The 72,089-nt window shown below is 46.7% G+C and overlaps 1 protein-coding gene and 1 long non-coding RNA gene across 2 annotated transcripts; both read right to left on the bottom strand.

Annotated features, from left to right (window-relative positions):
- Positions 1-3,681: 3,681 nt before the first annotated feature.
- On the bottom strand, positions 3,682-9,950 carry LOC311254090. Its single transcript, XR_014622192.1, has 3 exons — positions 9,888-9,950; positions 6,365-6,752; positions 3,682-4,877 (listed from the first exon to the last, which is right to left on the bottom strand). It is a non-coding gene; the product is annotated as an uncharacterized lncRNA (long non-coding RNA).
- A 12,451-nt stretch (positions 9,951-22,401) lies between these two features.
- Positions 22,402-23,508, bottom strand: LOC311254089 (cyclin-dependent kinase 2-like; the record flags this gene model as incomplete). Its single annotated transcript, XM_084384501.1, has 1 exon — positions 22,402-23,508. One exon carries the CDS (start codon positions 23,506-23,508, stop codon positions 22,402-22,404), a length of 1,107 nt encoding a protein of 368 aa, XP_084240627.1.
- Positions 23,509-72,089: the final 48,581 nt, after the last annotated feature.

The raw sequence follows: 72,089 nt of genomic DNA, 5'->3' as shown, positions 1-72,089 counted from the left end.
CCACAGGGATTACTTTCTTGCCGCTGGCGCTTATCAAGTCTTTATTCGGTACAAAAAAGGTGGTGTAGTTATCTAAAGCCAGCAGCACGTGTTTGACACCAGCCCTGTCTACACCAGCCGTAGACTCAAAGTCGTTTCCACCTGCGATGTCCACAAGGTCCATTAGCGCAAGCAACAGAGAGTGTGACGGCTTTTGTGGAATAGCATCGGCGTCCCGAATCACCTTGTCCCTGATGATCTTGTAGACATTCTTCGGATTGTACATCTTCTCCCTGTCAGACAGTTCACCCTCCTTGCATATCATCAGGTCGACCACCTTCTCGAACAGTCCCAGTGCACTTTCACACTCGAAAACGTTATTGTGAGCAGACTTGGAATACCACGGCGGGCGATCCGTCACAATGAAGCGAGTATTGTCCTTCATCGTGTAGCGCTGTTCGTGGAAAGTCACTCAATATCCAATAGAACCCCAGTTGTAAGTCATCCAGGCTGTGCGCAGTGAGTGTGCTGTGACCTTCAGTGTGATGAGAAGAGCACAAGTGAGTACCTCTCCCTTCAGAGACAGAAGGACTGTGATGTTGATGTGTCTCACGTAGTCCCTTTTACATGCCCTACTTATGCACCTAACGTGGGTTGGCTTAAAGGAAGCTGTTTTGACTTTACAGTAGTTGGAAGTCCACCCACTGCTGACATGGTCATTCATAGTCATTTACACAACATCCACCCTGATTGCACTGTGATGATTCGTAGCAGCAAGGTTCACATTATCCAACGGAAATCATTCGGTCCATCTGAAACAATGTTATCCAAGTGGTGTCATTCGTTCCAATTGACAAGAAATCATCCAACCTATGCTGTAAGTGAGTCTGGCTGTAATCAAACAGCAGTTACGCGTAACACTACAGCATAGGTGGGACACTGCGCGTAACTGCACAGGTTTCTCTATGCCTTCTGCCTATGATAGTTTTTGTTGACCTGGGGAAAGTTTGATTACAGCCAGACTCACTTACAGCATAGGTTGGACAATTTCGTGTCAATTGGAACGAATGATACTACTTGGACAAAGTTAGATTGCAGACAGATTCACCTCCGGTTACGCGTAGCAGCAAGGTTCACATTATCCAACGGAAATCATTCGGTCCATCTGAAACAATGTTATCCAAGTGGTGTCATTCGTTCCAATTGACAAGAAATCATCCAACCTATGCTGTAAGTGAGTCTGGCTGTAATCAAACAGCAGTTACGCGTAACACTACAGCATAGGTGGGACACTGCGCGTAACTGCACAGGTTTCTCTATGCCTTCTGCCTATGATAGTTTTTGTTGACCTGGGGAAAGTTTGATTACAGCCAGACTCACTTACAGCATAGGTTGGACAATTTCGTGTCAATTGGAACGAATGATACTACTTGGACAAAGTTAGATTGCAGACAGATTCACCTCCGGTTACGCGTAGCAGCAAGGTTCACATTATCCAACGGAAATCATTCGGTCCATCTGAAACAATGTTATCCAAGTGGTGTCATTCGTTCCAATTGACAAGAAATCATCCAACCTATGCTGTAAGTGAGTCTGGCTGTAATCAAACAGCAGTTACGCGTAACACTACAGCATAGGTGGGACACTGCGCGTAACTGCACAGGTTTCTCTATGCCTTCTGCCTATGATAGTTTTTGTTGACCTGGGGAAAGTTTGATTACAGCCAGACTCACTTACAGCATAGGTTGGACAATTTCGTGTCAATTGGAACGAATGATACTACTTGGACAAAGTTAGATTGCAGACAGATTCACCTCCGGTTACGCGTAGCAGCAAGGTTCACATTATCCAACGGAAATCATTCGGTCCATCTGAAACAATGTTATCCAAGTGGTGTCATTCGTTCCAATTGACAAGAAATCATCCAACCTATGCTGTAAGTGAGTCTGGCTGTAATCAAACAGCAGTTACGCGTAACACTACAGCATAGGTGGGACACTGCGCGTAACTGCACAGGTTTCCCTATGCCTTCTGCCTATGATAGTTTTTGTTGACCTGGGGAAAGTTTGATTACAGCCAGACTCACTTACAGCATAGGTTGGACAATTTCGTGTCAATTGGAACGAATGATACTACTTGGACAAAGTTAGATTGCAGACAGATTCACCTCCGGTTACGCGTAGCAGCAAGGTTCACATTATCCAACGGAAATCATTCGGTCCATCTGAAACAATGTTATCCAAGTGGTGTCATTCGTTCCAATTGACAAGAAATCATCCAACCTATGCTGTAAGTGAGTCTGGCTGTAATCAAACAGCAGTTACGCGTAACACTACAGCATAGGTGGGACACTGCGCGTAACTGCACAGGTTTCCCTATGCCTTCTGCCTATGATAGTTTTTGTTGACCTGGGGAAAGTTTGATTACAGCCAGACTCACTTACAGCATAGGTTGGACAATTTCGTGTCAATTGGAACGAATGATACTACTTGGACAAAGTTAGATTGCAGACAGATTCACCTCCGGTTACGCGTAGCAGCAAGGTTCACATTATCCAACGGAAATCATTCGGTCCATCTGAAACAATGTTATCCAAGTGGTGTCATTCGTTCCAATTGACAAGAAATCATCCAACCTATGCTGTAAGTGAGTCTGGCTGTAATCAAACAGCAGTTACGCGTAACACTACAGCATAGGTGGGACACTGCGCGTAACTGCACAGGTTTCCCTATGCCTTCTGCCTATGATAGTTTTTGTTGACCTGGGGAAAGTTTGATTACAGCCAGACTCACTTACAGCATAGGTTGGACAATTTCGTGTCAATTGGAACGAATGATACTACTTGGACAAAGTTAGATTGCAGACAGATTCACCTCCGGTTACGCGTAACAATATAGGTTTCCATATGCCATCTGCCTATGATATTTTTTGATGACTTGATGCTGTACTGTTTGCATTGGCAAATCTATGCTGTTTCACGTAACAGGAGGTGAATCTGTCTGTAAGTGTTAGAGAAAAGTAAGAAAGTGCATCTCTGCCTCCACCTCAACTGTCAAACATTGACCACATGGTATGTTTACTTTTTGTTGATCTTATTTTTTGTGTCTTTAAGACTCACACACACTCACAATTATTTTTGAGAGAGAATTAGCAGAATATATCTGTACTGTCAGACATAGAAAGGCGAGACAGATCCTGACCAGATACAGGCTCAGTGACTATTCATTTGTGACATGCAGTGATGTATTCCCCTGCTAATTATACAGCAGAACCGTCTACATTATATCCTGTGTGTGTGTGTGATTTGTGACTGAATAAACAAACACTTTCTCTGATCACCAGAGACCCAAACTCCAATTCCACTGAGGGATGGCAGATGATAACAGTGGTGTCCAGACTGACGTGACAATGCAGTCCAATGATACAAAGACAGAGTATCGCGAAAGCGAATTACTGTGTATGAACACTGACATCTTTCTGTTTGACGAGATGCTGACGAACTTCCCCGAAACCAATGTTGATTGGAGCGACACAAACAGCCTACTACAGCCCTTACTATGGTTACATGAAGACTTTGACAGCCCACCTGAATATTCCTGTGTACTTGAAGAAATCATTGAGATACTTGATGGCCCCTGGATACCTTAGACTCTTGTATATCCATGTGGTGTCTACTGGTGTACAATGAAGAAATCACACCGTACTTTTTTATTTTATTCACATTGCATTCCATAACAACTTCAAATGCGAACATAATACAAATCTGTCTAAGGCTCAGCATATTGTTAACATGATCAACAATGTCATTGTCATTGTCATTAAATCTATGTGTCAGCTCTCTCTGTCTCTCTGTCTCTCTCACTCTCAATTCAAATTTACTTTATTTGCATGAATGTCACAGAGACTGTGTTGCTAAAGCGCAAAGAGTCAATTAAACAGAACACAAATACACTTCATGAGTTAATATATACATATATACATAGAGTAAAAATTGAAGAAAATAAAATAAGACATCAATTGTGAGGACATGTTTCTGTGTGGGTGTGTGTGTACACACTTTACACAGTACCATATGCACAGACAAAAACCCTCAAATGGATTACTTCAGAAAATCTCAATTTACCCACTTACCAGCAACCTGACAGTTAGTATGACTGGGGGCAGTGGTGGTATGTTGCCGCGTCCGCAAAGTCTGACACCCCCTCTTCCTCCACTGTGGTTTCTCACCAGCTTAGCTCTCACACGAGCAGGGAGATGGTCAGAGGGTGCGCTGTTTTTGTCCCACAGGGCTAGCAGGGTATCTTTGGAGTAGGCAAGGTGACACACTCCCTGAGTCCACAGTCCGTCATGCGGCCACTGCGGCAGTCAGTTGGAGGGTCAGCTGCTTGGCTAACGCCATCGGCGCCTGTCCACTGGATCCTCTGCTCCTCTCCACCGTCGTCGTAGGGAGACTGGGCTGTCTCTCGTGGGCCAGCTGCTAGGCTAATGCCATCAGCGCCTACCCACCGGATCCTCTGCTCCTCTCCGCCGTGTCGTAGGGAGACTGGGCTGTCTCTCGTGGGCCAGCTGCTAGGCTAATGCCATCAGCGCCTACCCACCGGATCCTCTGCTCCTCTCCACCGTCGTCGTAGGGAGACTGGGCTGTCTCTCGTGGGCCAGCTGCTAGGCTAATGCCATCAGCGCCTACCCACCGGATCCTCTGCTCCTCTCCGCCGTGTCGTAGGGAGACTGGGCTGTCTCTCGTGGGCCAGCTGCTCGGCTAACGCCGTTGGCTAGTTGACGTTGTTAACTCAGGCGTCCGTGGTGGCTACCACTGCGTGGTAAGGAGCTGATTGGGTTGGGAACCAGTCGTCCTAGAACTGCACCACATTTGTTTTCCTCTCTCTTCTCTGTCATACCTGAAACACACAAGTTATAAAATAGTGAAAAGAAAGCAGCACAAATAACACAACACAAGTACACAAGCACCCACCACAGAGTCAATTAAACAGGACAAAAATACACTTCATAAGTTAATATAAACATATAAAAATAGAGTAAAATTTAAGAAAAATAAAAAAGACAATAATTGTCTGTGTGTTCGTGTGCATGTTTAAAATAATAAACAGTAATAGAATAATAAGTAATAATGAGAATAAGTATTACTAATAAGTTACTGTAAGTAAAAGTTCATATTGTTTTCACATTCTGCTAAAACATGAACTTAAAGCAACACTAGGTAGTTTTTCGACCTTAAAATAATATTTCTAAACTCAGTTATGTGGTAGAATAATGGTTAATATGATGAATGATGACGCCTCTGCAGCTTGGCTGGGGTCACGGCGGCAGAAACCGCACTGTGTAACTTCCCAGAGCGGGTAGGTACAGTACATACCTGACATAAAGAAGTCTAGTGCGACCTGCTTTAAGACACGTTTATTCATCGGTGGATTTAGCCAGCAGCTACTTGGATTTTTTGTAAACCAATGCCAATGCCAGGTCGCACTAGACTTCTTTACGTCAGGTATGTACCTACCCTCTCTGGGAAGTTACCTAGTGTTGCTTTACCTGACAGCAAACAATCGAGAATCCATTGTGGTCTGTGTCTCAACAGCAGCCAGGCAGCGTGAGGTTGTGAGCCTGAGCTCAGGGCAAAGGAAAGTCACAGATGACTTTTTTCTACACTTGCGGATCATGGCACGCATTTGCAGATCTGCCGCGGCAGAAGTGTAGCAAAAGGGAACAGAAATAAATGAGTCTTTCAGTCTTTACATTGAAATATTTCTTAATGTGTGACATGCAGTGACATCTGACTCTCTCTCTCTCTCTCTCTCTCTCTCTCTCTCTCTCTCTCTCTCTCGGGTTTTATGTAGCTTCCTCCTTTGACTTCCTCCTTAGACTCTTGTATATCCATGTGGTGTCTACTGGTGTATAATGAAGAAATCACACCGTACTTTTTTATTTTATTCACATTGCATTCCATAACAACTTCAAATGCGAACATAATACAAATCTGTCTAAGGCTCAGCATATTGTTAACATGATCAACAATGTCATTGTCATTGTCATTAAATCTATGTGTCAGCTCTCTCTGTCTCTCTGTCTCTCTCACTCTCAATTCAAATTTACTTTATTTGCATGAATGTCACAGAGACTGTGTTGCTAAAGCGCAAAGAGTCAATTAAACAGAACACAAATACACTTCATGAGTTAATATATACATATATAAATAGAGTAAAAATTGAAGAAAATAAAATAAGACATCAATTGTGAGGACATGTTTCTGTGTGGGTGTGTGTGTACACACTTTACACAGTACTATATGCACAGACATTTGGTGTGACAAAACTTCAACACTATAATCCTCAAATGGATTACTTCAGAAAATTTCAATTTACCAACTTACCAGCAACATGACAGTTAGTATGACTGGGGGCAGTGGTGGTATGTTGCCGCGCCCGCAAAGTCTGACACCCCCCTCTTCCTCCATTGTGGTTTCTCACAAGCTTAGCTCTCACACGAGCAGGGAGACTGGGCTGTCTCTCGTGGGCCAGCTGCTAGGCTAACGCCGTCAGCACCTGTCCACCGGATCCTCTGCTCCTCTCCGCCGTTGTAGTCGGGGGACTGGGTTCTCTCTCGTGGGCCAGCTGCTCGGCTAACGCCGTTGGCTAGTTGACGTTGTTAACTCAGGCGTCCGTGGTGGCTACCGCTGCGTGGTGAGGAGCTGACTGGGTTGGGAACCAGTCGTCCTACAACTGCACCACATTTGTTTTCCTCTCTCTTCTCTGTCATACCTGAAACACACAAGTTATAAAATAGTGAAAAGAAAGCAGCACAAATAACACAACACAAGTACACAAGCACCCGCCGCAGAGTCAATTAAACAGGACAAAAATACACTTCATAAGTTAATATAAATAAATAGAGTAAAATTTAAGAAAAATAAAATAAGACAATAATTATCTGTGTGTTCGTGTGCATGTTTAAAATAATAAACAGTAATAGAACAATAAGTAATAATGAGAAAAATGACAGTATCAATAAACAGAAATAAATGAGTCTTAGTCTTTACATTGAAACATTTCTTAATGTGTGACATGCAGTGACATCTGACTCTCTATATCTCTCTCGGGTTTTATGTAGCTTCCTCCTTTGTGTGGGAGGTATGGAGTTCTAATTGTTGCAAAACTATTTGCAAATGTGCATCTCAAACTGTGTGTGTGTATTCAGATCTTTGTGTGGGTATTCAGATCTGTGTGTGTGTGTGTGTTCAGTGTCGCGATCCGCAAGTGTAGAAAAGATTTGTCTGTCATTTTCCTTTGCCCTGAACTGACGCTGCCTGGCTGCTGTAGCAGTACAATCTACACATTGAGCGTGTCACTATTGGGGTGACACTAACAGATGATCGTTACCCTAAACTTACTGTAACTAAAAGTTCATATTTTGTTCACATTCTGCTAAAACATGAACCTAACTGACAGCAAACAATCGAGAATCCATTGTGATCTGCCTCTCAACAACAGCCAGGCAGCGTGAGGTTGTGAGCCTGAGCTCAGGGCATACAATCATCAGAAGATGATTGCATGCATGCTCCAATGTCTCACTTAACAATGATAAAGTTAATCTAAATTTCACTTTATCAACTTCACAGTTACTTAAATACACTTTCTGGGCCCACAAACACCTTAATTCCTTATTCACTTGACACGTTTAAGGGCAAAAAAAAACCCCTCACTAAACACACACCTTAATACAATCTAAATCCTACACCTAAATATATACCCAAACCAAAATAACGTAAACACGGACACACAGATCTGAACACATACATACAAATGTCAACACGAACACACATATCTAAATACGTACAGAGACATTAATACACATTTGCAAATACTTTTGTATTTGTCTCTCTCTCCCACCTTTTCCAATATAACAAAAAAATGAAATTAAAATATTACTGTCCCCTTTTTTTCCAGGAAATACTATAAATAAATTATTCCTTTTTTTTAAAGAAAAATTTTACATTGTATTATATACACAGACAAAAAACTTTTAACACTGTTTTTAACACATCCTCAAATGGATTACTTCAGAAAATCTCAATTTATCAACTTCAACGTTACTTAAACACACACTCTGGGCCCACAAACACCTTAATGCAATCTAAATCAAACCAAACCAAAATAATGTACCATTCCCGATGTATTGGGGTGACACTAACAGATGATCGTTACCCTAAACTTACTGTAACTAAAAGTTCATATTTTGTTCACATTCTGCTAAAACATGAACCTAACTGACAGCAAACAATCGAGAATCCATTGTGATCTGCCTCTCAACAACAGCCAGGCAGCGTGAGGTTGTGAGCCTGAGCTCAGGGCATACAATCATCAGAAGATGATTGCATGCATGCTCCAATGTCTCACTTAACAATGATAAAGTTAATCTAAATTTCACTTTATCAACTTCACAGTTACTTAAATACACTTTCTGGGCCCACAAACACCTTAATTCCTTATTCACTTGACACGTTTAAGGGCAAAAAAAAACCCCTCACTAAACACACACCTTAATACAATCTAAATCCTACACCTAAATATATACCCAAACCAAAATAACGTAAACACGGACACACAGATCTGAACACATACATACAAATGTCAACACGAACACACATATCTAAATACGTACAGAGACATTAATACACATTTGCAAATACTTTTGTATTTGTCTCTCTCTCCCACCTTTTCCAATATAACAAAAAAATGAAATTAAAATATTACTGTCCCCTTTTTTTCCAGGAAATACTATAAATAAATTATTCCTTTTTTTTAAAGAAAAATTTTACATTGTATTATATACACAGACAAAAAACTTTTAACACTGTTTTTAACACATCCTCAAATGGATTACTTCAGAAAATCTCAATTTATCAACTTCAACGTTACTTAAACACACACTCTGGGCCCACAAACACCTTAATGCAATCTAAATCAAACCAAACCAAAATAATGTACCATTCCCGATGTATTGGGGTGACACTAACAGATGATCGTTACCCTAAACTTACTGTAACTAAAAGTTCATATTTTGTTCACATTCTGCTAAAACATGAACCTAACTGACAGCAAACAATCGAGAATCCATTGTGATCTGCCTCTCAACAGCAGCCAGGCAGCGTGAGGTTGTGAGCCTGAGCTCAGGGCATACAATCATCAGAAGATGATTGCATGCATGCTCCAATGTCTCACTTAACAATGATAAAGTTAATCTAAATTTCACTTTATCAACTTCACAGTTACTTAAATACACTTTCTGGGCCCACAAACACCTTAATTCCTTATTCACTTGACACGTTTAAGGGCAAAAAAAAAAACCCTCACTAAACACACACCTTAATACAATCTAAATCCTACACCTAAATATATACCCAAACCAAAATAACGTAAACACGGACACACAGATCTGAACACATACATACAAATGTCAACACGAACACACATATCTAAATACGTACAGAGACATTAATACACATTTGCAAATACTTTTGTATTTGTCTCTCTCTCCCACCTTTTCCAATATAACAAAAAAATGAAATTAAAATATTACTGTCCCCTTTTTTTCCAGGAAATACTATAAATAAATTATTCCTTTTTTTTAAAGAAAAATTTTACATTGTATTATATACACAGACAAAAAACTTTTAACACTGTTTTTAACACATCCTCAAATGGATTACTTCAGAAAATCTCAATTTATCAACTTCAACGTTACTTAAACACACACTCTGGGCCCACAAACACCTTAATGCAATCTAAATCAAACCAAACCAAAATAATGTACCATTCCCGATGTATTATACTTTTTCGTTGTGGTCCCAAAACTACTCAACAAGTAAAATAAAAGGATATTTGAGTCAATGTTACCGTCCCGTCTGTCCTTCAACACGGAGTCTGTCAGTTTTCTCTTTCCTCCTCACACGTTACCAGAATAACTCAATACTAAAGTCCTGGTCCCTCGAAACTCTGTCTTTTCCATTCTCTCTACATGGGGGAGGGCATTTCCTGTTGCAATGCAAACTCTGTGTGTGTGTGTGTGTGTGTGTGTGTGTGTGTGATCTCTCTCTCTCTCTGTGTGTGTGTGTGTGTGTGTGTGTGTGTGTGTGTGTGTGTGTGTGTCTCCCGTCTTTTCCAATATATTGGAACATTATACATTTTTGCTATAAAACTCATAGTATCATGTAAGTAATCGCAATTGTCTTTTTTTCATTTTACTTACAAGAGGTTTGTATCTTTTTGAAAATAATGTTGCAACTCAAACGTCTTTCTCTTGTCCATTATTTTGAAATTGTTCACACTGTCTATAGTTTGTGGAAAATATAATCTTGCTAACAAAGTAAATGTACTGCTGCAGGTGTTATGTCTCATGCAGCTATCATGCAATTATATTTCTGTGTGTGAGAACACGATGCGCTCAGGTCAAGGCCACACTCCCCTCCATATTGCCAAACAGGAAATGATCCCACGGGAAAAAAAATTTTCCCGTGGAAAAAAAACTGAGCTCAGGCACATTCTCATTTGTCAGATGGACACGTGCACACACTCTCTCTGTCTTTCTCTCTCTCTCTCTCTCTCTCTCTCTCTCTCTCTCTCCCTCACACACACACAGACACACACACACACACCTACGGGAACCTTTGCCCAGTAGAGTGTCTCTCCTATGGGAAGAACACCTGTTGGTAGTTCTCGCAGACAGTTGCAACAAACTTTCAATAACATTGAACTTTTCTCGTAGCTTTGGTATATAAGGCTTTTTTGAGGCCCTGCTCATTGTTCAGTGCACTGTGTGGCAGCACCATGGCAGATTGATATACAGTAAATGCAGCTCTTGATTATATTTTTGATCACCACACAGGTGTTATTTTATGTAACTGTATAAAAATATTAAATGGTTTCAAAACAAATGTCCATGGTATCTTTGACCCAAAGTAGTCTGTGATAAACAGTATACTATGTTTCATCTGATTATTTCTTATAGTCAAAATAATCCAGAAATTGTGTTTTTTAGAACTCAAATTCAAGATGTACCCGCTCAGATCAATGAGGCATAGAGGGCATAAATAACAAAAAGAAGTTCAAAACTTGTAATGTTCACAAGAACTTAAGTTGATAAAAAAATCTAACACAACAAGTAGTGATAATATATGTATTATTAGAGTTTTTATGATGAGTTTTAATGGAACGGTCATTTTTGACCGGGAACACAAAATTGTTTAACATGAAATGAACACAACATGAGGGTTAAATTTGAAGCATTTCTTCATGTGTGACATGCAGTGATGTATTCCCCTGCTAATTAGACAGCAAAGCAAAGTGTGTGTGTGTGTGTGTGTGTGTGTGTGTGTGTGTGTGTGTGTCATGAACCATAACGAGGCTCAAATCATCCAACCAGTGCTTTTCGGTCCAATTGACTCGGACTTATCAATCCGGTACTATTTGATCCAATTAAAATGATGTCATCCAGCAGGTACTGCCTGCATTTGCACGGCTGTACTGTTATGGAAATGGTAAAGTCACAGATGACTTTTTTCTACACTTGCGGATCGTGGCACGCATATGCAGATCTGCCGCGGCAGAAGTGTAGCAAAAGGGAACAGAAATAAATGAGTCTTTCAGTCTTTACATTGAAATATTTCTTAATGTGTGACATGCAGTGACATCTGACTCTCTCTCTCTCTCTCTCTCTCTCTCTCTCTCTCGGGTTTTATGTAGCTTCCTCCTTTGACTTCCTCCTTAGACTCTTGTATATCCATGTGGTGTCTACTGGTGTATAATGAAGAAATCACACCGTACTTTTTTATTTTATTCACATTGCATTCCATAACAACTTCAAATGCGAACATAATACAAATCTGTCTAAGGCTCAGCATATTGTTAACATGATCAACAATGTCATTGTCATTGTCATTAAATCTATGTGTCAGCTCTCTCTGTCTCTCTGTCTCTCTCACTCTCAATTCAAATTTACTTTATTTGCATGAATGTCACAGAGACTGTGTTGCTAAAGCGCAAAGAGTCAATTAAACGGAACACAAATACACTTCATGAGTTAATATATACATATATAAATAGAGTAAAAATTGAAGAAAATAAAATAAGACATCAATTGTGAGGACATGTTTCTGTGTGGGTGTGTGTGTACACACTTTACACAGTACTATATGCACAGACATTTGGTGTGACAAAACTTCAACACTATAATCCTCAAATGGATTACTTCAGAAAATTTCAATTTACCAACTTACCAGCAACATGACAGTTAGTATGACTGGGGGCAGTGGTGGTATGTTGCCGCGCCCGCAAAGTCTGACACCCCCCTCTTCCTCCATTGTGGTTTCTCACAAGCTTAGCTCTCTCTCTCTCTCTCTCTCTCTCTCTCTCTCTCTCTCTCTCTCCCTCACACACACACAGACACACACACACACACCTACGGGAACCTTTGCCCAGTAGAGTGTATCTCCTATGGAAACAACACCTGTTGGTAGTTCTCGCAGACAGTGTGTGTGTGTGCGTGCGTGTGTGTGTGTGTGTGTCATGAACCATAACGAGGCTCAAATCATCCAACCAGTGCTTTTCGGTCCAATTGACTCGGACTTATCAATCCGGTACTATTTGATCCAATTAAAATGATGTCATCCAGCAGGTACTGCTGCAAGTCTATACTGTTATGGAAATGTGTGTGTGTGTGTGTGTGTGTGTGTGTGTGTCTGTTGAGACTTGAAATTCTTAGGAGGAGTCTCTGCTTAATATAAGTGAAGTTACACAGACAGTAAAGTCAGTGTAACTTAGACTCTGGACTGAGAATATGAGCTGCTATGAAGAAGACAAAGGCAAGGTCAAAGGACAAAACAAAACTGGGATCGTACGTGGACATCATCCTAAATACAAGCAATTGCATCAACCTGATACAGAACTGAGAGAATCTACACCATCTCCTGTGCGCAAAATGGAACAAAGACGGTGGTGTGGGGAAAGTAATAAAAGGTTTGACAATAGAGCGTACCAAGAACAGTATGTGGTTGCTCATAACATTGGCCACCCGAGACACCCCGAGGGTCCTTATGGCAGAGGAAGAGGAAGAGGAAGAGGAACCTATCGATGTCAATCTCGGGTTGACAGACACGGGTCTGAACAAGGTCCACTCTGGAAGAACATTGGTTACAAAACACCAGTGTGCCATGCTACTGGAAGTGGAAAACGTCGGATATCTGAAGAACCTCAAGAATTGACAGTGTCCTCTAGTAAAAGTAAGTACCGTAAGACCGATGAGAGAGCCAGGCAGCATGACAGTGGCAACAGATCCCAATCTACAAGTCTTAGATGGACTGTTGGTAATTATAGTCAAGAGATTACTAAGACTTGTGTAAACCGTAAGAGAAGGACAGAATCAGACAGCTCAGTTATTGGTGTGGTGAGAGCCAAAGTCTCCGGTGATCAAATTCACAGTGACACAGGTAGCGTTCCAACAGCAAAGCTTGGTAGACAAGACACAGGTGCTTTACACAAGCACAGTACGTCCAGAGTGCAGTCGTCCAAGGCTACCCCTCCCTCAACCTGTAATAAAAAAAAGAGAGCCTGGAAGAACGACAGTAACACCAACAGCAGCAGCAGTGACAGTGACAGCAACAGCAACAGCAGCAGCGACAGCAGCAGTGACTCCAGCAGCGACTCCAGTAGCAACTCTGACAATGATGAAGAAGTGTATATTGTCAATGTGACCTCTGCCCCAAAGGCAATCGGAAGCATTAGCTCAAAGAGTGCAACCCGAGACAACAGAGCCTCTGCCGACGCTGCCAGTGTTGAACAAGAGCCAAGGCCTGTCTCTTCCCCAAAGACAATCAGACGCAGTGGCTCAAAGACTGCAGCTGGAGACAACAGAGGCTCCGCTGACTACGACGTGTCTAAAGTCCCAGCTGAGAAGAAGTCCAGGTACAAGACAGATGAGGCCTCTGCCCCAAAGATAAGGATTTACAAAGATGGGTATGTAGTATATATTATTGTGATTATATATTTATATGGATATTCATGAAGGGTATATATGGTATATATATATATATATATATATAGGTGTATTATGTAGTTAGGTTATTCGTGTAGCTACAAACTGAAGAGTAGTTAAAAAGGGATGGGAATTTTTATTTATTTTTTAAAAAGTGTTGTACTTCTCCCACTCCTTGAGTGGAATGAGATCGATACTTTAGTTTCAGTCTTTCTCCTGTATGCACTGCTGCAGTTTCATCAAAGAGGCGACCTGGCTGTCTGTGTCTGTCTGAGTAAGTCCTCACAGCAGGCACACTTTGCTCCACCTCCCCCCTCTTGTGATTTGATGATGTACCGTCACGTGACTCAGGCAAACACGCAAGCAGCCAGCAGCACACACACACACACACACACACACACACACACACACACACACACGGAGCAGGAGGAGGGCATGATCTGCAAAAAGGCTCTAAGATACAGTGGTGACCCCACAAATTCATACAAGCATATAAAAAATCATGTGGACGAAAACAAAAAAGAAAAGATAATTATCTACTACCGTTCTCTAAAAGGGTAGTAGATCATTTTGTGCACTTTGTTTATTTAAGAAACAAATCCAGACATGACACTTTATGGGGAAAAATTGTTTTTGTTACTGTTCTATTGTTTCTGAACAAAAACTTTTGTTATGATAATGTATTTTCTATTGACCTATAAACTTTACCCGCAGTCTGTCCTGGGTTTTAACTAATTAATAATCCAAAAACACTAAAAAGTCATGAAAATTCATTCAGATTTAGCAATTTGATGATGCATCCAACTTAATAATTTAAAAAGTATCGGTGTCGGTATGGGTATCGGCGATACTGGCCCTGTATTTACTTGGTATCGGATCGATACCAAATCATGCAGTATCGCCCACCACTATGTGCAGTGTTTTGTAATGTCTTAGCTCTGTATTTTATTTTTACTTTTTTAATTTCTTATTTTCTTTCTTTCTTTTGTATGTACAAATAGCTACATACATTTATTTCTTTATATACATGTTCGAAATAAAATTCATTCATTCATTCATTCATTCATAATCAGACGCAGTGGCTCAAAGACTGCAGCTGGAGACAACAGAGGCTCCGCTGACTACGACGTGTCTAAAGTCCCAGCTGAGAAGAAGTCCAGGTACAAGACAGATGAGGCCTCTGCCCCAAAGATAAGGATTTACAAAGATGGGTATGTAGTATATATTATTGTGATTATATATTTATATGGATATTCATGAAGGGTATATATGGTATATATATATATATAGGTGTATTATGTAGTTAGGTTATTCGTGTAGCTACAAACTGAAGAGTAGTTAAAAAGGGGTGGGAATTTTTATTTATTTTTTAAAAAGTGTTGTACTTCTCCCACTCCTTGAGTGGAATGAGATCGATACTTTAGTTTCAGTCTTTCTCCTGTATGCACTGCTGCAGTTTCATCAAAGAGCGACCTGCTCTGTATTTTATTTTACTTTTTTAATTTCTTATTTTCTTTCTTTCTTTTGTATGTACAAATAGCTACATACATTTATTTCTTTATATACATGTTCGAAATAACATTAATTCATTCATTCATTCATTCATTCATTCATTCATAATCAGACGCAGTAGCTCAAAGAGTGCAGCTGGAGACAACAGAACCTCCGCCGACCATGAAGTGTGTACAGTGCCAGCTGAAAGGAAGTTCACCCGGTGTAACACAGATGAGGCCTCTGCCGAGACCAGCGCTGCCTGTGCTAAACAAGAGTCAAGGGATGTCTCAACAACAGACATTGCGTCTGTGACCATTGTTGCATCAACTGAGCTCGTGTCCCAGTATAGTGAGGTGGAGGCTGACTATGCTGAGACCAGCGCTGCCTGTGTTAAACTACTTGAGTCCCAGTGTGACGAGAAGGAGGGTGCCCCTGCTGAAACTGAGGAGTGTAATACCATGTCCCAACGTACACCTGAGCCAGAGTCCCAAGCTGCACCGGTGTGTGAAATGTGTACCGATACACCTGGATATGCTGAACCTGTGATTGCATCCACAAGTCTTGCATCTTTGCCAGAGTGGTATGTGTATATCATCATCATCATCATCATCATCATCATTGTGTTTCTAATTATACTGGTAGAAGCTATACCTTGTGGTGCTTTACTGACAATGTTCCTTCCTTTTTTATCTTACAGTAACAGAGACACTCACCAGGAGAGTTTCATCGATGTAAGTGAGTGCAATGAGAGACTATGGAATTTCCAGTCCAGTTCAGACACGCATGCTGCAAGCGTGTTCACTATTCCCACGACAGTCCCTATATGCCAGCCTAAATCGATATACGATTATGGAGACGTGTCTGCGTCTGGCTACGTTAACCTGTTTCCTGCAGAGCAGACCTGTGAGTACGCGTCACAAGACGTGTCACAAGACTCCTCGACCCGAACTTTTCGAGTAGAAGACCATCACCCACAAGTACCTTCAACACCTCGACATCTAACGTCCCACCAGCAAGTGCCTGCTGAAACACAGCACCAATTACCTCTGACACCCCAGCAGCAGCAGCTACCAATACATCACCGTGACCCTCTACAATCTCAGCAACTGGTATTCCTGCAACCACAACTACCACCACCACCACCACCACCACCACCACAGCCTCAGCAGTGTCAGGGTGTAAGTTGCGACATCTTCCAGCCAGTTACACCTGTACTACAGCATTCAATATTCCAATTCCCAACCGAAGCTGTAGTAGCTGTAACACACCCAGAAGCCCCCCACACTCTCACTCCACGGCACAGCTTGGAGAGCCATGGTGAAAACATCACGTTCAGCGATACTCTGCTGGCTCTGATAAAGCAGTCGCTCTTGTGTGCCACCTGTAAGACAACCTTCAACAGAGCGGTTATCTGTCAAGAATTCTTGATTCAGTTCAACAAACCCATCCAATGTGTATGTGGTTGTGTAATCTGCACAATATGTTACCACGCGCACAGAGGATGCAAGGTACACAGTGTAGTGTCTCAACGCGGCACCATCAACACCACAGTCAGCAGGTTTGCTAATTATCCTGATATGGCGAACATAGGAGTGTGGGAGCTCGAACGTGATCCAACCGACCGTTTCAGGACAGATGACAATGTCAGCAGATTCGCTCGGAGTATCTTGGACACCAACGTTGGGCCTTCTCTTGAGAGTCTGCAAAGCGGTACGTGTAATTTTTATTCTATTTTCCAAGCTATACATTATTCATCTATCAACTTGGCAATTGAAACTGTTGTTGCTTCTCCATGCAGTGTTCAGCCACCTCATCACCGCGAGAGATGAGATGTCCTTCACGTATTGGGCAAACGCACGAATGCCAGAAGAGACGGCCTACAGATATGTCTGCATCCCTCACGTTCCGGGTTTCTGGGATCACATTCTGGTGGGAACCTGTCCGCTGCCCAACACGGAAAAGATGATTGGTCCTGATGACTACTTGCCTAAATTGTTCAACGTATCCCTTGGTTCATACCGATTTCACTGGAGCTGTTTTGTGTTGAAAAGACAGATCATCTTGGCTATGTGGTGTTCGGCTGTGTCATCAGCAGGGCAGACTGAGGTATTTCCACTTGTCCATAAAGATTTGAAAAACATTACCACAGGCTTGGAGTTTAGAGAGATGGTGGTTTATCTGTCTCGGTGGTTTAAAGTTCAGTACGCGACACCAACAGACCGGTCCCTGGCTATAGTCTTAGATTGTAAACCCTCCGACGGTTCTAGTGTGGTTGACGTGATAACTGTGCTAGCTTCGAAGAGTGGGATGGTAAGTGTCACCCCTAAATACGTAAAACGTCTGGTCATCCATGATACAGACTACACATTCAATCGCAAGCTTGCCAAGACTATATTCACTTGCCCTCATGGTGAAGAGTTTGACGGTGACAGTGTAGACCAGCATTGTATTGACATCGTTGGTGAGTTTAGGGACTACGACGAGGACAGTTATGGATCTGCACAGATATGTACCAACACAGCGGTTTATAGTTTCATTTAGATATGACCTGTGGTCATGGTCAAGTGGCTGTAGGAGTAGTTGTAGGTTTTGTACAACCAATATATACAGTAAATGTGTCCTCAACAAAAGGGATAACGGTTTTCTATATTGATATGTGAAACACTGGAAATGTATCTAACCGTGGGTGTTGTTCTAACACCCCTCCCTATGAAATGTACACACAGAGATTATGTAATATTGACAAACCATGTTTTTGATATCTCTTCATGTCTGCACGCTTTTATTCACACTTGTCAAATGTACACCTTTGTGTTTGTAAGTGTATATGATAACATTGTGAAAATAAACACAAAGTGGAACTTTGTTGGAGATTGTATATATGAACGTGTTGTTGGACTCGTTTTTTTTTGTGATGATGTGATTTATATTTCTGTTGTGTCACCAACAGGACTCGTATTTGTCAAGAACGTGACCATGGAGCAATTCTTCCAACCATAGCTCATATTGTCAACCTTCACAAACATCCCTCCATCTTTGCCTCCCTGGCTATATAGACACCCTTGACTGTCTATATCCATCATTTGCCTTACATCTACCATGCAAGATTGTACGCAGGTGGATAGCGAGGTCAGTTATTGTGTCACATGTGAGCATAAGAGCCATCGTCGGCTGTGTGCAGAGACAATTAAAGCGCTTTGCGCCCAGGATACCGGTGTCGACGCTGACCCCTCCGACTCTTGGAAGAGTGTATCTGATTCTAGATACCAATCCTGGTGACTTGTTGGAACAGATAGATGAAGATTTTGAGAAGGCCTATGACAGCCTGATTGTCGTCTGGTTGCTTACATTGAAACCTTTTATATATCACGACATATTAACAATAATAAAAATAGTTCCAAATCGCACATGTTGACACTCCTATGAGACGACCTAACCCGACACGTCCACCATGTCTAACATCTTGGTTAAAAAACAGCAGGATGACTTCACAGGACTGTGTGCTGCTGAAGCTACAAGACTTGAAAAGGACACACGTGAGCTTCTAGTCAACCTGACTGGAATGGGCTGGACATGTCCTGGGTTTCAACTTGCGTGCACCGTGAGACTTACAGACATCCGCAGATACAAGATTACCGTGACCTGCGAAGGCTTTCCGAGAGTTGATCAAACCCTGTTTGAGATACACAAATGCCCAGGGAGAGAACACAGCTTCCAATGTCTTATTCACAAAGTACAGGCACCATCTGTACATTATCTGGAGAAGGCGAAAGCTATTGTGAAAGAGCCTCCGAACCCGTTCATATCGGAGTTCTTGGGCCCAAGAGAAATGGACAACGGAGACTTTGATTTGGCAATGACTTTGACCTTGGATCACAGTTTAACGTATCACACCAACATTGAAGTGAACGACAACTGTTCTGAGGCTCTCAAGTGTGTCTTGACAGAAGGGGACCCTCAGGACATGTCTACGATCTGGAATCCCATGAAGACTGTTGTTTATTATGTAGTTTACCACACCTTTGCAGCGATGCTACAAGAAAACCTGTGACTGTGTATGAAGATGAATAAAAGAATGTGTTAACCTGACTCTCTCTGTGTGTGTGTGTGTGTGTGTGTGTGTGTGTGTGTGTGTGTGTGTGTGTGTGTGTGTAGTGACTCTTGTTTGTAGTTGAGGTACGCTAAAGCCACCCTGACAGAGATGTAACCCTCTAGAAGTTTTGCGACTTGATGGTTCACTGTAGCATTGATTTGTCACATACACATTGATACATCCAATGGGGGTTCCAATTTATTCAGATTCAGGCATCATAAAAGCGATAGGACATGGATACAACTGAGGCTGCAACTCAATATGACTCAAGCACCCTAATGGCAAATTCAAGAGGGGTTTATCACAACAACGTGTATGTGGATTATGTTGTCATTAGAGGGGGCAAACAGGAGATTTGTGCGTATAACCTTTTTATAAATGCAACTGTGGTGAATGAACACTTTAGCTACAGTGCAGTATTAGACCTAGACGAAGACACAGACACGGACACAGACACAGACATAGACACAGACCTCTCACCCGGAGGACAGTACACAACTCCTTTGGAACAAGAGCAACTCGTCAATGGCTACACACAGCACATAACTGACAAACTGAAGCCTCTTCTACTGTCATCCCCGTGCAACCAACGCAGCGTACTCTTTGTGTCTTCCAGTATCATACCCAGACAATTGATCGAGATCACGGGGGCTAGGCCTGAGGTGATAGTCCATTTTCTCAACTGTTTCCGTAATGTGTACATGGTGAACGGAGAATCTTTTTGCAATCCTACTTTTACGGACAAGTGGATCACATCATCGCTCCCTGAACATCTACGGGTCGCTCACACTTCTCTGGATGGTTACATACCAGTGACATTAAAAGACTCGAAACAGGTTTATCTCCTGGGAACTCTTCAGAAGGGAGGTAATGGATTAGACAGGTATCTCCTGTACAAGGATGATCATATCACGTACATCGAGATGGCTCATTATGTCTACCGTCTCAATCTAAGAGGGACTAATGAGGACTTTCCGAGAAATCCCTACTGCGAGTACACTATAGGGTCGTGTGGCATTTTTGACGTAGTCCACGAATATCATTCACTCAAAAGTGAGTTTGTGCTGACCAAACTAAAGACATTGTTAACATATATATTTGAATACTGTGTATAATGTAAAGCATTTAGGGATTAGTGTAATGTGTTGCTTAGAATACTAACATCTTGTGATTGACACAGCAGTGGTTGAGTGACATGTGAAACCCTGTTTGGTTCGACTTACATACACATGTTAAAATCTTAAAATCCCGTGAAAAGTGAGTGACTCATCTAGAACTATCCTCCGAACACATGTTCATGACCATGTAAAACGGTTAACCAACAGACCTATCAGTTGGACCAAACCTATGCAGTTGGACCAAACCTATGCAGTTGGACCAAGCTTATGCAGTTGGACCAAGCTTATGCAGTTGTACAAATCGGCCATTTTTGCATGGCTGGGTGGTGACGAAACTGGGTTCAGCACACATACAAGGGCGCTACTGCTCCTGAAGTAACACTCACTGCGAGGAGACTCAGAATTGGTTCACAGTGTGTAAACCCAAGCGCTATGAGGATGTACATTCCTATCACAATGACTCTACTGTGCATTGCTGCGACAGTTGATTGTTGTACCCTGACAAGGATGAAAGGTCTCACGAAAGAAAGAATTGAACCGGTCACCGTAGTTACGAAAGGTCTCACGGAGAAAAGACTTGAACCGGTCACCATAGTTGGTACAGTGGGTAGCACTGTCACGCTGCCGGGGTACTTGCAGAGTCCTAATCAGTTTTTCCAGAAAGACCGAGAACCCATGTTCGCTATTTACCAGATATACGAGCTGACGATGAACTCTCTGGGCTACCAAGTCAACATTCGCTTTCTCACGTGTACAGACGAAGGCATGTACAGGATTGGAAAGGAGACTTTCTATTTGAGAGTAAACAGTGATACGTGTGGTATGTTTTACTACACTGCCAAGGTTGACACAGGGACGAAGGCTGCAGTCATTGCCCCGCTCCAGGGTGTCATTCGAATCTCTAGGCTAGCACAATACCACAATAAGCAAATGTGGAGTTTAAACGAAGTGTGGAATGACACTATGAGCAAAGAACAAAGTCTGGGTTCCTGCTGTTTCCTGGTTGACAACGGGACAACATTTCGTGGATCTGGAATTGGAATTGGAGCTGATGCATCGTCCTGGCAGTATTACATGTATCAGAGACACGGAGAGGTCAACGCAAGCTGCTCAGATGTTCAAGTTGCTACATCCACACTTCCTACTGCCGCAGCAACTACAACGACAACTACAACGACAACTACAACGACAACCAGACAACCCATTAGAGTACCGGATCTCAAGGAGCTGGATAGTGTCGAAACGGGCGCAGGCCTGGTCAACGTGAGTGAAGGTACGTTGTGCGTTTTTTGGTCAGTTTCATCATGATACTATGTAGCTTTTTATTACAATCACATCTCTCTCTCTCTCTCTCTCTCTCTCTCTCTCTCTCTCTCTAGATATACAAGACATCGTGAGGATGATGGACGAACTTGAAAAATCGTGGAGGTCTACTGGGAATACTTTCAAACCCTACAGTGTCATGATAGTCATTGCAATGACGATGCTGATTCATACAATCGTGTTTGAATAGCAGACAGCCTGTCCTGCAAGCAGATATACCACAGTTATTGTGAGGATATACAATGTTTATTTTTGTTGGTATTGTAAACATACATGCATCATTGTACAATGAATAATGTACAAAATAAATGTGAATACAATGAACCATTTCTATGCAGTCCTGGTGTTGTTTGACTAGAATCGCTTGCTCGCTTGTCGTCGTCGTTGTTGTTGCTGAATCTGGTGTATGACCATATTTTTGTCTTCCTCGGTCATATGAGCAGCCTGCACCCATTCTTGGTCTTGCAGCAGCTCATGGGCCAGGAGTCTCTCATTCTCACGGAAAGTCAGTAATTGAAGGACGATTCTTCTCACTAGAGTACACTCCATCACGTTGGGCATTACATCGTCAATGTCCCAGGAAGTGACTGGTGCACTAACATGGTTTCTTGGACACAAAGTCTTTACAATGATGTCGTACGTGGACACAGTTCCACTGTCATTATCACGCTCCGCGAAGACAACCTTTCCTTCCATCGCATCTGCTATCATCACCCCCAGACTCCACATGTCTATGGCACAAGTGTAATCTTTCCGACTGGTGTCTGGGGCGTCACCAAACAGTTCTGGGGCTCTGTAGGGCTCCGTTACCACATTTGGACTCATCCGTTTGGAGGATTGTCTCGAGAGGCCCATGTCTGCCACCTTAACGGTCAGATCTTCTGTCAGCAGCACATTACGAGGTGTCAAGTCCCTGTGTATTATATTACGCCCGTGCATGTAAGACAGGGCATTGGCCACCTGAACGGAAAAGTGAGCCACAAAACTCAACGGAATCACCTGTACTGCTTTACCAAGGTCGTAGTAGACTTTCAGACCATGTCCATTGTGAATCACTGTCAAGGTGTAGGGAACGTAGGGCATGAGCATGGCAATATTCTCACCGTCAATGAAAAGATCGTGTATCTGAATCACATTGGGGTGACCCCTCAGTGCACTGAGACAGGAGAGTTCTCTCACGGTCGCATCCTCTACGCCAATTGTTGAATCGTTCTCTACAATGTCTTCATCCTCTACCACAGGGGGGTTGTGACCCCTCGGTGCACTGAGACAGGAGAGTTCTCTCACGGTCGCATCCTCTACACCAATTGTTGAATCGTTCTCTACAATGTCTTCATCCTCTACCACAGGGGAGTTGTGACATTTCAGAGCAAACGCCTTTCCAGTCTTCAGACACGTGACTTTGTACACAGTTCCGTATGCGCCTCGGCCAATAATGGAGCCTTTCTGGTAATTCTCCATTTCTGAAAGTGAGACTGTTGCTGACGCAAAAAAAAAAACAAAAACAAACAAACCCCAAAGTGTTTGAAGGATTAGATACCCTGTCAATATGATGGTATTATATACTGCAGTGGCTTGGTTCGATGACCAGACCTTTTCCCTGTATTGGAAACGACTATAGCAGTTGGACCAAAACCTCGATGGTCGGACTAATCCCTGTATTGGACCCAACTACAGCGGTTGGGAAGCTGGGGACACACACAGAGCGTACTTAAAGTCTCTGTGTTGTTGCTGCAAAGGTTGTCAGCAGCCTGTGTCACCACGCAGATCGGTATGGAACAACTCTCCACCACCCATGTAACATTTGAAAATGCTACATTCAACAATTCTACGCTCTTCACTAGTACGAACTACCCGTCAGGTTCGCATCACTATCTCTACGAATACAGCCGCACCTTTTACATCCCTCTTCTTCATGGACTCGTTATGATCACAGGCTTGGTTGTCAACATGTACATGATAATCATGATCTCTCGTAAGGACTCAGCTAGGCGTGTCCGTGATCTCGACGTGTTCTTTTCACATCTGGGAGTCTGTAACATGGCCACTTTGCTGACTTTGCCTGTGTGGGTCACTCAGATGATTCTCGTGAAGGGCTGGGTGTTTGGCTACCTGGTGTGCAAACTGATGACAGGAGTGATGACAGTGAGTACTACCACTCTAAAATACCGTAAACACATACTCAAACACACGCCTGCCTTTCAGCTCATCTAAAGAGATTTGTTTTGTTTTTGTTTTTTTGTGTCCCCACAGTTCAGTTTCCAGTACGGCATATTTCTCATGGCCTACATCAACATCGAAAGATACATGAAGGTGGTGAACAACAGGTCAACACTCAAGGGCCTGGTCCCGAAGAGACATAGTTCTGACAGGAGGAGGCTTGTGTGTCGACTGTGCGCCTGTGTGCCTACACTCTCTGCTCTTGTGGACATATGCTATTACACCGTTCGTCCCATATCCAAGGACAACGTGATGTGTTTCAATGATATGCCTCATCGTTACCAGCTTGCCACCTTCTGGACCAGGACAACCATGTGTTTCTTCATACCCATACTTGTGCTCGTTTACTGCAACGGTATGATAGTGTACACTGTGAGAAAGCACTTAAACCGCAATTCCTTTGGTGCGAATCTGAGAAGAGCTCAAGTGCTGCCCTTCCTCACAGTTACGTTGTTCATATGCTGCTGGATACCCTGGATCGTAAGTGCCATATATTACCGACAACGTGTCAAATATAGGGACGTCGAATATGAGGAGATTAGATACGTGGTGCTTAATGTCTGCACGGCCATAGGAAACATGTACTGCATCACTAGTCCCACTTTGTTTATTGTCATGAGGCTCCGCAAGACTTTGACACCTGTTTCCCAAAGGATTGATACACCGAAATGTAAACGCGCAGGGTCACAGTGGACCAGTTCCACCTGTGAACAATCCACAACATAACCAAAGAGTGACGAGGACTGTCAAGGACTACCACTGCAACGGACCTGACTGAGGGAGAACGTGCTAAGCAAAGTGTTGTTTTAACTGTGAAATAAACCCATCGCTATTGTCACTATTGTCCATTGGTTTTCATTATATATATATATATATATATTTCATTGTATATCACACAAGATCACACACTCCCAGGGTGTACAGAATCACGTTTATTGTTACAATAAAACATAGTTCGAGTGATTGAAACCCTCAGGGTTTTGTCAAAATATATACAGGTTTCAAAGAACATGTTGATCATCGGCGGAGGATCCTAAGCACACACAAAAAAAAAACCTGAACAAAACATAATAAAACAGCATTGATATGGGGTACCTAATGACTCAGTGTTGTTCAAAGGCGTTTGGGTTTTTTATTATCCAGATAATACTGTCATACATGCAGGTGCACAGCGTCATTTGCTCCTGTGGAGTCAGCAAGGTTCTGACTGAAGATATCACTTTTTCATAGATAGGATTCAGAAACCAATAAGTCAATGACACAGTGTTAGGTGTTTTAGGTTTTTTTTATTGTCGTGTTTGACAGAAGAAGGCGACACAGGTTGTCATTCTTTCAATAATAGTGTTTCATCTTTGAGTATTCTTTGTGAGTGTGTATATGTATGTATGTATGTATGTATGAAACGTCACGTGGTTCACATGTCAATTTTCTACATCCTCGTTGGTGCATTTTCTCCTCTTCACACTCAGTGCGTCTAGGGAGTCTCTGGATTGCTGTGCTTCACTCCTTTTACGCGCCCGGCTGGGTGACTTTCTTGCAGGTTGTCGCCTTTGAGTTGCATCTTGAGTGTCACAAGGCGTGAGACCCTTTCGCATGGCTAGTGCTGCTTGTCCATTCGATTCACTCAGACCTTTCAGCATGACACTGAGTTTCGACGACTTTCGAGTCCTAGCTGTCATGACCTCTCCCTTTACGACCACCATTGTAGCAGCATAGTCCCGTTTCAACATATCGACTGAGAACACGTCAGTGCCGTGAATGCTGTCAAACACATCAACTGCATCCTTCCACTCCCAATCTTCCTCTAGTTCGACCAGGTGTCCCCGATTATCGCGGTTGACATTCAAGGCTATCTTGTCCTGATGATAGACAGTGCGCGTAGTACAAAACGAGCTCACATTTTTCACGGGTACGCCAGAGTACTCGACTGAGTACACGCTCAGTCTGGGCCCGTGGAAGGTACCTCTTGGACCCAGTCTAGACTCTCTCAAATGCCTTTTGTTGCAAGCCCCCTTAGGAGCATTCTGACGCATCGCCCTTCTGATAACGCCCCCGTAATACAAAGGCGCAGAGCACTGGAAGATCTCCCCTCCCAGCGCACACTTGGTGAATGTGAGTTCGTTCAGGGGCTCAATTGCAGCTGTTGCTTCCAGTATTACAGAGCACACTGGGTCCTTGTTGAAGTCCAAGGTGAACATCAGCCTAGGAGGCTCATCGTCAATTCCCGAACACTGACCAAAGGCATTGCCACCATCTAAGTCTCCTTTATCATAGGCGTCGACCATCTTCGCGCCCAACTGAGTCCAAAACTCTGAGTGAGAACCCGGAGCGTATAGGGCCAGCATATCGTACACGGCTTCGAGTGGGACCGTGATAGAGCCCACTTTCTTTTGAGGATTAGAGTGTCCTTTCCTCGTGTGCGAGGTTTTGTTGGTTGCATATCTGTACGTGCACAGCTTGTAATTTTTCATTACCGCAGGGTTCCACTCGCGAACCGGCACCTTGCACGTCGAGCACAGCATGATCATTTCATGCGCCGCATCACTGCCGCACTCGATGTCCTTCTCTGAGAAAAACATGTCATCTATACCTGCGATGCACAAGTGTTCATTTTTCAAGCTGGTCGACAGGTGCTGCTCGTGGATCTGGGTTAAGATATACCCTAGTACCTTGCAGGCGAAGTGGCCCTGTATATCCACCGCACGGGGACATATGTCCGGTAGACAGGCCGCGACGCACAGCTTGTAGACAGAGTTGGTCTCCAGGCAGACCTGTCCGAAGGACAGCTCGTTTAAAGCTTCGAGTCTGCACTCGTTCAGTCGTTTCATGTAAGCCCTCAACTCGGGGTAATCCTTCTCGTCTGGAATTTCGGTCCACGGAGGGATCCATATGTCAAACACAAAGTGACACGCTAGTTTCATGGCCTCGGCAAAGACGAGCTGGTTGATGCAGAATGAAACCCTACGACTGATTACTCCGGTACACACGATGTGACTTGCGTATAGGGCGGCCACGCAGGCATCTCTCGCGACGTCGAACCTCGAGCTGAACTGCATGATCTCAGACTCGCCGATCATTGTAGCTGACTGGATTAGGTTCTGTCTGTAAAGGCACACTGCAGCTATGCGCTCCATCTTGCGTTTCTCCACCGTGTCTTGTATCTGCTTAGTGCTACGCGTGCGTGTCATGCACTTGGGGAACTCAGACTCCATGATCAGACAACGATCGGCCCAGGCGTTGCTCACGAACCCCATTGTGTTGGTGTTCCATACGAAGCCGCAGTTGTGCACGGCCTGATACTTGACGGTGTCGACCTTGCCGCTGCTCGCGTCTCTGGTCACCACGTCGCTCTCCAGTACGCTTGTATCCAGGAGGTTCTTGAACGTGTTGGGGATCACATTGGACTCTCTGTCTACAGCTTTTATGTTCTTCTCGTGGGTTATGTGCGCATCGTCTATCATGACCACACAGGCGTTCCTCTTCTGTTTGTACTTGAAAGCTTGCGGGGTGAAAGATGTCAGTGTCTCTATGCAACCTCTTATCCTCCTGAACTGATAGTTCAGCACATTGTTTGCATAGGTCTTACCTTCCCCGGGACCAGTAATGTTGAAAAGCATGATCCGTTCGATCGTGTACCTCGGTGCGGTGTTGGCGATAATGTAATTGAACGTCGTCGACGCCTGAAACAGCCTGCCCACTTGCAAGCTGTCGCAGAACAAGTAGCGCACCAATGCGTGGTCGTACACTTTCACCGGATCCAGAGCGCTGGGCTCTTCCGAGTGGTCTTCGTGACTACACGGCGCCAGGTACAACAACTCGTGGATCTCGGCAAGGCTCTCGCCGAGAGATAAGCTCGAGTTGCTCATGTCATTGTCTATCAAGTCACTCAAACCTTCATATAACGAATCGGTCTCGCTGAACCTGTGTCTGACCAGGATGTTGAAGACCATATCTGCTATGCTCTCAAACTGCCTGCGTCCTCTGTACTTGACTTTCATTTCTGCACTCAAGCGTTCCAGTTTACCCAGATGAGGGTACAGATTCGCAAAGTAGTAGCTGTGGTCATCTTTGCTCACGGTGAAAGGGTGATGCTCGGATGTGTTGTAAAAACAAGCGTAGGCAGTCTGACACTCGCCGTTGCACGCTCCGCGGGTGTCACCGTTGCGCACTCGCTTGCAATAACAATGTCCATTATTCAGCAGAGACGCCAGTGCTTGTGTTCTGCGTTTGCTCCTTATGTCACGCAAGACCTTGTCGATGCGTGGTTTTGCGATAGGCATGTGCCTGTGTATCAGCGAGCTGACAAACAGATCGGGAGTCTCCCTCTCAATGAGTTTCTCCAGAGAGTATCTGAACACCAACAGTCCTCTCGTCTTCACCTGGCAGCTTTCCAGCGAACAGCTGAGGTTACGTGTGAAAGCTTTCACTCTCTCTATGAATCTTACATCCTCTTGCACGTTCGCATCATATGCAGTTTGCACGACCGTGTGCTTTAGCCATTGTGTGCCTGTGAGTTTAGAGAGGAGCGAGAGGAACAACGCTTTGCCCTCTCCTTTACTTGCACTGTCCGTAATCCTTCCTATAGAGTCATCCAGAACCTTGACGTTTAGGTTCATTATCGAGGGGGGGAGGATTACCATCTGTCTACCCGTTTGACAAGCTGGTGTGTACATGGAGCCCTGTAGTTCCTTGACCTTCTTCCGATCCACCTTGTCAGAATTAAGCGTATCGCTGCGGATGTCGACCCAGTTGAACATTGAGCTCAGCTCCCCCTTGCTGTCTCTCATGGCGATCATAGCGTTGTTGAGAGAAGATGCCTTTTTCCTTACCAATTGTAGTCGCATGAACGCATTGAACGCCTCTTCCAGAGTTTCGTTTCTGTCCGCAGAATACTTTCGACACGAGGCGTCGTCGTTGTCGTCCTCATCCTGGTCATCATCAGCTTCATCTCCTCTGAACACGTCCATGTTGACACTTATGTTCATGAGACTGAGCAATTGGGTACCGGACAGTTCGTCAGTGTCGTCAGATGCTGTACCCGCTGTAGATTGCGATTGAGTATTTGTTTCACACGAGTCCTCATTGTTCATGTCTAGGACGAAACAAAACAAGCGCCCGTGAGCGAAATCCTCTCTGATAGGAGGTGACATGCTGCAAAAGTCTGGGTTTTCCAGAGTCACTTGAAGAAGCTCCCCTTTACAGCAGTAAGTCAGGTAAAGGAGCAATTGAAAGGTTGCTCTGTCATTTATTGACAGCGCGCCGAATGATAGCTCATCACATGCCTTATCGTGCAATATGTCAGTTTGAACAGCAAAGAACAATGCTCTCCTGTTGGAAGGCACCTTGACCCTCGTAACCACAGCTGTATTTGCCTCTCTGTGAGGCAACACACACGCCGTGGACACAGCAACAGTCTTCCTAGCTGCCATGTCTATATCTGCTTGTGTACGTCTGGTCTCACAAACACAAATTGAACACTGTGTGATTCATATTCCTAACCCTCAGACATTGTACATTAAATCACGATTTCATTGGCAGAGTGTGGTAGGGTTTGATATTTCACCACCGACACCACAACCGCTTCACACACTTGTTCACACAGCCTTGGTTGTTATCCATGGTTCAAGTCAGCCATGTCCGCTCTTGAAACATTCAACTCTACGTAAGTTTCAGTTTAACAGTTAGTTGAGCTCTTCTGGGTGTGTCCCTTGCAAGCTTGGTTGGAATCTCACTCCTTGGTTGTTTGGTTGTGATACGTTACCCTGATTGTATGTATGCACACATCAGTACGCATCAGTATTTGTATGACCCACAAAAAAAGGAGGAGGAGGAGGGGGCGGGAGAGGGAGACATTTTTTTTTTTTAATAAAAGTACGCTACAAACCTCAGATGTTTAGACTTAATCATGAACAAAGCAGTGCCTTTTGTGGACTTTTTCCCTAACATCTACCCCGAGCGCAGAGCTGTCAACCCTGAGCTTGAACCCCAACTAGTCGGGGTGATGATTAAATCTATCATCTTTCATAGGCAGGAAGAGGCCCTCTTGTGCAGAGGGTTGGTGGTACAGGCTCGAGATATCAACATTTACACTTCGGTACACTTCAAAGTTACCGATATAGCTCCGGTTGTGGGGTATGATCTAGACCTGATTCGCGATCAGGATGGTGAAGAAGAAACCTGGGAGCAGGTACGGGAAACTTGGTCTAGACATTTTGTTGCCGAGCCAGTGTACAGTCACGTACTACACGACGACATTAAGCGAAAGGTAAACGCTCAGGTGTTCCCGCTGAAATCCATATCGTTGGCCACAAAGTACATAGAAACCGTACGGGGTGCACTGACCTTTGGAGATTTTTGCCCGGACAGGGGCTATTACATTTCTCGAGATGGGAACACACCTGCTCTGTGCTCAGATGTAATGTTTGGTAGAGTGTACTTCATGCCCGCAAACAAACTGAACCAGGTCATCTCAGTCTCCCAACTCATATATGATCATGACAAGTCAGAGGTTGAGGCTAAGCTCTTTGACATGAGACACATGCCACATTTCTACAAGGCAGCATGTCTTGACATCGAGACTGTGTTTGACCAGTCGTACCGGGATACGTCTCTACAATGCAAGTCTTTTGCCTACAAGTTCCCCTACTGCACCGAGGGCATGGTCGCGGACATGACCGCGTATAGGAATAAGCTGGTTCACGCACTGACTGCTGGCAAAAAACAACTGCCCAAACACAGTAAGCACGTCTCCATCCCTGCTCTGGCACCTGACATGCCAGGTCAGCAGCACGAGATAACTTGCGTATCTCTCGTGATCCTCAACTCCCACATACCCAAAACCTCGGCCGACCACCACAGGAAAAAGCTGATCGTTCTCTATAACAGTACACGCGGCCATCACCCAGAGGTCGACCACGAACTGGTCAGGAGCGTTGGTGTAGACGATGCCTCGAGGATTCTATTCTACCCGTGCTCCAGTGAATTCACACTCGTGGAGAGAATGATCGCGTTGTTGTACGAATACGGTATAGAGCTCCTGTACGTGTACAATGCAGAGTTTGACGTAAGGGTAATCCAGCAGCGTGTGCATTTCTACGCTGAATCCAACTACGCCAAAGGCCTCGATTGTGCTGCCCGAAAACGATGTGTCTCGTTATTGCAAGCCTGGAACGGGCTCTTCATAACCAGGGCCTTGTCCAAGGACATGGTGCCCTTCTTCCAGTTTGAAAACGTACGCTACCTGAATATGTACAAGGAGATGCTCAAGAGCCTAGGCTCGGTGTTGCTGAAGGGAACACTGACCGAGTGCAAACTTCAACTGATATCTACGCACATCGGCAGGTTCAACAAAGAGAAGGCTAAGCTGGGCCACTTCAAGATGAACAGCTGCGGCATGAACATCATAGATTTGTACAGGATGGCGGGGACTAGAGAGATCAAGTTTGCCTGCACCAGCATGAAGTTGAACGACGTCGCCCCCTTTGTCATTGCTAAAGTCAGGAAGCTACACAGAAAGCCCCCAAAGGTCACCAGAAAGCTTTGTAAGTTGGCCGACGTCAGTTACGCTAAGATGGATGAGATGATCAGCACAGGGGGGAAGAGTCTCTTTGCAGTGCTTGTCTACAACTTGGTCGACTCTCAGCTGTGCGCAAGGCTGGCTAAAGTCCTCAACCCCGTCTCAGCTCTGTTTCATCGGTGTAGGACTACTCTCAACATAGACGTTGTGGTACACGGAAGAGGGGATAACTTTGGAGGCTTTGTGCAGAGTATTCACTCGGTTCAGATCCCTCAGCTAAAGTTCACACTCGATACTCTCAGAGTCAAAGCAGGACCCGTGGGTATGACACTCAACGGTCGCATGCGATGGAATCATGCACTCGACCTTGACTATGGAGACAGTGGTGATCAGTGGAAGGGGGGGTCAGTCTGCGACCCTCTCACGGGTCTACACTACTCCGGACCCGGCATGGGCTTGGAGCTTTCGTTTGACTTTGCAAGTATGTACCCGTCCATCATGTGCGCTCTCAACATCTCGCCCGAGACTACCATCCCGTGGCCTCCTGCGACATTCCCCCATGATCTATCGGGCTGGGTGTGTTACCACTGGGAAGCTGAGGGGTTTGAATACGCATCGCTCATTCTCAAGTACGACCAGGAGCAACGCGGCTTTGTCCGCGCGCCGGCCGTATTATCGTCCTCGGCCGAGTACTTTCTCAACCAGCGAGCCGAGGTGAGGAGGGAACTCAACAACCCTGACATCGGCGAGGTCGATCGGGTGTACTGCAAGATGCAGGAAGGAGAGTGTAAAGTTCTGGCCAACTCTTTCTACGGAACAGCTCCTCAGCCCTGCGGGCCTCTCATATCTGCTCATGGAAGGCGACAGATTTCCGTGGTAAACAAGTGCGTGTCTTCCTTCTACCAGCACCGCTGCCCTGTCGTCTACGGAGACACTGACAGTGTCTTCGTCTCATTTGGATACGGACCCGGGGACCTTCCTGAGAGCGAAGTGTCCGATGTAGTTGATTGCAGAGAGACAGACACCGCATCCTCCAGTCGAGAGGCTACCACCGATCAATTGGAGCGTTTTGCCTGTAACGCCCGGACAGCTTTGTGTGACAAGTTTAAGCGGGCTGGCGCGCAGGTGCCTGCCTTTCTGGACTATGTGCACACGGCCTTAGTGGAGGACACTCTCGAGAGGATGTACGTGATAGGCAGAGGTAATACGCACCAAAAAATAGTCAGAGATCCAAAGGGAACATTCACCGAGGAAGGGTACCCTGTGTACGTGGCCAGAGTCCCTGGATCTGAAGATTTGAACGACGTAACCGGGCCCTTCGTCAAAGATAGGAGAGTCAAGCTGGAATACGAAAACAGTTGCTCCATATACTGTCACGTAGCTAAGAAGACCTACGTAGCACTCACTCACAACCTGAACGCAAAGGGCGATCTCTCGTCAGTCTCTGTAAAGGTGAGGGGCTTGTCGGCTTTCAAAAGTATGCGATCGCCATGCGATTCCGCCGTCACAGAAACCTTCATAGCGTGCGTAATGAGGGGAGACTGTATCAAGCTAGACACCGGCAATGTCTCCTGTTTCTCCACATCGCCCTGGCACCAGCTCCAGTGCGGAGATGTAATCTTATACCTGGAACAGCAACCGCATGTAGACGATCTAGGGAGGTGGCTTGAGGTAGCTCGAGGTAGCGCTTTTCTCACCGCATACAGAGTAGAAGACGTTGTAGCATTGCAGCTAGATTCTGGCTTCTCTGCGGTCTCTACGAAACTCATCCCTGTGCTGGGACACGGACCCGACTCAGTTGTAGTGAGGACACTATACAAGGACTGGAAATATTGCATGAACCACATGTTCTCACACGGGCAAGCTATTCTCAGAGACTTGCTCACGTGCAAAGCGTCCGAACTCATTGCGTCCAAGATGGGAGTAGGGTTCTTTCCTTGGAGTAGTCTCATAAAATCCTCAAAGAACAAGCACTTTAGTCAACAAACATTGAATCGCTTGAAGGTTGCCAACTCCAGCGTCAAAACGACTTATGTAGAGATTGTAAAGACATGGCTACAGCAGATCACAGGACTCTCTGTCAAGCCTGTCGAGTGTAACGAGTATCACAAGTGTAATCCTTGTGAAGCCACTTTCTGTCGATACCCGTTGAACCTACAGGCTAACACAGGGTGTATCACGGTCATGTTTGGAGGCTCACTCATATGCGAGGCCAAGCAATACAGATCCAGCGGCAAAGTCTTTTCTGACAAGGAACATGATGATGATGATGATGATGATGATGATGATGATGATGAGCAGCGCAAACAGCACAGGGAAACCCAGACTCATCCATTGTATCACACAGAGCTTATCTCTCATCCATACCAGCCTTTCAACAAATGTTTTGCCAACTCCAGGGTGTTGCTAGCTCACCGCGCAGACTACACTTTGGTCAACCGCTCGGGGAAGCTTGTGGCTCACTGTGTCATAGACTACTGCTTACCCCGCTTCATGTACAGCTCAGCTCTAGGCACCCACTGCCTAGATGATTGCAAAGAGCACCTGCTCACCTCCATCGCCTCTGTCAGAGAGAGATTGAAGAGGGCAACCACGGCTTTCAACGCGGTAATGAACAACTGCCCTGAACACATGATACCTGCTTGTGGGACTCGTGAATTGGAGCACCTGCGAACGATCAGGGAGACTGTAACTCGTCTACCGAGAGAGAAACTTGATGTGTGTCAGAGGGTGATCACCGGCGACATGTCTCTACGGCCCCACGATGTCTACAGGAACCTGAGTGAATCACTTGGAAAACGACTCACCGAAGCCATGTCTGAGGGCATAGTGTCCCTTATAGACGACAACCACAACCCTTCCGTTCTCCCCCGCTCACACGCCTCCATCTCGCTCACGGTGCCGACTGTCATGTTGGCAGACGCGGGGATCGCTTCCTCTAGCGGTACGCTGTCCATATCGAGAAGCGAGCTGTGTGAAAGGACCCAAGTTGACCTGGCGGGTCTTCTGTACCAGACCTTACTCGTGTTGCAGCTAAACACTCCGGACGCGTTCCCGTCATCGAACACAATGTACCCTGAGTCCATTCTTTGCATCATGCCCTACTCTTGCGCCGACACGAACCTCATGCGGGCCTGGATCGAAGTCTTCGGACAGAAGAAGTGGCTCAAACCCAACCGAGTCAAGCTCGGGAAGAGGACACGCTCTCTTGCTGAATGCAGGGAAGTTACGTATCATTGTACAGGCTGTAAAAACTTTTACAGGGACCTGTTCGCCAACAACGTCCCGGGTCACAGGCTTATTCAGTACGTCTACGGTCAAGACATGAAAAGAAAGATAGGACAGTGTGTCAACGAAAGACGCTTGTTATCTTGATATTTGCCCAGGCGTCGTCGTCCTTGCACCGTACGACCCGATACCATTGGCAACTTGGGATTGACACGAAATGTCAGTGTATATACGATTCCGTAGATACGCATCCAGTAGAGCAAAGTGACGATGGCTTTCAGTCAGAAGGAGTACGTGTTCTCCCACACCATGACCAAGGTCATTCAGGCTCATCAGCCTGCGATGTTCAAAATAGACTTGAGTAGTCTCATACCCATGGGTGACTGTAGCCCTCTGTTCGTCATTGACAACATGTGCATTACCGCGTACAAGCAGGGTACCACTGAGAAGGTACCGGTCAGGTTCGCTGTACTCAACGACAACAAGAAAAGAGTCTTGACGAACGATCCGTGTAAACTTTCTTCCAAGTGGCAGATTGACATCAACAGCGGATCCTGCGTGAAGATAGCGGGCACCGACACCCTGCCTTTCAGTCGTACCCTGTCTGTGTACGATGAAGAGAACAAGCAGGGTCTCGTCAACGTCCTGGCTTTCATGATGTCAAACAGCCTCTGGACCTCAGACAGAGCAAGAGGGGCTTTCGATGTTCTACTTGGATCTACCCGAGGGGAGTTTGAATTCACATGTGAGCTGTGTTCGGAGATTGGCATTGCTTGCGTTACAAAAGGACCCGGCGGTCGCCCGTCATTGTTCTCTTTCCCGCAGTGTGCAGAAGACGGCTATGTGTGCATACCTTCCCAACAACCCTGTGCTACTGACAAGGATTACGAGGCCCTCAGAAACCTCCTAGCTCTCTTGCGATCAGCTTCTCTCGACCATCTTAGCATCTTACAACGAGTCACCCTGGAGATGACAAACAGCCGAACATTTCAAGACGTCGACCGTTCATCTTTCCCTCCTACGCACAGGGGCAATGTTGTAATACCGTACGCAGTGATGAGATACGTCACATCCCTGTACCAGACCATGAGCGAGTACGCCGACAACTTCGCAATCGTGGAGGACAACACGCACCACATCAAAGTCGTAGTGGAGAGCCCCTCGGAAAACATAAGCGAAATCACCGGGTGTATATCCCTAACCCTAATATACGGTTCGAGTCTCCTGGCCATTTACAGTGACCTCATCCATGGCATGCAGTATGCGGAGGAAGAAGAGCAAATCAACAGTATTGCCAACATCACACAGTTGAGCACCGACGTGTTGATCAGGAGGACCCGATTGGATTTTATATTGGGAAAACCGATGTGCCTAAAGGACTGGTGTACTTTTTACTATGGGTAAACGACGAGGGATGAGGGAACGTGTGTCATGTTGTATGAATAACAATGATAATAAAGACGATGTCACAACTTAATGGTACATTGACTGTATTTTATTTTACAACATACATCTGCATAGTCATCGAGACAACAAAGACATTGACAACCACAATAACCCTCATACAGTGGATCCTGTATACATTCAGGGCTGACGTAACATAACATAACATTACATAACATTTCATAACATAATCACAGGAGCTGTATATCCTCCATATCCTTGTGTGATGAACCTCCCGTCTCCACGCTCTCCTTCACCACCGTGCTGCTCATTCAGAGCTCTTGTAGTCTACGAAAGGGTCCAGTGAAAGGGTCTGCATTGACCGATCATCAGAGGTGTTGAGTAGAAGGGATGACACATTACTATGCGGGAGAGGGTGATAAGCGTGTATGACCAAATCGTGAGCCGTAGTGGTTGAATCTTGCGGGCTACGAGGTTTGGGTTCGACTGCGATGGCAAACACTCACTGCACAGAGGGCTCACTGGAGTGAGAGTCTGTTATGAACATATGAAACGTTTTCGTCCATGCTCAGGTGACTCAAGAGACTTGTAATCTCGGGAAAGTGGCGTGTGTTTGTCCCAAGTGTAAAGCCGAGCCTGTCAAATGTTACCTTAAATCGCTTTCCTGAGGAAAGTATAACCTCGAACAGGTACCCTGCACTGTCCTCGGTCCTACTATGTATGACTGCACCCGGAATCTCATTATTCCCGTGTTGTATCGGCATTAGACTTTGTGTCACTAGGTGGTACTGTGATGAGCCTTCGGACAGATCGTCAATCGATCCCCACCATGCACCCTTGAGTACGTTTAGCATGTGACACATTTCGTCCATGATATTAGTCACAGGAAGCGTCTCAGGAGTGCAAGCTACCTTCGCCGGCCTAGGCAGCACGTGTATGTAGTCCAAATCACCAGCCAGCTTTTGTAGCATTTCAATAGGAGTAGGAAAGTCACCTTGTACCAAGTCGCTACATACGTAATAGCCTCCACGGATCACCACAGGATATGTCGCCACCTGTGGCACATAGACATTGTGACAACCGTACAACGCCACAGCTTGAGTCTCAGTCTTGACTGTGATGGAACAAACCGCTCCATGTACGATGTCACCATAGTGTGCCGAAACAATAACGTCTCCAGTGCGACCTCTAGGTCTATGCATGTGGGACACAATCTGGGTTTCAGAGACTGAGCCCCACCAGCGTGAACCCAACCATTGTAAGAATGATAACCATGATCCACTCAACGGTAGCCAATCGAGCTTGGGATTCCCAGGGTTACCATCCTCCTCAGCGACAATCATCTGGTCATCGCCGTGCATGTGGCTGTTGTTTGATCGGTGATCGTGGTCCATTGTATCCTGCAAGTCACCTCGGTGGTCCTTGTTGTGTCCACCGTCATCATGTTGTGAGCATCCGTGATTGTCAGTGACAATCATTGTGTTATTGTCATAGGCAAGGCTGTCTTTGGACATGTCTAAATTATCAGAGTCAGTGGTTCTACGCCAATCGGCGATGTCGGACGAATTTGAATAGTGACTGCAGCGATCGTCTTGCCGTGCGTCATCAGAGTCATCGCATTCAGTGGTTCTTTGCCAATCGGCGATGTCGGACGAATGTGAATAGTGACCCAAGCGATCGTCTTGCCGTGCGTCATCAGAGTCATCGCATTCAGTGGTTCTTTGCCAATCGGCGATGTCAGATGAATTTGAATAGTGACCGAAGCGATCGTCTTGCCGTGCGTCATCAGAGTCATCGCATTCAGTGGTTCTTTGCCAATCGGCGATGTCGGACGAATTTGAATAGTGACTGAAGCGATCGTCTTGCCGTGCGTCATCAGAGTCATCGCATTCAGTGGTTCTTCGCCAATCGGCGATGTCGGACGAACCGGAATAGTGACCGAAGCGATCGTCTTGTCGTGCGTTCTCGCAATCATTGCAGTCAGTCATGTTTGGCAAACTGCTGTTGAGATCAGGTGCCGTAGAGGGTGTTTGTGCTGTACAACTGTTCCCACTGTCGTATAGCTTGCAGTAGCCGTAACAACACTGCGTGTTAGGTTTCTTGACACACACAACTGTCTCATAATGGTTCGCAGAGTGTTCCAAATATATCCCTTGGTTAGACACCTGCACACCCTTACACCTGTATTCAATCCAATGGCCGATGTATGTGTATATGCTTAAACCTAGCAAATCTGCAGCTGCTTGAATTTCCACCTCTGTTGCCCAAGTGCCTAGACAGCACATTCGGGACTGGATCACGTATTCCAGGACTGACAGATTCCCGCATCTCAAAAAAGTCTCATACGTAGCATCGTTGTTTTCCAGATGCCTCACCGTAGCGTGCCTAATCGTGGCATGATGCTCTTCTGTACCACATACGGCTTTGCTGATTGCTCTGAAGAAGCAATTCCCGTCAGCCCTTATGTTGACATTCTTACAAGGAATCCCCAAGTCGCCGATGTTTGCTGAAGGTATAGACTGTTCTTCACACTTCAGTTTCAGCAGGTTGCACAGTACTTGTGCAGTAGCGGCTGTAATAGGGTTGAACTGCAGTTGCCTTACTTTACTGGCACCAACAAACATGACATCTGAATCATCACTATCAACATTCTCCTTTCTCGGATCATGCGAAAGCCCGAGCGCATCATAACATAGAACGCGTGCCATTGTCACATCTCAGGCAATGTACCTCTGCTACTGTCATTAATACTTTACACGTGCTTGTGTACACACTGTTCTATCCCCATAATGTATTGTGAGAACCTTTGTGTCATCAATCTATCGTGACAGCATTTAGCTAAGATGACATCTCGCTTGTGGAAAGAGGAGAGTGAACATTCCAGCCATCTGGAACGTTTCTGTGTTGCAAAGTGCCCCAACTCATCCAGACCAAAATCACGTATCCGACCAGGATGTGGTAACATAGCATATAAATGTGGACTGATGTACTACGTTCATTCAGAGAGCTAAATTATACTCTTGGGTTTGTTGGTTGTCATAATGGACACATTTGTCAAGACTAAGTTGACAGAGTGGGGTTATGGTTTCTTGATCCAAAACTTTACAGCTAAAAACATTGACACTGAGACGTTCCTGGGTCTCACAAAGGCTAGCAATAGACGGTTGGCATGCCAGCTTTGTCTAAACGATAGTGGACACATGGCCGCGCTTCTAGGATGTATCCAAAGATTCAAAGATGACGTGAAGACAAAAGACGGGTAAGACTCGAAGTCACAGTATGTGTTTGTGATGTGTAATGGTTACCCTTGACCTTGATTGAAACACATGTCATTCCCATTGTACAGCACTCAGGTGGAAGAAGACTCTGAGGCTGAAGAAGACTCTGAAGCCGAAGAAGACTCTGAGGCTGAGGAAGACTCTGAAGCCGAAGAAGACTTAGAGTCCACCACAGAAGCCCCGCGGGTCCCAGAATCCTCCAAGCGCCTAGAGGTACTGGCTGAAGCCGCCGAGGTCGTAGAGATCGGCACGCTCCTAGAGACACTCGCACAAGCCCCACAGGTCCCAGAAAAGGCTGATCTCCAGGAGTTTCTGGCTGAAGCCGCCAATGGCGTAGACACCTCCCTAGAGGCAACCAAAGAAGCCTTCAAGTTAATAGAAACAGCAGCCTACCCGCAGATCCTAGAGGCACTCGCAGAAATCACCAAGGTCGTGAGCACATCGCAGCTGTCAGACACCCCGCAGGTCCTAGAGGCACTCGCAGGAGCCACTAAGATCGTAGAAGCCTTGCAGGTGGAAGAAGCATCGCAGGTAGCGGAAGCCTCGCAGGTGGAAGAAGCCTCGCAGGTCACAGAAAACTCTGAGGCTGAAGAAGCCTCGCTGGAGGAAGAACCATTGCAGGTAGCGGAAGCCTCGCAGGTCACAGAAAACTCTGAGGCTGAAGAAGCCTCGCAGGTCACAGAAAACTCTGAGGCTGAAGAAGCCTCGCAGGTGAAGCAAGCTTCATAAATTGAAGAATCTCAACGAACAGTTCGGAAAAGGGTTACAGTCCAGACTTAAATGAGCATCCCAATCGCGGATTCAATGGTGCGGAGAATTGCTAACCTCGTAGTTAGGAGGGGTGTGATAGTGATGATAAGCCATACATTTTCATGTTGTAGGATTGGAATCATTGTATGTCATTGAAACTCAACTTTGTATCACCCTGTAGATGTTTTGCAAGATTACGAGATGTGCTGGAAATAAAAACAAATCAAAGAAGAGCTGTTATTGTCATTATCATTGTTTATTAAAGTGTTGACACCAACCTTCCGTACACATGTTACATTCATTCATTTTCATCCTTAGGACGTAACACAATATCACCAGTGTCAATACTCTGCACCTCTATAAGTTCACCACGGTGTTGTGCAACAACAACAGGACCTTTGCAAGTGTCATCAGTGGTATGCACAAACTGCATCAGTGGTTTGGTCTCACTATTATTGCCATTATTGGTATTCTGTACACCTGCAAGGTTGCAGGTGTAGGAAGTGTTTGATTTAACAGCTAGCAGGTAATAACATGTCGGCGTTCCATCAACAGCTACTACTATGATAGTATACCGACGGCTATCATATCCATTCTCGTAGAACTCTTGTCCCATGTCCGGCGTCCAACATATACGAAGGTCACATTTGAGTACATTGGAGATACTTTCCATCACTTTGCAATGACATTTAGCTTGAATTATATCAACGGTGCTCTTGTTGACTTCCTCTGTGACAGATAATACCTGCAATAAAACAGAGATTGGTTTTTCATGTCCTAATTTGACAATCATGACATCGCGCACATCCAGGCCTTGTGTTATGTAGGACGCAATCTGTACTGGCTTACTTTTACCCGTCTCGATGTTAAACTCAGCAACCTGATTGTAGTGACTGTTGACATCCAGTGATGTCAAAGAAGTCAAAGTCTCATTTTTCACTATAGTAGGGTATTTGGTGTTCTCCGCAAAAGAGTCATCGGATTTCACATGTGCGACATTGTCGACTCCTAGAGTAGTACTCTGCTCAACCTTTCGGTTTTTTCGAAATGCCCGTTTGACACTGCGGCATCGTTTACGGTTTTGGGGGGTGGTGGTAGTCACGTCCATGTATGTTGGTTTGCGCAGTCTTTCTATGAGACATTGTATTTCATTCTCAAAGTCTTTGAACAGATTCGCCTCTGATGTTTCCATCGGTTTCTCCTCATCGTCCTCCTCTTCACCATCACCATATTTGACCAGGTGACTGTACGGTCTAAACATAGTCTCTATCCTTTTCAACAATAATTGTTTACGGTCCCTTAAACCGCAAAGTCTAACGTTGTTCAAATCAACACCTAACTCCTGCTTTAGTGAGCGCAATATATTCTCTGAGAGTGTCTTTGACTCAGTCAACTCCCTGTTGCTTTTAGCATACCATGAAATGTCAGACTCTTGCTGGTCAATGTGCTTACGGAGCTGTTGTATTACCCCCTTAAGTTCGGTGATTACACACTCAAGTTGTGCGTTAGGAATGTTTTGGTCGTGTATTATCTTTACCAGTGCCTGTACAATGGTGCGGATTTCACAGAACCTGGATTTCATATCTGTCACGTCACTAGTTAGCTGAGTCTTAACCTCTTTAATGTCATCCTTAACACCTGCTACACTGTTTTGTATACCAACAAGCGCCTTATCTGTCGACCTCTTTTTATTACACATCCTCGCAATGGTGTCTTCCTTTACACCCAGCGTGCGCTGTGAACGGTCAAGTTTTTCACTCAAGGTAGACATCTCATCTTCGTGTGCCACTTTACATTTCTCGGTTGTCTCCATAAGGTTGTCATGTGCGATGTCAAGTTTCGCGCACAGTTCTGTCAATTCCTCGATACGTTTGGTCTTCTTCTCTTGTTCCTTACAGTGTTCATCATTCAACATGTGCAACGTGAGCATATTTCTATCCATTTCAACCTCCTGTTTCTCCTTTTGAACACACTTGCGTTTTGCAAGGCGAAGCTGCTTACGGTATGTACAGAGCCTACCACTCGTAACACGTACGATCCTGATTAACAGGTTCACTTGTGTCTCTAGACGCTGTTGGATGTTGAGCATGGACGTGTTGACCGTGTGTGATGTCAATTCATCGATATCCTTCTGTAAAGCACTGAGCTCGGAGTTGTGCTCATCGTCCAGCTCAACAACATCATCATCGCTATCACCATCACCATCACCATCACCACCTTTTGAGACATTCTTCATGTGCACAAGAAGATCTTTCAGGGCACGTTTCACTTCATGGTCTCTCATTAGGATACTGTCAACATACTTCAGTACGTGCTCCGCGTGTTTTACATCTTGTGCACTTTGTATAAAACTACACTCCCCAAATGTACATCGCAGGTCATTCCCCAATCTACGGATGATGACATCATAACATCCCCACAATTCCATAGCCAGATCAAATCCTATGACATTCCGAGCTTTCGTGTTCTCAAATGATTCAAACCACTTAGCCATCTCTCCAAAATTGTCTTCTAGGGCCTTGATCACTACCAAACTCTCATCCAGGGAGCTAGACTTATCCCTGGGGAGAGTGTCGAGCTCAGGTACTGTACTAGATGGTGAGGATTCCACCTTGGTGGCCAAAGGGAATAGTTTTGATATGATGGCCAAGAACGTGACAAGAAAATTGTTTCCAGTGTCCAATGGAGGTTGACGACACGCTGACTTCGTCTCCACGACTGCTGTGTTGTGAGCTCCCAGACAGGTAGAGCTCCCAGAATCTGTGTCTGTACGCGTGGCTATCTGTGGCAGATACTCGTTGTTCTCTTTCTTGTCGTCTGCAGTCTTTCTGCCACGACCACCAGCCTGAATCAGGGTCCCTTTCAGCTTCACCCCTTCTGAACCTTCGCTTACGCCGTGATCGACCCTCTCGTTTCTCATTCCGTCTGTACACTGAGAGGAGCGACGTTGTTGGCAGCCGTCGGTTGTCAGCCCTTTCACCTTTGTCCTCCCAGAAGCATTTGGATCCATGCTTCCACCATTGGGCAATTTGGTTTGTTCTTGCCTTTGCTTCTTCTTCTTCTTCTTCTTTGTCTTGCTCTTTATAAGAGATGACCGAGAATGAGGTTTCACCTTCCTGGTCCGAGTCTCCCCTCCACAATGTTTCACCGCTGCAATGCGCGACTTCCCACGCTTCTTCGTAGCTTGCACTGTAGACTCTACGGTGGTTGAGGCAATAGCGGTCCGCGTCGGCTCCTGGCTTTTGTTGGTTGCACCCTGCCGCGATCCATCCATCGTTGTTGATATGTCGGGAGACTGTAGCGCATAGAGTGGTGCAGATACCACCCATGAGCACCTTATCTATCTGCAGCACAGCTGAAACCCTCTTGGGCTCGGGTTCACACACAACAGGCGATGCTCGATAAGCATATCCACAGCGCTGACACAACTCGTCTTTGTCTCGATCGCTTGTAAGTAGGCAACCGTCGACCTTCAGCACTGCCAAGAGCTTCTCTAGCGCGCCGGACCAGTGACTGAGCGCCCCGCAACACAGGGCTGTGAGAATGATTCCCCAGTACGGAGCCTGTACAACCTCTTTAATAGAAGATTCACCTGAGCACCTGGTCATCTCTAAACCCATATACATTAGCTTCACACTGAACCATTTAGCTGAATTCGGTGACGGACATTGTGTCTGCTGGCTAACAGTACGCGAGAGAATACCTTCAGAGTCAAGATGCCACAATATGCTAGTTCCCCACCAGCGTGCGTGTTGTGACTCGGGTGTCCTGAAGATAGTGTCGCTGCTGCAGGATTGTAAGCGCTCCAGGGTCAATCTACTCTGCTCATATAAGACCTTGAATGCAAGCGGAGCACCGAGTATGGACAGTGTCTCCCTTACTAGGTCTGCAGCTAGACCGTCTCTTTCTGTAAAGTCCGGGGTGTACGAAGATACAAAGGTGAGAACGTAACGGTTCACACTAGCGTATATCTTTGACACAAGCAGCTCGGGTTGGTGTCCGCAAAACGCGTCACCGGTGAAAGGGTACATCTGGTACGCTGTCACATCGGGTGCGTTCATCTTCACCCATGCCAACGGGGGTCTGGCTAGAACACTGATCCTTTTCACCTTGTGACCCTTGGTGTCAGTGTACGTGTTGGAAAAGTGTTTGGCTGTGACAAGACCGTAGCTGTCTCCACCGTGCATGTAAACAGCTCGGAGAACAATAGAACACATACTGGGTGAGGACTCGACAGGGATACGAAAGAGTCCATCAAGCCCGGGTCCTGTGAGGGTTACTGACATTGGTATCCGTTTCTCTATATCAACCATATGTACCCATGTGTATTCTACATAACTTATAGCATCAGCATCTTCAAATTGTACGGTCATATGCCGCATAGAGCTCCAATCACCTCTCTGACAGGGTGCCATGGTTGGCCGTGGTGGGTGTGCAACCTTGTTGAGGTTGGGAAGGAAGTGGGGACACAAAGAAGACACACTAGAGTTTGAATAGGTTTTATTTTCAAGTGTTACACAAAGAAGAAGAAGTTGAAGAAAAAGATGAACACCAAAAACAACTACAAAACAGAGCGTACTGTACAAAGGAATAAAAATGACCGTTAGTCATCGATAATGACTTTAGACTTCTCAACAACAGTCTCGTCTTCTATTATATCACCCTGGTACACACCATTATGTATCAGGTCACCTTGGACTGGTGTAACAGAGCACTCGTCGTGGCCCAAGCACAAATCAGTCACTTCATCACATTCACATTCTTCATCAGAAGAACCACTGGAAGAATCACTGCTGTCGTACATGTCCCCAATCTCGAGACAGCAGCTGTGAGTTGTAGTACACCTGGAAGCCTCCAAGTACGCATTCATGTCCTCTTTGTCAATGTCCGTGACACTCTCATCCAGAGGCTCGACTGTAGCATCCTCAATGTGGCGGAGGGGGTCCACTGGTTCTACAACAGGTTGCGTTTGTGAGGCCGACGTGGAGTCGTCGTTGTCAGTAGATTCTGCGGCGATATCTCTGTACACACTCATAATTTCATCAATAGCCTCTTTTTTTCTACCCATCCTGTTTGTGATGTTTACATACAGGTAGAGGTTGCAGCTGGACAAGTTTCGAGTACCTTGAACTCTCTGCAACTCGGTGTTCAGTACTTTAGCTCCATAGTATTTGCAGATGATATCTTTCAACCTGGCAAAGGGTATAATGTGGACGGCTCTAAACAGAGCCACGTCCGTGGCGTGGCTTGCGAAGCCTGAAGTTGTTTCAGACATTGTCCTCGTGTCTCGACATCGAGATTATTGTAATGTGTGTAACAAAAAAAATAAATAATCACAGACCTTTGGATGTGCACATTACACAGCGTGAGTAAAGCGTTTCCACATCCACTAGTACTTCAGAAAATATAGGCTGCTTGCATGTCTTGCAAGAGGTGTACATCTGTTTCATTTCGGTAAATGTGCAGGTGTTGACGGTCGTGGTGCTCAACGGCACGTTTATCATGGGCGCGGCGCAGCAGGAAGATCCAAATCTCATCTGTTCAAAGTCAAACTCCACATCGATGTTTCTCGGGTTGCCTTTCACTTCGGACGAGTGAAACGTCTGATTCTTTAGACATCTCGAGCACCTCAGGTCTCCCTCCTCACGAGGAGGTTGGTTGCTGGGCTGTCCGGGTATCAGCAGTATCTGCTTGTGGTTGTGGTCTACCCAGTTGATGTGACAGTTGAGCACTGCGTATAGCAGCATCTGACACTCGGGCTTCAGTTCAGTCAGCTTCTGAAAATGCTCACTGTGGATAATGTCAACAGCTTGGCGCAGTTCGGGTAGGCATGCTGCGGCCATCTCCAGCGGCTGATCAGTGGTGTACGCAACGGCTAGCTTGTAGTAACAACTCAGGCCCCATTCAGAATTGAGTGTGAGCATAGGGTGCCCGATGGCTTTCACCACATGGAAGGCTGTTATGAGCTTCGAATAGTACGATTTCCTCCTGGCTGAAAAACTGAATTTTGACCACCTTATGGAATCTTTCCAATGTCTAACATTTCTGGCTGGCTGCAAGTAACGTTTCTTCTTGGAACGCCGAACTATGCCACCGTTGTTTGTTGTTGTTGTTGTTGTGTACCCTGATATCTTGTCCCTTGATCCTTGGTCGGACGGCTGACGAGGGCTTGTTTGATTTGACTGTGGTGATTTAGGAGTGACCCTGATCTGGTCGGATGCGCAGGTTGCGGTCGGTTGTTGTAGGTCTAGGTCTAGGATCTGGACATTTGTAAGGAATCTGATCGCCTCTGATCTGATTGCACACAACTTCTGCGTAGACTCCTCCTTGTTCAAAGCCAGAACATCCTTTTGGTACCTATAAAAATCAGCTAGGAGAGCCAGTCTGATTAGAACTTTGTTCTCCTTCACCCGAGCCAAGTCAGCCTTGTCTGGTAGAAGCGCTACACTGCACTGTGATTCTTGTGATTCTTCATCGACACACAAGGCCAAGGAAAGTTCGTCCCGCAGCTGCAACAAGCAGAATTTGTAAACCTCGTCGCAGTCTGAAACCTTTGTCTTAGACGTCAACATCTTGACGATTTTCGTCTGCAATTGGGGCGCGGACCCTTTAGCTCTCTGTTTAGAATGGCAAACTGTGTTAAGACACTCGAGGTAAGCCTGCAACAGGATGGATTTTGCATAGCCACGGGACCACACGATTCCGGTGTCATCTACCCCTGCCCCGTCAACCCATTCGCGCCGGTGCTTCTCAAGTCCCCCGTGGTGTTGCATCTCTATTGTCCGGAACTCTTCCCTGACGAGGTCTTAAAAGTGCACGCTGAACACCTGGGTCACTTTTCGTCTTTACAAAACGTGCCCAGGATCAACAGAGACTTTGAACGGACGCTATTTCTGGGACTGTGCAACTTATTCACTCGAGAGACGGTCCTGTCACTGTACAAGACCACACTGACTGGCGAGGCCTTACAAGGAGTCTTGAGCTGTGATGTAACCTCCAAGGGAAAGAAAGAAGAAGAAGAAGAAGAAGAAGAAGAAGAAGAAGAAGGAGGAGGAAAAGAAAAAAAAGAAGCTGGCGACGGTGACTACCCGAGCGTCTTTGTCAATCACAAAGACAAACGTGAGCTTGTGTCTTTACTGCGCAGGCTACTGGGACTTTTCCAAGTGGACGAACTTCGTGATAATGAGATAATACACGAACATGGAGAGGAGCCACAACACATGTTATTTCTCTATCTGATCCAGCTGATGGCCATAATTGTGAGCAGCTGCATGGAGGAGAAAAACCTCGCTGTCATTATGGCCGTTGCGTCCGCCATCTTCCTGGAGGCCAACTTCTGCGACCCCTTGTGCGCAGCAACTCTGCTGAAGCCCATGTTCATTCCCTACTATCAGCAAGGGGGTAAGAAAAATAGAAAAGGTGAGTGCGCAACAGCGTGTCAGGAGCCTGAGGCGAGGCTGAACTACTACAGACTCTTCACGGGGTACGAACTGGACAACACAGGATCTGATGTGTCCGTCGGAATGATGGACACGAATCTGAGCTGGACAGAACACAGTGTACTGCAACGTGTGCAGGGATGCAAGATCGTGGAGCGTGACAGTAAAAAACTGTGGTTCGTTGCTCCCCAGATGGGTGACAGGATGATGATGGTTAAGGACTGTGGTCTGAGAATGATGGGAGGAAAGACGGATGACAAAGCCCTGAAGATCTGCACATATCTGATGTCTGACAATGTCATGGCGTACATGCAATGCGCCGTATTTGGCACAATTGCCAACATGCTGCCCTGTCACGCAAACAGTGAGTTCAACGAGCCTGTGTTGACTACCATCGACCGTTCTATGTCTACATTCTCACAGTACGTAGTTCGTCACCAGAGCGCGAGCCTGATGAGAGACCTGATTGGAATGAAAGACTGCTGCCTGTACACCACTGGGGTGGGGTTTGCTGGACAGGATAGAGGCAGTTCTCTGTGCTTTGGTAAAGTTTTCACGGGACCTGATGACAAGAGACCTTCTCAAAGTCCAGCGCGACTGGGGGTCTTTGCGTCTGTGATGATTGGGATTGCAACCAACACCATGATGAACGCTATGTTGACCATTGCCCTGAACCAAAACTCCAAGTGCGGCAGCAGTGTACACAACATGCTGTCTACAGCGCACAAGTCCGTGGGGGTTAGCAAGATGGTGACTGACGTGAGCTTTTACAGTCGCTATAATCACAGGTTTAACACTGGTGAATTCACAGAGGTGGCCTGTGTCAAAGCCATGAGTGACCCTGGCTACAACGGCTTGGTACACACCGAAACTCTGAACAGCAATTCCAAGTATCAGCTAACTGTGTCACACGGAGCCTTGCCCATGTGCATGCTCACCCTGGCTATGTCCATGAGACAGGCTGTCATGATGGTCATGGGGTTCTGCTGCGCCGAATTGGCCCGTACCATCTACGCTCCGAAGGCGAACGATGTGACACTGTGTAAAAATCTAACCGCGCTAGCTATGGCTGCAAAGTTTAGGCATGGCAAGGATGGGGATGAGGAGAACACCAATGTGTTTGAAGCGTCTTATGGCAGGGTGCTGAAGCTGACGGGTCAGACCTTTGTCAACCCAGGTAGGGGTGTTGTCAATTACCACGAACTGAATTCCATGGAGTGGTTACAAGCGGACGACGACAGTCTCCCTGACTACATACGCAGTTCCCTGAATGTGATAGGAGACACGCAGAAAGAGGTCCGAAGGATCATGCAGGAGAAGAATGTCTCGTACAACAGGGTGTTGTTCATGAGCGACACGAGTGTGATGAAATTCACCTCCATGTTTGCCAACAAAGAGTACATGATGCACGCGCCCATGATGGTGACTTCGTGCATGAGGATCTTCTCCAACAACAGCAACAGCTATGGCAGCCTCAAGCTTTGTAGACAGGGTTGCTACTACCCTGTGAAGATCTTCAGCAACAGTTGCATAGACACAAAGCTGTATAGCTCCCATGGACTAAACCTCCATCTCACCGGTGAGAATAATAAGACCACGATCGACGATATGGTCGAGAGGATCAAGAGAGAGGTCTCGTGTGTTTTACCCAGGATAGACGTTAACCGCATCAAGATGATGGCACCTGAGCTGAACGAAAAGGATTTCCAGTCACTGGTGTCTGCTGTTAAGCGCAACAACATCGATGTGATTGACAGAGACGGGGCTGCTTCAGTTCTACCATCATCAACATCGGAAGGACAAAGTCCTGTGTCAGTTCACCAATTCATTGGTAAACGGTCAAGAGAGGAGAAGAAGAAGGAGAAGGAGGAAAATGAGAAGAAGGAGGAGGAGGAGGAGGAGGAGGTGGTGAAGGGAGAGGACGATGACTTTGATAAAAGTCCTGAGAATAAAAAGACCAAAAGTGGTCTGACAATGTTTGAACGTGATGTGACCTTTGGATTTGATGACTCTACTGATAGTGATCAAGAGTGCCCTGACAATGTTTGAACGTGATGTGACCTTTGGATTTGATGAGTCTTCTGATAAAGACCGATGAACCCTATTGCTGTTGTTTGTTTGTTCTCATATACATTCATTGTACTGCTTTGTGTATGAAATCACTGTGCTGCTTTGTGTATGAAATGACAATAAAAGTGAAACAGAATGTGGATTCTATTATCATAATCATTTATCATAATCATTTATCATAATCATTTAGTGGATTGTTTTTTATCATAATCATTGTGTGGATTTTATTATCATACTCATTCCATAATCAATATTGTCTTTTATATTGCAAAAAGAGCCTTGACTCTACTGGGCTTGCTATTATTGGCATTATGCAACTGTGTTGTAAATGATGTAAATGATGGACGGACATGAGGAGTATACTGTGTTTCTCCAAAGATCTTTGCAAATAAATGGATTGCTGCTATAACTTCACTCGACTGTTAGGACTCTTCTTCTTAGATCACGGACCCGAGGGGAGTGTCGGTCCAGTGACACACTCCAACAAGAATCATGGTTGCACTTTCCTTTTTATTGTTGCAACTGCACAATCATGAAACAAAACAATACAAAACACAACCAAAGAAAGAAAATGACACCCAAGCACTAGCAGCTTTAGGAATATATGAAATGAAGCATGTTTAGGTGTAACAGTTCGACTATAATCATCATCTGCCTGTAAGCACATCCAAGTACGTGCAAGTCTTCTCTTACGGTGAAAACAAAGCGATTCTCCATGCTGCCGATTGTACTCCCCAAGTTATCGTTGTACAGTCTCGGCACCCTCATTTTACTCCGAGAATTGAGTCTTGTCAATTCTTCAGTGGCCGTACGGTAGTCTGACTCTCTGCAGTGAGTGAGCTCCAGCTCCCCATGTTGAACCCGTGAGCTGATCAGCGGATTTAGTATACCGCTGACTGAGATGAGTCTAGGAGAGTTGGAGTTGGCGTTGTCCTCGGGACAGGTGAGCTTGGTAAATTTGCAACGAGGGGGCTCCCCGTTCTGGTGTAACGTTCTAGTCACATTGGGTGTGTCGAATGAACACATGCCGTAAATGTTCATAAAGTCATAGGAGGTGGAACATGTACTCAGTTTTTCCACATAGGATCTGACCATACCCTTTATATCTGAAAGCGCTTTATTTCTCAATTCACAGTATAGTCGTTTGTACGCAACGTCAATGCTCCCACAGCGTTGCTCTCGTGACATGGGTTCGTCTAGGTTCTGTAGCCTGAGTCTCTTCTTTTCAAGTTGACCCTTGTTGCTGTCCTCCTCATTGTCGGTCCTCATTGTCGGCCGTCCTTTTGGTTTGTTCAATTCTTCCCAACAAGGTAGTTTCCCGTAACACGCTTTAATGGCAGTCACAACAAAGAACAGTTCTGGGACACCTTTGTCTGACACTCCCAGATGCACTGGCTCACACGTGGACATAATAAGGTACGATTTGTTGCTCAACTACCTGATCAATGAGCTGGAAGAATGTACCGCACAGCCAAAGCTCTCCAGTGAAGCCTTAATAGAGTGTCTGGTAAAGCACCGAGAGCTAATCTCCGGTCCTAACGTTTGGTCCCCTAGAGCTCGAGCCTATGTGCACTTTGAAGAGCGTGCTCACGGAACGTTCGCGGTTCTCAAACCTAGTGGTCCTACTGTAGTTCGATTCCTGGGAAAGTTACTACCCGTGTACTGCAGGCTGTGTTTAATGTCAGATTGCCATGACAGCGCCAGAGCCGCGGCCCAGTCTTTGCTTGTGCGACTGACAGGATCAAGGGGGCTCAGGAGGAGTGTGGTTGCGGACTTTGAAATCAGAGCCTTGGAATACCTGATAGACAACCTGCTGGCAACGCCTCCCTCTGAATGGGGGGATGTGTGTCGATCATCTGACGTTTCGGCTGACACCAAGATCTCGGTTGAGCTGCTCTGGTCTCATTTGGTGCTAGTATACGCTGGCCATCGCAAGCTCCTGCTGTGTAATGTCGAACTCTTCTTCACCAAACCCCAAGACTCCCTAAACTTGTGTCCAGGCGAGCTTAGGACTGCGCTATTTGTACATGGCAAACATGACCCATTCTCTCAGCGCAAGGAACGGTGTCGACGACAACAACGGGTTTCGTATGCCAGACGATGTCCCGTTCTACCACTCAGCGCAGACCCTAGGGCTAGAAGGGGCGCCGGCAGACTCACTACTGCCATCACCCGACTTTACGAGTCTCGAGTGTCCCGTCTCTGCTGGCTGGCAGCCCTGTGGATCCTCGACGTTGAGTGCAACAGGGGCGCACTTCACTGGCTTTACAAGCCCGAACCGCACAGGCTATGATGACATGATGAACGCGATCACTCGAGCAGCCGGTCCACCGCCACCACACGTAGCCTCTCCCGATACAAAAGAAACACTCAGAGTGACAGGCAGCTGCATCGTGGCTCTGGAGAACAACGTACTCCTCCACGTACTACATGTAAACACTGTCGGCAATCAGAAGTTCAGTGCGATCGTTGTCTCCAAACGTCTCCGAAAGTACGCTCGGATGCAGTCCAACACTACAAAAACCGAGCTTTCGAGCAGACTGAGTTTCGTGTCAGACAAGAAGAGACTGCGCTCCCAACACGGCTATAAAAACACCCGCATCGAATTCTCATCCAACCCCAGTCGCAGCGCAAATTACACGGCCAACTCAAAGCTCCTACTACAGCCCTACTTCAGAGGGGTGTTTGAGACCATCGCCTTATCGCAAGGGACTTGCATGGTGTCAACTAAGCCCTTCACGGTTAGCAACGAGAACCTGACCAGCTACTTATACGGAGTGGCCAACCCACTGACCGTTGTGATCCTCATGAAGAACACAAAGAAACATTTCCTCACACCCTTCTTCTTCTCCTCCGTCAACGTCGCCGGCGAGGAGAGTAGACACCAACTTTTCTCGTCGATGTCAATCAACTCTCAAAAGGTGAGAAACGTAGCCGAGGAGCTCCGGGAGGCGCTGGGCAAAGTGGCTAAACTCGTAGAGATGCACGTCCATCTCAACAGGCTGTGCTGCGAGCTGGCTCAGGAGCGACGCGGCATGTTGACGTCGCAGGAGAAGATATGTCTGGTATACCTCACAGAAACGTATTTCATACAAGTGACAGACCGCAGTAACCCAAAGTACTGGCCTGGGTATAGAGATGCCGTGAAATGCGCATTTGTGGAACGTTACCGTAGTAATGTGTCTTCGTTTCAGGATAAAGTTCTCATCAATTACCATCTCAAGAACCCAGAGTTTATTCACTTGGTACCATGGCTCCTCGAGAATCCAAGCACTCTCCACGATAAGATGATAGTTGCGCACGAGCTGTACCTTAGAGAGGAGGGCAAAGTAAACGCTAGAGTGGAACTGATTACCACGGTCAACAATCACGTTGACCAAAACCACAACTGCTGCCCGCCTCAAGGATTTCCCAGCCTCAACGACATTGATTTCAGAGACCTTGGATACAGCCAGCAGACGCTTCGACTCGCTTTGGGTAGATCTTGCGCTTCCGCAACAGCCAGCCTCGACGGTGGCAAACCCACTGAATTGCTCAAGACACGGAAGTCTCACGCAGGACATACTAAGAGAGTTGCAGGCTAACCATTGGTGACACGGCAGTGTCAAGTGACAGCTCGACCATCAGTTGTAGGGTAGCAAGCACTCATGGCGGAGGCGGAGGCGGAGGTGGCGGCGGCGGTGGCGACTGTGTCTAGTGCGTCTATTGTAAAGGTCTGGGATATCGTAAACAGACACTTTGAATCATTACTTGTGACAGCAGAACGGTCTGCTACCAAGAGCAGGGCTGAGATCAACATACAATCTCAGACCAAGGAGTTGCGAGACATAATGGCAGTGTGCAGTAGGCGAATGCAGAATGTAGAAGCTTACATATCGGAATTGCAGAAACACGAAACTGGTGCTCACCACAATAACAACAATCGTGAGTCTGTACACGCGCCATACTCGGACCTGGTAGGAGATTGGCATTTTCTGTACATAGACGAGAACACTGTTTTCGGTTACATGAAGCTGGTTCCAGAGACTATATCGGTTGTTGATTGTGGGAAAGGATCGACCGTCAAGAGAGCTGAATTCACCCTCCCACCAGGGTTGTTGAGAGACGCAAACGAAGTCTTGGACGAAGATGTTGGTGATGATGAATATCTTCTCACTCAACTGAACCGCAACTATGCACTGTGTCCCTGTTGTCATATATCTTTCAAGTTGTGTGAGTTTTGGAAGCATGCGTTGTTTGAGATTGCAGAAAAGGGTAACAGAGTACCAGCTTGGCAATCTTTGGATCTCTCAAATGCAACTAGGTGGATAGTGGAAGAGAGTACAGGTTGGAAGGACCCTATTTACAGACCTCGAGGTTTAGAGAGTACATGCGAGATTGGGCAAAGTCTTGCTGAGTTAAACCTGAAACACTTCCTTTCAGACCACGAGTTCTCTAGCACTCTAGACAGAACATTTGAGTTTCTAGCCGTAAACCTGGGAAAGTAAAGATCATGTTCGCTTACTCGTACCAACCTCGCACGTTACCATTTTCCTCTCCTGTATCTCCTCCTCCTCCTCCTCCTCATAATCATCAACATCCCGGTCAAGAGTCTGATAGGATTCTGGAAACTGTACAAGAAGACGTGGTGACACTCGACTACTTAATTGGAGTAGCGTCACTAGGTCAGGATTACGCTTTTGTGCAATACAGACCCACGGAGAAACACAAAAAGTGCGCAGGAGTAAAGACAGATCCAGTTCAACAGATCAACATGTTTGTTCAAGCACTGCGTGACAAGTGCGTACCAATAGAGACAGCCCTGTACACGCAGATGGCATCAAACAAAAGGTCGTTCTGGATAAGAGTTTCACTGGCAGACCTGACAGAGCTAAGCTTGGAACCCCTCTGGATGGTCAATGGGAGAGCCGAGCTTTACTCGAAACACAAGTTGGTTACGATTACAATAGATAACCAGTCTCTCCAGTCATGCCTTCTGGATCCTGAGTCTCAGCTGCTCTTATCTCAGCCCAACAGAAACTGTACAGAGGAATTTCTCAGATTAGCAAAGTACGGTCTAACTGGTCAGGGTGGTGGTGGTGATGATGATGAGGCCAATGATGATGGGGACAATGATGAATATGATGATGGGGACAATGACGATGAAGATGATGGCGATGAGGATATTGATAATCATAATGGGGATGTTTCTAACAGGCAAGCTGAACACCATCAGGAGTGCAAGGTTCGGGTTAAGCGTACGATGTGTAACATGGTGAAGGAGGAGGACGATATCTCTGTGGCACCTAAGGAAAAGAAACCTCTGACACCTCGGGCTTCTCGTTTTAGTACCGTGTCCAGCACACAACAAAGGGTTCGAGAAGGAAAAGAGGGAGACACAAATGGTGTACATGCAAACTTTAATCGGGGAATGCAAACCAGGACGAAATCAAGACATCAACACATCAACAAAAGAATGAACATCACATACAACAGATGTCGTCGTCATCGCAGTCTCTCTAACTCAAATCCCATACTCCTGCACCACAAAGATCGAGACGGATCATCTAAATCCATTTCTCCGGTCTCAGGACACCTACAGCCCGTCCTTGCTCAGGAGGTCATGTCCCACGATGAACCATCTGCTGCTGCTGCTGCTGCTGCTGCTGCTGCTGCTGCTGGTGATGCTGCTGCTGCTGGTGATGCTGCTGCTGGAGGCGGTGGCGGTGCTGTTTCTACTTTCTCTCTTGATCACCATCAAACTACGTGCAGCCCTAATGATTCAATTGACCATGGAGGTGTCTATGCAGCACGGCAGTGGTTCAACGATAGTCGCGGTTCAGCGTGTGCCGCAAGTCCTTCCGTTGGGATCCTGCCGACTGTACACCAGAGATCCCCTTTGCAATTTCGACCCCTTGTTGAAGCTCAACAGGATCCACCTCTTGTGCGACATGAGGTCGACAGTCAAAGGCGAGGTTGCTCGTTGATGTAGCCGAGGGCGACGCCATCTCCGTACCACCGTTGTCTTTCTCATCTCCACATTTTACATCCGAGGGCCTGAGACCCAGCTTGTTGGCCAATAGTAACCCGTATGCCGTCGGGTGCAGAGAGTCCCGTGTGAGCATAATGTCATTGACCGTGAGTGAAGAGTCAGGCTTTCTCCCGGACAGGCTGTCTGCGAATATTACTCCCGATGTGTTCAACAGTGTCACCAGCATGCAGTGGAAGACGTGCACAGGTGACCCAGACTCCAGCTCTCTCACCGTATCCCTGTTGTTGTTGTACTGTATTGTATTGTGTCTCCTGTTGAACTGGCTGAACCCGGACAGAGCGCTCCTCCAGAAATTAGTCCACATGCTTAGTGTCTCCTCTAAGTGGGCAACGGTGACAGAAGACGGATAATTGCACACAAGTTTTACATCGGAACCAAGCTCTGTTACGTGTTTGGTATCGCCGCCACCAACACCACCCTCGCCGATTACATCTTCCAGCTGCCTCACAACACTCTCCGCCATCTGGAGTAAAGCGTGATCCTTACAATCACACCTGAGACGTTCCAAGGCCAGACGAGGGTGTCTAGTAACCTCCCCAAGAAATTGCCTGACAAGCAGGACCTCTTTGCCTTCGGAGATCATCGAAGACATCATTTTACTCAGGCTGTGCGAGACACTCGCTGACTTGTGTTCAGAGACTGTAGTCCCCACCCCGGATCTCAGAAACATATCCGGTAGTTCAACTGCGCTCATACCAAACATATCGTGCTGCTGATCGCTGGCCAGAAAGCGAGACAGGTTGTCCAGCAGCGGTTTACCGTGCGCGTTGCCTGAAACCGAAAGCCCTGCACGCTGTTGCTCTCCGCGGGATGCAAGCATCACGTCTGCCAGGTGTGTCAAAGATGACCGGTCTGCGCCTGTGCTAGTGTACACGTGTCTGGTGGAGGCCATGGTCAGCCCTTGTAGGATTTTGTGAAAGAGCGTAGCCCAACTCTTGACCGTCAGGTGAGCTCTCTTGGCCAACGACGATAGACCTGGGGGACCTTGCGACCAGCAACTATCCCACGTGGAGATGTGCCTATAGAGCACCCCGTCTACAGTGGTGGTTACAAGGTCCGTTTCCTTATCGTAGAAGGCCAAACAGCTCGAAGCCCTGCACTCGGGTATGAGTGGACATCGACCGTGTTCAAAGTTCTTCATCATACCCCACAGGCTTACGGTTGCCATCTTTAGCTCTGTTTCTCTGATCGGGTCTCGCTTGAGCGTGAACATGTCCCGCTTGACCCAGTCTCGGATGATCTTGCACACCACGGAGACCTGCGTCTTGGGCACCGAATTACTCATCAACAGTTTTAGAGTGTCCGCAAGTTGATCGAGCGACACGTCCAACACCGACGACAGAGCCTGTTCGTGAGCCTCTCGTTCCTGCACGGCCTCAGCCGCTGCCTCTGGGGGGCTGATGCCATCCGGCACTGTCCTGAAGCAAGGCTCGCACTGTGTGCGTCTACCTCTGCCCAGGTGACCAGACTTACACCGTCTGTCGCACCTCTCACTTCTCCTCCGTTTACGACCGCTGAACCTGTCACAATCATGACCTGAGGGCCTACCACTGTGCGCATCTTTGTGAACGGCCGGGTGGGACGCGACTAGGTTGGCAACGGTAGCCTTCCCTGACAACCCAAGGCCTAGAGATCTGAGTTTCTTCCAAGGCAAGAACATACAAGGCACGAAACCTGCCAACACTGTCCATCTGATCATGTTCCTCAGGGTGGTCTTGATGTGTTCGCATACGTGAGTGGAGGAGGAGTAGTAGTTGATGAGGTATCGCACCAAGCACGTGGCGCTCTCACTGTTGCTCCCCAATACATTGTAAAGCAGCAGCTCCAAAGAGAGCGCTGGACTGAATGTGTTGACAATCTCCTCTATCGCTACGGCCAGTTGTGGATCGTCACTTACGTACACCCAGGATTCCACGTCTCGATGGATTGGGACGAGTCCGTAATGTTCATCGTATTTGACATCAGCGGAGCGAGAATGATCTCGTTCAGGTTGACCAAACTCTGATTTCCTGAACCGATCTAGTGCCTGGGAATTTCCCCTGTCTTCTAAAGCAGCCTCAGCGAGTTCCTTTTCGTGACGGACTATCTGCTCTCTATTTGTAGCTGCCATCGTCGTCCACCCCTCCCTTTGTGGCCGGGTCTCGTAATACTTACAACAATTACAGTCTGAGACGGGTCAGCTTGCCTTAGCCGTGCTGAGCCGAGTATCCAAGATGTTCTGGATGTTATTCAGAGCTTTATGTTGTCTCTGCAGTAACAGGCAGACACAGACAAGTCAAGGGAACGGTTACTACTACTACCTCCAGGACGATAGTGACGATGATGACGACGATGACGATGACGACAGCGATGAGGAAGAAAGAGAAGAAACCAATGCAAATACACGGGCACGTGTAGTCAAACTTTCCAAGCTCAAACGCAACGCGATCGATGTGGCAACAGACGTGATTGTCGCGGAAAGCATGCTAAGACAACACGGAAACGATTCAAGTTTACTAATGTACCATGACAGGTGCTCGCAAGAAATGTATCGAGCGCTTAATAAGCTCCCCGTTACATCACATGGAGTGCAAGTGAAGGAACCTTATAGCCTGCATCGCAAAAACAGACTGCGTCACACCATAGACATTGTCTAAATCGTAGACGGTTTAAAATATTTGTCCATGTATGTTCATCTGTAGACTTGTTGCCAGCCCAGGTTGCTTGTAAAAACACACAGGATTACCTACATCATCATCACCATCATCATCATCATCATCATCATCATGAGTGTTGTAACCATGGACCCGAGCAGCTACACCCTGAAACCGCTGGAAACGGTCAAGCGATTGGTGAAAGCACCCAATTTCTTAGCTGAACCAAACGGTGCCTTCGCTGAGTACATCGTCGATAAGATCATCAGAGCCTCGGCCACCAACACTTCAATCTCAGCCGACGCTACAGTTGTGATAGCGCAGGCTCACATGGGAGTTGCCTTGTTCAGACAACAGAAACACACGAGTCGTCTGCTTGCCGGCTTTGTGTACAAAATGTTGGTCCCAGACGAGGCTGTGCCCACGGGCTTGAAATTCTGCAAAACGTACAGGATCACAGATCAACGCGAGGCTCAACAGGGTACCTACGACACAGTCGGCAACGGAGTGCAGACCAGGGAGTACAGGCAAGTCTTCCAGCACACGTCTCGAGTGGTCACGATGCAATTCGGAAGCTTGCTGAGCGTCACGGTGCCCTCAGTGGCCATGGATCTGATCAGAAGAGAGTTGGACAGAGTTGGCACTTCTTGGGAGCTGACGAGGACTATCGAGGTGCTCAGATATTGTGCCGCTCAGCCCACCCTGACAGACAGGGTGGCGCAAAGGACCAAGACGGCCACTCGCGCTGAGAAATTGGACGCTATATTGGTGATCGCCGAGCTCATGTGCGGTATGATCAACATACAACCCGACTCTTTAGCCTGTGCCCTGGAAAATGCTCGTAGGGTACTTGGGAGCGATAAGCCTGAAGTCATGATCGTAGGGGACACTCTGTTTCGCGTCATCTCCCAGAGAAGCGCCAACGGGGTGATATGGTCTCAGATCGTCAGCGAGGACACGACGATTAGTCCAGAGTTCTCCGTGTACACCATGGCCAACGAGAACAGCAGAGTTGGAGGAGGAGGTTACGAATTCACCATGCAGCAGGTTACCCAGCACGCTCTGGGTGACAAGGACCTACCTTTCACCAACGAATCCTCATTCCAGGACAGCTCGATCGATATGAAAGTGAACTACATTCGACTCGGAGGAGGCCCTAGCGATAGGATTCCCATCGTTCCCGTGGACAGGGTGCAGATGGAGCACGGTGACGGCAGAGACACGTCCACAGAACACAAGGCGTTCTGTAACTCAGAAGGTTTCAAGTGGGAGTACTTTACGCTCGGCTGCACGGCACCCGCTCTGAGTCAGATCAACCCCTCTCACGTGCTTTCCACGACAGACGCCGACGAAGTCAACTACAAGCAGCTCGCGCAGCGTTCGCCGTGCGCTTCGTACCTCCACCAGTACGACGGCTCTGTCGCGTGCGTCAGTCTTCGTAACGTGCATCCCGTCGGCAACCCGATAGAGCTCTTCACCGAGGAGCGTCGGGCGAGACTGCAATTCGATGTGAACGCATTGACGAGAACGAATCAAAACGGCATTCCCGTGCACCAACTGTCCTGTCTCGCGCGCAGCAGAGACTGGTACAGTAAGATAAAGAACCCTGCCTCGGTGCTCGAGTTTGACACCCGCAACATGGTGGTACCTTGCCCACCGCGCAACGGCACCGGATCCATCGCGCCAGAGCGCTGGTCCGTCAGGCCCCGTGTGACCCTTTTCAATTCCTTGTCCATGAACAACATCGACAACGAAATCGCTCAGATTGGCAGCGAGCTACTCACTCACTTTGGCGATACACAGCACGCAAAACGGGTGAAGGACAACTTGCCGTTCCTTGAGGACGCGCTTCACTACAACCAGGGTATAGACTCGATGCTTGCACTGAGAGGTTGTGTCTTGCAGGGAGAGAAGTACAGTCAGCTGGTCGACAACTCAACCTGGACACAAGGAAGATTGTATTGGTCTTGGCTGGCCGACCCCATTTGCGCCGTTTACATACGGCGCGTTCTCACGGAGAAAGAGATGGCAGGCACCATTGTCGCGCAGGAACGTACCGTATTGGTACAAGTGGAGGGATTGATGAACGGTCTGATTGGACTGTTGAAGGGTATAGTCGGGAATAGAAACAACTCTGTGATAGCCTCCATGCCATCGTGTTTTAACGTCACGTCAAGCGACAGCTCTGCGATTACGGACTACGGCTACCCACGAACCTTCACCTTGGACGAGGTAGACTATTGCAATCTCATGTACTGGATCATCCTCCCAGCCCTAGGAGCTCGAGTGTACCGCAATGAAAAGTCTGTACCTAACGCCACTACCCGCACCATCATCCAATACAGAGAACAAGACCCAAATCTAACCAACGAGTTGAAACTGACCAATGGCAAGATTCTCACCGTGGCTCGTTTGAACGGCACCTGTTACTTCTCCAAGGTTGCGCAGCAGCAAGCGGTCGACGTCAGCGAACACTTTGAACCTACAGCACTGAAACACGAGTACTGCACCGACACGGGATTTGACGAGACGTCCGTCGTCACCTACATGTGGGCGATCAGACTGCAGAACCTTGCGGGCATCAGCAACAACCTAGCCAAAGTGTTACTGGGGATTCATTACAGCACCCTGTTGACACACAGCGTCATACAAAATCACTACGACACGAAATACTACTCGGGCATGTCCTACCTACTGTTCAGGGGTGTACGTTTCACAGGATGCGGCGTCGCCCTCATGCAGCAAAAGTCCGCTCTGTACACGCTAGGCACTGAGATTGTCTGCAAACCCACGGCCCACAACACCCATCAGGTGCACACGGTCAACCAATACTGCGAGTCCACTGTGATACCAGAGACGCTAGAATCACCCGGGGTGTACATCCCCAATCTGTACATGAAAGACGTACGAGGAGGAGACGTGCACATCAACACCGGCAGTCCCTTTGACATGGTGGTAGCGGACACCTTCAACGGGTTCTGTCCCGAGTCCGAGAGCGCGAGCGGGTACCGTAGACCGTACATCTTCACGACCGGTCGCTCCGAAAGACTCAACGGGGTCGTCGCAGTGGACCCTATGATGCGAGCTGAAGCGTACACCTGTATGCCAACTCTGCTACATCCCTTCAGTTCGGTGCTCAGGGGTAATAAGCACACCGGCGGCAGACATCGTCTCAAGGAGCACAGTAATCATAAGCTGTTCTGTAACACCCTTCACATGGTCGAATTTGAGAAGGGTGTACTCGATCCCATCGGAGACCCGTTCAAAGATACTGTGGAGAGAGTCAACGGAGACAAGCGCGCCACCGACATAATGCAGCCGACGCTGGGGGTGGCCTTCAGCGGTACTTACAGTATAGGGTTGACATCCGACAAGAAACTCATGTGTGCCGGCGACGTGACCCGCGAAACGTTGGTCGACAGGCTAGCACCCAGAATCAGCGGAACTGGGATATTCGCCTGCAATCCAATCCAGACTACCTCGCATATAATCAATCCTATTTTCAACAGGATATTCGAAAGCACGCGGTACTCTCGAATCCTCCAGTGTTAAGATGTACACCCTTATTAGACGGGGGAAAGCTTTACTGGCAATGGCCAGAGAGTTTCCTTGAACACAGAAGACCCCTCCTCCCCCCTCACTCCACTCCACTCCAAAAATGTGCAGCAGTGGCTTCGCGTGTAGCATAGCCCGGGGATTGTGTGCCTTGACAGACTTTGTACTTTCCTGCGGGGTAAACTTTTTCACCTCCCTGTACATGCACCCGCTGGAACAAGAGAAAAACCTAACCCTGATAAGGAAGAAAGAGGAGGCCGAGGTGGACATTGCAATAAACACTGTCTCGAGATCCATAGCAAGCCTAGACGCAAACATAGTTCTTCTCAAGGAGTCCCTGAACACAACCTCAAGGGAAAACGCCGAATATCTCAAGTTCAAGAACGAACTGACCTCCACCGAAATGCAAAGAGCCGACCTGCGGTACCTACTGGGAGCGCTTCGAGGAAGACTCGATGTGCAGAAGTTGATAGGGGCCGTAAAGACTCTGTGTGACAACGTGGGACTGCAACTAAACGCGTCTGCTTATATCAACAGGCAGGTGTTAACTCTGGCTGTGCAACGAGACCTGGATGACATGAGACAACCTGTCAGCAAAGTGAGCGTTCACGACGCCTATCGAGAATACGATAGAAAACCAACCACGAACATTGTATAACAAATGTATTACCACACTTTAGTCTGCTGTCTTAGCCGAAGATGGCCCCCAAATGCATCATGTACAGAATAACAAAATAAAGGTTGAGATTTTTCCAGACGTATCTATCTGTGTTGTGTTTTCTTTGTTGTACACCACAACAAAAGGAACATGAAATAAAGTGATATGTGTTTGGACGGGTCAGTGACAACTACAGGCGTATGAAATGTAATATTTGGACCTCATTCAGGGTCAGTGTCAACTACGGCTATATATGAAATAAAACTCGAGAGGACTAAGCCCGCCGCTGTACACACTTTGACAAGTCAGTGACTATGTCTTCCCATATATATTCTTATCACCCTACATCCATGTTAACCTCTGAATATGTTCACTTTGTTATGTATCACATAAGAGACAGACAGTGGAAGGCGAAGGTTTTATCAGAGTCTTTTATTGTGCATGTCATCAATGGAATACATGTAGAAGAAATCAACAGTCTAGAGTGTAACAAATATGTCAAAGTGGCATCATTGTAATCCTTTATTCGTAATTGTAAAGAATGGTCAGCCACTCAGCCAAAGCGTGTACGTGTTCAGTCCGGTGGCCGAGTCGGTTTTGTGCAATCCCAGTCGGTGTCTTGTAGATCGTTTTCAGGTATGTGAGCGTGTCAGGCTCCACGTGTTCCGTGAGTACTCGTGTGAGGTCAGTGGCAGTCTCGATGTGTTTAGAGGAACTGCATGGTAGACGCAAAGTCCATATGAACCTATTTCAGAGTTTCTCTGTCAAGGTCCTCGATTCCATTCACCACATTCTCCATCACAGTGGCTGCATTTACATCGGCATTTACATTTTTCAAAGTGATTTCTTCCACCAAGTCATCACGCTTGATATCTTTCATCAGGGTTATCATCACATCTCGTGCGTCATCTACTAAGCGCCGCGAGATGGCGTCTGCTAGCTGGGTTATATCAACCATATCATCCAATGCACTGTGACTTATGGGTACTTGCCAGTGGAGTTGTATTAGACCCAAGTGAAACTTGACCATCTCCACTTCCTCACTGGTAAGCTTCTCCAGGACGGCAATTATTTCCTCAGGTGACATACCATCATATGGTGAGGAGAATGTGCGTCCATATAGGTGTTCCTCCCAGATTCTCATGAACACATTGCTGGTACCATTGCCCTTCCCCAGAGCATTATCGATTAAGAACTTGGTCCTTTCACACACATCCTCCATAGAGTTGACATGCTCCTTCTCTTGGAGTGTTAGCCTCCCGTACATACAGAGAATTCCTGTAACAGTCTGTACTCTACGCATGTAACCAAATGAATCTCTTATGTAGTCGAGTCGTTTTCCTCGGAGGATGTTCATGGTATCAGGTGGTTGGTTGGTTGGTTGGTCTGCGGCAATGGTCGATGTATCTTTGCACGTGCTTCAGACTGGTGAGGTTAAGGTTAACGTTGCCTTTTTATACATTACCACGGTAGGATTTTTCAGTTGTGGTTGTATATCTCCGAACTAGCTTCACCACACTTCAGTCGGCTGTCGTAGCCGAAGATGGTCAACTAACGTATCATGTACAGAATGACAAACTAAAGGTTGATAAGTTTTGGTTAGACTCTTTTATTCAACATATCATCAATGCCGCGTTTACGTCGGTAGCTTCGCTGCATCCAGAAAAAAAAAGAGTCAGTTTTTGGCTGACTATAGGCGCTGGCGGCAGTCAGTATTTCAAAGTGATTTCTTCCACCAAGTCATCGCGCTTGATATCTTTCATCAGGGTTATCATCACATCTCGTGCGTCATCTGCTAAGCGCCGCGAGATGGTGTCTGCTAGCTGGGTTATATCAACCGTACGACACAATTCACTGTCACTTATGGGTCTTCGCCAGTGGAGTTCTATGCGACCCAAGTGAAACTTGAACATCTTCATCTCCTCACTGGTGAGATTCTCCAAGATGGCAAATATTTCCTTAGGCGACATACCATCATACGGGGAGGAGTATGTACGTCCATATAGGAAGTTCTCCCAGGTTCTCATGAACACATTGCTGGTACCGTCTCCCTTCCCCAGAGCATTATCGATTAAGAACTTGGTCTTGTCACGAGCATCCTCCATAGAGTGGATATTCTCCATGTCTTCGAATGTTATCCTCCCATAGGCATAGAGAACTCCTGTAACGGCGTGCACTTTATCCATGTTACCAAATGAATCTTTTATGTAGTCGAGTCGTTTTACTCGGAGGACGTTCATGGTATCAGGTGGTTGGTGTGCGGCAATGGTCGATATGTCTTTGCCTCTGGTTCAGACTGGTGAAGTTACGACTATTGTTGCCATTTGTCTACATTACTGAGGTAGGATGTTTCAGCGGAGATATCTCTGAACTCGCCTCCACCAGTCCATAGGGACGGTAAAGACTCTGTGTGACAACGCGTGACTGCAACCAAATGCGCCCGCTTATAGGACAGAAAACCAAACGCAAACGTATAGTAAAGGTAGCACCACACTCTAGACTGAGGTTGAGCTTTTCCTCTTGGGTTACCTTGAGACACAATTTACGTAGACACCACACGCTATACTTTATGCACGGAATAATTTATTGGGGTTCATAAACATCATACATCAACATCAACATCAACATCATCATTTGAAAAAACATCCAACATGTGACACAGCCAGGACGGCAAAGTTGGGGATGCTTGGCCAGAGAAACAAGTGTGAATGTCTGATGACGATGATGAGACATGTGTGCGCTTCTTTGTTCACCGTAGTCCCAGCTATTCGGGAATCTTCTCATGCGTCTTCAGACTGCCAGTGCGGCTCTATATGTTCACTGATAGGACCGAAACCAATGGGTGGTTTGCAATGTATCCCGTACGTACAATTACGTTCCAGAACGTCTCCAAATTGATCAGCGGGACCAACCCGTGTGTAGATTTGAGGTGAGTGTAGCGACCCTCAAGTACTTCTGAGTTGAAACGACCGTCATCTTTTAACGATTCCCTTACTGTCTTTGTGGGGTCCACCACCATCAACAAGAGATTAAATTCCCGGCTCCTACGGACATTGAGCACACGAACCCCTTTATCGCCCGAGTATAGATCTATGCGGATAGTGAAGACTTCATTTCGAGGCCTTATGGTTCTTATGGGATAGTTTGGTTGGGGCGTACACGTAAAAGCCACAATCATATGAACTCCATCCGATGGCGTCATATCAGACATAAGGTTACAGGGAAGGTTGTTGGGCAGCCCATGTGTGATCGGGGGATCTCAGAATCTGAATGTTGCCCACAGCCCTCTTGTCCAACAGGCCAAAGAAAGGACAGTTCTCCAGTACGTTAATGATCGTGCCCATGTCATTGCGGCGACATTGTATGGTGGACCTCACACCTTTTACAGTGTACCCGAGAGCAGGATGTATCTGTTAGGGAGAGGAAGAACAGATTTATAAAGATAATAGATGAAGACAACCTGGCATATGTGACGGATAAACCTGTAGTGCAACCTACATGTTCAGCAAAGGGTCCCGATTGTGATTCTGGGGATGAGCCTGAGCTTGGCTTTGGTACATTCAATGGTAGAGACAGACATGCTTGGTAATTATGTCAGGGATAATATGGCACATTTCATGCGTTTACAGGGCCTTTTTCCTTTGCTCAGAAACCACCTTCTGACCAACCAGGTACACAAGCCAGTACACAGCGTATGTGTATTTGGTGAGGATTTTTGTGTTGCATTTTTCGCGCACCCTCCTCCTTTTTGGGGCAGCAGATGTCGCTATGTCATGGCATCCGGTTAACCCTTGCGTTGCCTTCGGGTCAGGGTGGCCCTCCCCCTTAATGATTACCGCGTGTGTCCGGTAGAGGCCGCTATTACCCCCTCTGCCTTTGTCACGCACGACCGTTGACAGTAGATGAGTGGTAGCGCATGAATAAAAACACATCTGTCACACTGCCTCTGATCTCCAGGGACCCTCCAATGCCCCCCCCCCCCCCCCCCCCCCCCCACCCGTAATAATGACCGCGCGTCTCCCAAACGACTGTCAACGACCGTTGGTTGCCCTTCGGGTCAGGGTGACCCACCCCCCCCCCCCCCCCCCCCCCTTAATAATTACCACGTGGTGTGTCCGGCAGAGGCGGCCATTACCCCCACCCCCCCTCTGCCTTTTGTCACCCCCCTTCGGGTCGGGGTGACCCACCCCCCCCTTAATAATTACCACGTGGTGTGTCTGGCAGAGGCGGCCATTACCCCCACCCCCCCTCTGCCTTTTGTCACCCCCCTTCGGGTCGGGGTGACCCACCCCCCCTTAATAATTACCACGTGGTGTGTCCGGCAGAGGCGGCCATTACCCCCACCCCCCTCTGCCTTTTGTCACCCCCCTTCGGGTCGGGGTGACCCACCCCCCCTTAATAATTACCACGTGGTGTGTCTGGCAGAGGCGGCCATTACCCCCACCCCCCCTCTGCCTTTTGTCCCCCCTTTTTGACACCCAACGTCCCCGGTAAACCGAATGACATGACACACAGCGACATCTGGTGGCCGAGAAAGTAGAAGGGTGCTTGAAAACGCAACAGAAAAGTTCTCAGCCAATACACACAGGCTGCACACGGCCTTGTGGACCTGCACACGGCCTTGTGGACCTGGACAGGTTCGGATGTGGATTTTAAAAAGACCCCCCCCCCCCACCCCTTTTTATCCCGTCTACATTTTTTTGACCATTTCCAGTGAGACTCAAACTTTGGCCATCACCCAAATTCTCCCCCCTTCCTCTGATCTCCAGGCACCCGACCTCCCCGGTTAAATTATCTCCAGATGCCAAAGTTTCCCCTGTGTTTGAAGAAGAAGAAGAAGAACACTGAAGAATAAAATACGAGGCCAAAGAGTTTTGCTTTTATTCAGTTCAGCAAAGCACATCACATCACATCACATCACATCACATCACATAATTACTTGAGACACGAGAGGCTTCTTAGGGCGACCCGAGAGGCTTCTTAGAGCTGGGAGCTGTAGTGTGAGACCCAAAGTTTGCCATCACCCAAATTCCCCCCCCCCCGCCCCCCCCCCATCATCTGATCTCCAGGCAACCCAACCTCCCCAGTTCAATTCCTCTCCAGATACCAAGTTTCCCCTGTGTTTGAAGAAGAAGAAGAAGAACATTGAAGAATAAAATACGAGGCCAAAAGTGGTAGAGTTTTTTGTTTTTATTCAGTTCAGCAAAGCACATCACATCACATCACATTACACAATACTTGAGACACGAGTGGCTTCTCAGCATGGCCCGAGTGGCTTTCTTAGGGCGACCCGAGAGGCTTCTTAGGGCGACCCGAGAGGCTTCTTAGAGCTGGAGCTGTAGTAAAAAAAAATAAAAAAAAATAAAAAAAAATAAATAAAATACGGAGATGACTTGTTTTACGATCAAGGATCGAGGGTAACAATTACACATCACAAACACAGGTTGTTACTCTGAGTCTTACCTCCTCAGTCTTCTGTATTCATGTCATTGTCATGCCCGTCGCTTTCCATTTTGAAGCGTTGGATACGTTTCTAAGCAATGCAGAGGGTCCGATCTTTCCGCACAACTTGTTCAGCAAGGGTCTGTTGCTTTCCTCTGTCAGACTCAGGAACGTTTGTGTGTCAATCTCTTCAGATGTAAGTTTGGGATATGACGCTCAAACCCACTCTCTCAACTTGGTCTCGACAAACTTGTCCATTATAACAGACGAAAACACGTCCAAGAGTAGAATTAAGCTCTCTGAATGAGAGACAGAATGCTGAGACTGAGATATCTCTGTCTGCTGAGACTGATTTTATACTGTCCAAATGACGCAACCAGTCAAGTTTCTTCAGTTCAACAATATAGTTTTATTCATTTGTAACACACATCGACATCATGACATGTAGATTAGTACAGTGAGATTTTATTCATTTCTTTTTTTTTTTTTTACTTGACAAACACTAGCACATCTTTCATAGACATCCCTAGAAGGTCAAAGGCGTGCATGTTAAAGGAGGCCACCACCAACGAGATGAACTCCCGGTTGGCTCGAGGGACGGTAGTGTCGCTGCACAGTTTGTGCAAGTATCCGAGTCATAGCGAGGGTATTGCATTCGTTTAACCCGAACTCGGCATATTCCTCTGGAAGCAGCTGACCGTGTGTCTTCAGTACATCCAGGGCGCACTTGACGTTCACGATCTTGTTCTGTAAAGCGGCGTCGTCGTCACGGTCTTGAGAAGCGCCACCTTGTCGCCGAGCGCAGAACGCACCTTCTCTGTCAATTCCACCAAGGGGAGGATCTCTCCTGACTGAAAGAGACCGTACGTACAAACAAACAAACAAACAAACGTGCAGAAATATTATTTTAGACTTTAGTCAAACGGCGTGTGGCTGATCGTATTCCCATCCAGGCCCCGATTAATGAGCTCAGTAGCAGCACACAACACAACACTCACCAAACTTCCCCGGGGTCCGCGTTCCAGCAGCTTCTGCGTACAAGTGCTCGTCCACCTGAAATAAGACCGTAGGAATTTCATTGCGCTTTCCTCGCTCTCGAGGTAGCGATCGATGACTTTGTGCATCAACTCGACCGGATTCATCTTACTTTGATAGTAAGACCCAGAGGAGAGGGACGTGCGAATCTTCTGGAGTAAGCGATCCAGATAACCTCCGATACACCGGTGTCTCTCTGCTACGTCGTGCTTGTACGCCTCCAACATCTGACGCGCGAAGTCACTCGATCGAGCCCGGGCTGCGGGCTTTGTCCGCCTTCCACCTTCAGCATTTCTTCCAACACTTTATCCACCACCGTGTACACGGGGACAGGGCACGCCATGGTCATGGGCTTTGGTGCAGTACGCAGACTCTGTACACAGAGAAGAAGAAGAAGAAGAAGAAGAAGGGGTTGTGAATAAACGGAGCTGTTCTGCTGTCTATTTACACATACAGTATATAATATATATATATATATATACACACCACACATTTGCTGGGGTGGCCAAGCAACCTAACCCAACCCAACCCAACCCAACGGAAGACTTGACAGACACTCTGTACAGTCCAGTATCACCGGTTAGAGGAACGGTCGGCAAGTCGGACACTCTAAACGGTATATCCCCTATTGGATCGATGGTCTTACACAACCAGTACTCTTTTGTCCAACTGATGCCATGTTATCCGATCGGTACTGTTCTGTTCGACTGACGCGATTGCATCCGGCTAGTACTGTTGTGTCCAACCGTAACGTTGTTATCCAACCAGTACTGTCGAGTCCAACTGAGGAGACATTATCCAATCGGTTACTGTTCTGTTCCACTAACACGATGTCCACCCGCCGCGACTGCGGGTTCACGGCTAAACAGGTGTGGACGAGATTTCCTCAACGCCGGCCGACGCTACTCTGATTCTGAAGAGGACGTGTCCGGAAGAATCGGATGCGGGGGAGGAAGGCGAGGAAGACGGTCGTCGCGCGGGAGAAGGAGGCTGAGGCTGCGGCTGAAGAAAGGAGAAGAAGAAGAAGAAGGGAGAAGAAGAAGAAGAACAAGAAAAGACAAGAACAAGAACAAGGAGAAATATACATGTCCAAGAACAACACTATCAAATGGTCCTCAGTGGCATTTTACAAACATCGCAGGGTAATAGTGCAGCACGATGCGATGTCGATGACCGATGCCGATGATGTCGACGATGTCAGATATATGAGGAGGGGAAGAAGGGAAACAACAACACAACAGCAGCAGCAGCAGAAGAAGCAGACTCACCGGCACCGGGACCCACCGCGTACGCCGTTGCCAATGCCCACGACATCGTGTCAACGTTTCAAATGTTTCTCACACCGGCGATAGACAAAATTGTGCTAGATATGACAAATCTGGAGGGTTTTCGAAGTACGGAGACGGGCTGGAAAGACATGCGTCGATCGACTTGCACGCCTACATAGGCTGCTGATCCTAGCAGGCGTATACAGGGTCTCGAGGCGAGGCCGCGGCCAGTCTATGGGACGCGGAGAGCGGTAGGCGATTTTCCGTGCCACCATGCCTCTCAAAGTGTTTCACATTTACTCGAGAATGCTACGCTTGACGATCGCGAGTCGAGACCCGAGAGACGTGCCGCTGACAAACTGGCAGCCGTAAGAGAGGTGTGGACAAATGGACCGAGCGGCTTCCCTACCTCTACAACCCAGGGCCTGACATAACGGTGGATGAGCAACTGGTTCCTTCAGAGGTTAGTAGTAGTAGTAGTAGTAGTAGTAGTAGTAGTAGTGTTGGCATACAATAAATGCTTTTGTGTGTGTGTGTGTGTGTGTGTGTGTGTGTGTGTGTGTGTGAGCGAGTTTGAGATGAATTTTTTGGTTTGTTATTCTTATTCTTATTCTTTTTTCCCCCACCCTTTGTCTCCTTCTTACACACACACACACACACACACACACACACACACACACACACACAAAAGGTTCGGTTGTCCTTCCGACAGTATATACCGAGCAAGCCGGCCAGTATGGAAATCAAGACGTGGGTGGCGTGTGATGCAAAGTCGAGCTACGCGTGGAAAATGCAAGTCTACACCGGGAAGCCGACCTCTGGCGCTTCGGAGAAAACCAGGGGATGAGGGTTGTGCTCGATGTCACGGAGGGACTGACGGGCGGCAACGGCAGAACGTCACGTGTGACAATTTCTTTTACCTCTTACGAGCTCGGACAGCGCCTCTTAGAGAGGAACATCGCCATGGTCGGTACGGTTAGAAAAAACAAGCCCGAACTCCTGCGGCCGCTGCTGACATCCAAGAACAGACGAGTCTTGTCCTCAAGTTTGCATTCACGTCCACCACCACTTTGGTGTCCTACATGGCAAAGAAAAACAAGAACGTTATGCTCATGAGCACGTTGCACACGGAGGCTCCCCACGACGACGACAAAGACGACGACAACGACGTTGGCGGCGGGCGGCGGCGGCGGGCCATCGCAAAGACAAGAACCGGCCATCGTTCTAGACTACAACAGCAACAAAGGAGGTGTGGGACAACTTGGATAAGGTGATTGGAACATACAGCTGTAGAAGAATGACAGCGCGCTGGCCCTTGGTCATCTTTCACAACATTCATCGACGTTTCTTCGTACAATGCCTTTGTGTTATGGCGAGAGATCAAACCTGGCTGGCTGTCGGGTAAACGAAACAAAAGGAGGATGTTCCTGGAACAACTGGGAAAGGCGCTGGTGACTCCACTCATCCAAAGCAGGGAGCGTCTACCTCGCACGGCAGCGTCTGCCTCGGTCGTGA

This window comes from Pagrus pagrus, assembly GCF_965226575.1.
Source record: "Pagrus pagrus genome assembly, contig: HAP1_SCAFFOLD_291, whole genome shotgun sequence".
NCBI classification, from domain to species: domain Eukaryota; kingdom Metazoa; phylum Chordata; class Actinopteri; order Spariformes; family Sparidae; genus Pagrus; species Pagrus pagrus.
Note: the sequence above shows the minus strand (reverse complement) of the source record. Positions and strands in the feature narration are given on the sequence as shown.